Source organism: Macaca thibetana, chromosome 4 (genome assembly GCF_024542745.1).
Source record: "Macaca thibetana thibetana isolate TM-01 chromosome 4, ASM2454274v1, whole genome shotgun sequence".
Taxonomy (NCBI): domain Eukaryota; kingdom Metazoa; phylum Chordata; class Mammalia; order Primates; family Cercopithecidae; genus Macaca; species Macaca thibetana.
Window position 1 is genome coordinate 124,449,784 of NC_065581.1, and position 72,089 is coordinate 124,521,872.

At 35.2% G+C, this 72,089-nt stretch overlaps 1 pseudogene; it reads left to right on the forward strand.

Annotated features, from left to right (window-relative positions):
- The first annotated feature begins 22,996 nt into the window (after positions 1-22,996).
- On the forward strand, positions 22,997-58,733 carry LOC126953449 (uncharacterized; annotated as a pseudogene).
- Positions 58,734-72,089: the final 13,356 nt, after the last annotated feature.

The window sequence follows — 72,089 nt, forward strand, 5'->3', positions numbered from 1 at the left end:
GGCAACAGACTGAAGGCTGCACTGTCAGCTTCTCTACTTTTGAGGTTTGGGGACTCAGACTGATCCACCACTGGCTTCCTTGCTCTTCTTCTTGCAGATGCCCTATTGTGGGACTTTATGTTATTAATGTGTAAGTCAATTCTCCTTAATAAACTTCCTTTTGTATGTACATATATCCTATTAGTTCTGTCCCTCTAGAGAACCCTGACTAATACAGCCCCTGATGTAGTACCTGGGTATTGCTCCTGGTTATTCAGGGTCTAAGAGTTCTTCAGTTAGTGGGTGATAAATGCTGCCAGGACTAGGTTCTTTCCTTCAAGGCAGGGAGTTTCCTTCTGGCCTAGGGTGTTTTAGAAATGTCATCTGGAACTACTCTGACCAGTGCCCTATCTTGCTGTGAGTAAGCTGGTATCTTAGATGCAAGACAATTCCTCACTCTTCCCTCTCCTACGCTCAAGCAGAATGAAGGGATATCTTTTAGAGCCTTGAGCTGTGCATCCTGGGGTTAGAGGAGAGGTTATGTTAGCACACCCTTGGTTGCCCAAGCTGGTATCTCATTACGTCACGTGCCCCCTCATCCACTGTTTCTGGTTCTAGTTCTGCACTAAAACTTGCCTAAGAGTTGCAATTATGACCTAGACTGCCTTTAAAGTTTACTTGGAGACTCAGAGTGTGGTAGCCGTTGGTGGTGAGGTTTGCAAGCACGCAAGTTTGGACCACTGGGATCAGTGATTCCCTTCTGTCTAGGGCTGGTTTAAATGCTGCCTCCATGGATGAGCATCAACTGAGTTTGGTTCAGATTTCTTTTCTGCTTTAACAGGAGAGCACTGAGTTCAATGCCTCACAATTGCTATGTTCTCCCTCCCCAGCACCCAGAGACACTCTACATCATGCTGCAGCTGCTGGGATTGGGGTGGGGGTGCTGTTGATAGTTCAAGACTGTTTATCTCTTCAGTGCCTCTTTCAGTGATATGACGTTAAAACATGGGACTGACTGAGCCCCTGATTTTTGACTCTTATGAAGATTTGGTTCTTATGAAGTTTTTTTTTTTTTTTTTTTTCTGTGTAGATAGTTGTTAATTTGGTGGACTTATGGGGCCTATGATCAGTGGAGCTTTTCTAATCTGCCATCTTGCTCTACTTCCAATATTGAGGATTAGAGATTCAACATATGAATTCTAGGGGTACAGAACCATTCAGTACCTAGCTATTTCAAGTGTTGATGGATATGTAAAGCAACGTGGACATCTTGTACATTGATGGTGAGAGTGTACACTGATGGGTACATCATTTTGAAAAACTGTTGGGCAGAAGTTTCTGTGGTGAAATACATGCCTACCTTATGAACCTGAAATTAGAAACCTGGGTACATATATAGAGAAATCAGTGCATGTGTACAACAACAAAACAAACCAAAAAAACTATGCACAAAATGTTTATGGTAGCTATGTCATGATAGCCTGGACTACAATAATGTAAATATCTATTAATAGTAAAATGGATATATACATTGAGGTATATTTATACAATGGAATTATAAACAGCAAAACAAAAATAACAAAGCAAATCTATGCATAACAGCATGGATCAATCTAACACACAGTGTTGAATGAAAGAAGCTAAACAGAAAATAATACAGTGTATGTTTCCATTTACATGAAGTTCAAAAGCAGGCAAAACCAATATATCGTAATAGATAAAATAGCATTTACTTTGGAAGATTATTGATTGAAAAGGAGTAGTCTGGAATTTTGCGAACTGTTTATTATCTTGTAAAAGTTAGTCTAGGTGTCAATCAAATGTTTACTATATTTAAGTTATTCATTATTAAATAATTATTTATGTAGTTTGAACATATACTAGAACATTAGCTATACATTGTTTTAAGAAGAATCAAGAAATTCACCCCTTAGGGAAATAATCTTACTTAGTTTTTACAATTTTATGATGAATAACTTAAATATAGTAAAGTAATTATTTAAAAGAGATGACTATAGTTAACTAACAATAGTTAACAATAATATATTATATAGCGTCGAAAAGCTAGGAGGATAGTTAATGTTCCCAACTCAAAGAAATGATAAATTTCTGAGATGAGGGATATGGTCATTATCCTGATTTGATAGCCATATGTTATACATATGAAAACATCACTATGTACCCTATGCATATATAAAATTATTTATCAATCAAAAACTAAAGTATGAATTAAAATTGCATTTTGAAGAATGAATTGACCTAGAACCCTGAAGTAGAGGCAAATTTAACTACTTGTAATTAAATTTCTATCTTTCCTGGAAAGAGTTAGGCCTTTCTTAAACCAGGAAAATAGGTATTATAGGTTCTTTCCATCCATCAAGTGAATCTAGAGGATGCTCTTTGAAAAAAAAACGCACATGCAGTGATAATAATGTTATTGCCAACCAATTTAATTCAGACTGTAATGAATCCCTTTTAAGAATAATGGAGAAAGGTTGAATATTCAAAATTAAATGCTCTTTCTTTACCTGTTGCAATTCATCAAACATAATTAAGTTTGAGTTATAGACCATTTATTCCTATAATAAAAATATGTTATTTTTTGTGAATAACTGAAAAATATGGTAATTATGCACAAAAGCTGTGGCATTATCATTGTAAGTGATTAATAATAAATGGATGAGAATGAGTAAATCAATGAATGAATTGATTGATTATTTAGAGACATTTTCATACTTAGTTCTGGACATAGCTCTTCATCTCATAAATTAGATCATTAAAAAGCCTGACAAGATACATGTAAAACCCACAAATAAAATGTTATGTCATTATTAAAGCAACAGAAATGTTTTGAATGCTTCATATGTGCCAGCTACTTTTCCAGGTTTCAAGGTTACAGCCAGGAACAAAATAAATTCTCTGTTCTAATGGAGATTTCATGGAACTTATATGTCTTTCAACATTTTTGAGCTCATTTTTCTGTAATAAACAAGTGATGAATCGCAACTGAGAAGAGAGAAAATGGAACTGAGCCCTTAGGTGCTGATATAATGCTCTATTAGTTCCTGCCACACATGTGCATGTACACAAGGCTCAGGTTCAGCCCCACAAACCCACCTTTATAAGTCACATTTACTTTAAAGACATAAAAAAAGGGAAAGAAGGGGGAAAAAAGGAAAGAGAAGTTTATCTTTAGCACTTTCCCTGCAGACCATTAGCCCTACAAAGAGAATATTGTTATTACAACATTGATGCAAAATTACATTAAGATTTCAAAGGCCGTGATTGCACAGAGAATAGGCCAGGTATTAAATGCGAGGTTTTATTTCAAGATTCACCTTATGCCTCATCTCATTGGCTTGCTCAATTTTTCAGTCACTGAACCTGCCTTTTACTGTAGATGTTCTCATGAATTATATTGCTCTTTGGTGCTATAATTTACCATATACACTATATGGGGAATTTTATTATGTTTCTTTTTACCTTTCTAGCCACAATTACATTATCTTCTGCTGGGTTTGTTTGTGCTTACAGGATTGGTCATACACATAAGGTAAAATGAAGCACTATTCACATTAGTTATGGTAGTGATGGTGGTAGTAATAGTAAATATAATAACAGTAGAATAAGTATTATTTACTGCTGTGGACAGAATGTTTTGTTCCCCTAAAAAAATCACATGTTGGAACCCTACTGTGATTGTGTTTGGAGGTGGAGCCTTTGGGAAATCTTAAGGGCCAGATTCTCCAAATAGGATTAATGTCTTTATAAGAGGAAGAGCTTTCTCTCTTTTTCCACCATCTGAAGAGACAGAAACCAGGAGACAAGGTATGCAAGCCAGGAAGAGGGACCTTACCAGAAAATGAATCTTTTAGCCCCTCCATCTTGGATTTTCCAGCCTCCAGAACTATAAGAAATAAATGTCTGTTGTTTAAGCCACCATCTGTGTTATTTGGTTATGGGCAGCCCAACGTGACAAAAACATTTACTAAAGACTTAAAATTTGCCAGCAAACACAAGTTAATGACTTAATTTTTATTATCTCCTTTAATATTTAAAACAACCTGATGTGGTGGGTGCTGCTAGTATTGCCTGTTTATAGATGAAGAAACTGAAACATAGATTAAGTAATTTGCCCAAGCTTACACAGATAGTCCATGGCAGGAAATCTGTCTGACCTCAGGATCTATTATCTTAATCACAACAACATGCTGTTATCTAACAAATTTGTGTAATGTTGCTTTTCAATTAAAATCAGAAGCCATTACAAATAAATGACCTCAGAAATTCAAAGCTATATATCTCAATTTAGCAGCATGTAATCAAGAATAGATATGGTATATTTTAATGCTAAATAAATAACTTCATTTTAGAAAGAAATAAACAACATAAGGGGTGTTATGGCATTAAAATAATTCCTGTGTCACTTTTGAGCTTTTATAAATGTGTGTAGTAAAATAGACTTGCATTAATTTATTATTTTATTCATTTAACATATATAAATAAGACATGGTCCTTGTATTTAAGAAGTTTAATATTCAAACAGGAGGACAGATCATTTATTAGATGACATATATGTATTGATAAAGATAGAGCACTGCAATGGTGTAGAAGGGTAGATAAAATAACCAAGTCTGAGAGGTCAGAGAATGTTTAAAGGTAGATATAATATTTATGTTGACATTGGACAACAAAAAGTATTCTTTTTCAAGTCTGATGGAGTCTTAATTTGAAAACTTGAGTTTGTTAGCTGATAGATCATTAAAAATATTTTTTGCTAGGTCTGCACTATATCATTTTTCTTACATAATTCAGAAGGAGGTTACAGCAGTGACATTGGAATAATTGATGCAACAATTATATAAATATATGACATGTGCATGATATATACACATGTTTTCTCAGTGCTTATGCTTGGAACATATAAAAAATAGTAACAGAAATAATGTTTAACATTTCTTACTTGAAAAATAAATAAATTTCATCAATGAATACGTGCATACATTATAACAAAAACATTACAGTAACTATTTTAATAATAGTGTAAAAAACATTATTTTCAGAAAGTATAATATACTAATGATGCTTTAATCAATTTACACTAATTCTAATTGTCATGATAATCAGCAGATATTTTAACCTTTTATCCAAATAAGAAAAGAAGAAGTCAAACTATCACTCTTCACCCATGATATGATTGTATACCTAGAAAACACTAAAGACTCTTCTAAAGATTCCTGTGTTTGATAAATGAAGTCAGTAAAGTCTCACATTACAAAATTCATTTTCACCAATAACAACCAAGCTGAGAATTTAATCAAGAACTCAATCCCTTTTATAACAGTGACCAAAAAAAAAAATTACCTAGGAATATTTGACCAAGGAAGTGAAAAATATCTTCAATGAGAATTACAAAACACTGCTGAAAGAAATCATAGATGACACAAACAAATTTAAACATGTCTTATGATCAAGAACTGGAAGGATCAATATTTTAAAAAGGACTCTACTGCCCAAAGCAATCTACAGATTCAATGCAATTCCCATCAAAATAGCAACATTATTTTTCACAGAATTAGAAGTACTATCATAAAATTCATATGAAACCAAAAAAGAGCCCAAATAACCCAAGCCATTTTAAGCCAAAAGAATAAATCTGGAGGCATCACATTAGTCGACTTCAAGTTACATTGTAAGAGTATAAGCACCAAAACAGCATGGTACTGATATAAAAGTAGGCACATAGACCAATGGAACAGAATAGAGAACCCAGAAATAAAGCCAAATACTTAAATCCAACTGGTCTTCAACAAAGCATACAAAAACATAAATTAGGGACACCTAAATAAATGTTACTACAAAAACCTGCTAACTTCGTGTAAAAGAATGAGACTGGATCTCTGTCTCTCACCTTATGCAAAAATCAACTCAAAATTGATCGAAGACTTAAATCTAAGACCCAAAACCGTCAAATTTCTTGAAGATAACCTTGTAAAATCTCTTCTGCACAGTGGTCTAGGCAAAGAATTCATGGCTAAGACCCCAAAAGCAAATGCAACAGAAATAAAAATAAGTAAACTGGACCTGATTAAATTAAAAATCTTCATAGCAAAGTAAATAATCAGCAGGTTAAACAGACAACCCACAGAATGGGAGAAAAGATTTGCAAACTATGCATCCGACACAGGACTAGTATCCAGAATCCACTAAGAACTCAAACAAATCAACAAGAAAAAAACAAATAATCACATCAAAAAGTGGGCAAATAACATGAATAGACATTTCTCAAAAGAAGATATACAATTGTCCAACCAACATGAAAAAAATGCTGAACATCACTAATCGCCAGGAAAATGCAAATTAAAACCATAATGAGATACTACTTTCCTCCTGCAAGGATGGCCATTATTAAAAACTCAAAAAACAACAGATTTTGGCATGAATATGGTCAAAGGGGAACACTTATACACTGCTGGTGGGAATGTAAATTAGTACAACCTCTATGGAAAACAGTATGGAGATTCCTTAAAGAGCTAAAAGTAGATTGATATGGTTTGGCTGTGTACCTGCCCAAATTTCATCTTGAATTGAACCTCCTATAATTCCCTCATATTATCGGAGGGACCCAGTGGGAGATAATTGAATTATGGGGGTGTTTTCCCCCACACTCTTCTTCGGTAGTGAATAAGTCTTATGAGATCTGATGGATTTATAAGGGAATACCTCTTCTGCATGGTGCTTATTCTCTTCTCTTGTCTGTCACTATGTGAGATGTGCCTTTTACCTTCTGCCATGATTGTGAGGCCTCCACAGCCAGGTGGAACTGTGAGTCCATTAAAGTTTTTCCTTTGTAAATTGCCCAGTCTTGGGTATGTCTTAATCAGCAGCATGAAAACAAACAAATACATAGGTCTACCATTTGATCCAGCAATCCCACTACTTAGTATCTACCCAAAGGAAAGGAAATTATTGTATGAAGAAGACATGTGTTCACATATGTTTATTGCAGCCCAATTCACAATTGCAAAGATATAGAACCAACCTAAGTGTCCATCGACCAATAAGTGAGTAAAGAAAATCTGGTATATATGCACCATGGAATACTATTCAGCCATAAAAATAAACAAAATAAATTATTTCACAGCAACTTTGATGGTACTAAAGGCTATTGTTCTAAGTGAAGTAACTCAGGAATGGAAAACCAAATGTTGTATGTTCTCACTTATCAGTAGGAGCTAAGCTATGAATTCACAAAAGTATGCCAAGTGATGGACTTTGGAGACTCAGAAAGGAGAGGGTGGGAGGCAAGATGAGGGATTAAAAAATACATATTGAGTACAACATGGACTCCTGGGGTGATGGGGTGCACTAAAATCTGACAATTTACCATTATATAATACATCCATGAAACAAAAATCTATTGAAATAAAAAAATTTGAAAGAAATTTAACCCTTTGAAGCTTATAGTCACAGGAAATTGATCTTTGAAGATTATTCTTAAACTTCTACATGCTTGGATAATCAATGATCTTTTAAAATGATATTATGTATTATTTTGGATGAAGTCATTGTGAGTTAATTTAAGTGCAAAAAGAAGAAGAAAAGATACAATGCAAATATTCTGTCTGGTACAGAGGCAGTCATTTAGGATTTTATAAATGGATGATAGTAGCTAACAAAACACTTTGGTATTTAGATTGAATTGGCTGCTTTTTAAAAATTAATGTAATAGTTTTGTTTGGAGATGAAAAAGTTTTTAATATGCCAGAAACAGCATCTTTGTAGCTGTTTAAATTTATAAAGATTTTTTTATTATAAATGCTCAAAGTACATTGTTTTAAAAATCATAGATAACATAAAGTATTTTACTGTCACTTATCTGAAGAATGAGGGCTAATCTATGACATAGTATCAGATAAAATATTGCTATAAAGACATAATGACAAGGAAAACATCAATTTGAGAAAACAAGGCGAAAGATAACAAATGTTTCCAGTAGAATACTTTAAACATCACAGCATGCTTTCCATTTTCTCTCTAAACCATAATACTTAATATGGTAAAGTAAGTGCCAGTGTAAGTTATTGATGTAACTGTTTGAACTACTATATGACTGCATATAATTTTATTACGTGCAGTCATATATTTAGTCAGGTCTACCAGATATAATTTTCCCAAGCTATTATCTACTATAGCATACACTGATAAACATCAATAAATCTTGATCTCAACATACATGTTATAGATGTAGAACATGAATGTTAAAATTGTCTTCCGAATGTTCATTGTGGATCATTCAGGGTAATACACCACAGGAATTATTCTGTGTCACTGTAGGTTAGAGTTGATGCATGAACTATGTTAGACAGCAAGACAGAATTGTTTTCAATGTAATCCTCAGGGAGTCCTTCAGAGAAGGGAAAACAATGATTTTGAAGGTTCATTTCAATGCCAGCTGGCAGAGATCTTAAAGGTTATTCTATTTTACCCATACTACATAGTTATTTAAATGTCTCCATGTGGAACATGTGAGAGGAGTATGAATTTAGAAACAGTGGAATTTAAAAAATGTGTTTATGATGGCAAAAGAAGAAAAATAGCAGGAAACTGTGTTAAATACTACTTAATTTGGCTGTATTGCAGTAGTATTACTGTTTTACATATTTTTGGTCTGTGTTTATTTAGAGATTGAACATTGGATCTGAGATATTAAGTTCTATATTAACTGGAAGCCAAAGATCTACCTTGGTATCACCTATTTCTATTTTCTGCCAAATTAAATATTTATTATATGGGAACAGTATTCTACAAGTCTAGATTCATTTGGTCAGAACAAGTTTGGAGTTGGGTAAAAAGGGGTTGGAAAATAGAAAATTCATTTTAAAATAAGTAATTGATTGAAGTGATCAATTGTCTTAAGTGATTTTCTTCAAGAAATTGTCTTATAAAACTAGGATCATTTACACTGAGTCTAGCTGACTAATTCTAAATATACATATTTTTCACCAGAAAAATAAATAAATAAATAAAAGTAATACAATCTAAAGGTAGCATTACATAACTTAAGACTGACTTGGCCAGTCGCGGTGGCTCACGCCTGTAATCCCAGCACTTTGGGAGGATGAGACGGGTGGATCAGGAGATCAGGAGATGGAGACTATCCTGGCCAACATGGTGAAACCCTGTCTCCACTAAAAATACAAAAATTAGCCAGGTGTGATGGCGTGGGTCTGTAATTCCAGCTACACAGGAGGCTGAGGCAGTGGAATCGCTTGAACCTGGGAGGCGGAGGTTGCAGTGAGCGGAGATCCCGCCACTGCACTCCAGCCTGGTGACAGAGCAAGACTTCGTCAAAACAAAACAAAAACAAAAAAAAAAAAACAAAAAAAAAAAACAAAACAAAACGAAAGGATTTGCTTTTGTTTAAAATTTTTAGGTGTTAAAAAACACAAATAATATGTAAAATTTTTTTTTTTTTTTTTTTTTTTTTTTTTTTTTTTTTTTTTTGAGACAGAGTTTCGCTCTTTCGCCCAGGCTGGGGTGCAGTGGCGTGATCTCGGATCACCGCAGCCTCCGCCTCCCGGGTTCACGCCATTCTCCTGCCTCAGCCGGAGTAGCTGGACTACAGGCGCCAGCCACCTCGCCCGGCTAATTTTTGTATTTTTAGTAGAGATGGGGCTTCACCATGTTGGCCAGGATGTTCTCAAATTCTTGACCTCGTGATCCACCCACCTCGGCCTCCTAAAATGCTGGGATTACAGGTGTGAGCCACCGCGAGGGCCTTCTTTTTTTCTTTTTCTAAACTATGTTTTGGTCATTCGCTAGTAGAAGTCATATGAATATTCTATTGGCAAGGACAATTTCATGGATTAAAAACCTATGCAGTTTTACAGGACCCTGTGGTTCTGCTAATGCTCTGATACCATCACTTTGAAATGAATAATAAATAATGAAAAAGTAGTTGCACATATGTATTTTGCACTAGAACTTGCAAATTAAGTGCCTGGTCTTGGCTGATGGATTTGGGTGAAGATAGGCAAACATAATTCATTTTTTTTAAAAATACTCTGGGTTATATAAAACAGGTCTTGATGATTAGTGTGCTGATAAAAATACATCATTGCTCTTTTAAAATACTTTGAAAAAGAAAGTAATTCAATTGAGATATTTTGGGAACCACTTCAATAATAATATGCAAACAAATTTCTTTAAGAATATTTTAATGAAACAGGATTAGCACAAGGAACTAAGTATTAGAGGTGTGGGGAATTTACAGACGTGCCTGAATGCAGCAGGACTAGTTTCCTAGGACGTTTCTTTACAGAGTATTATCAAATCTATCATAAATGCTTGTGATTAGAAAATGACTTAAATATAGATTATGTACTATCTATCACTTTTCTTTCTAACTCAGTGACTCTCACACCTTTCTACATGCAGTGGCATGCTCAGCAGTGGTTTTGAATTTAAGTATTCTGGTTTATTAAGCCCAGCATAAGGCCATAGCAATCGTTATTAACAAACACTTGTAGGTAGTCCTAAATGAGGCTCATCCATGCATCATGCTTTAAAAAAATACTGATCTAGCTATTATAGCTCTCTCTCCATCCATTTAGGCTCCCGTAACAAAGTACCATAAACTGGATGCCTTATAAACAAGCAAAATTTATTTCTTACTATTCTGAAGGCTGGGAAGTCCAAGATTAATACAGCCTTTGTGCCTGATATGGGCCCACTTTTCAGTTAATGAAGAGCACCTTCTATCTATATCCTCACATGTGGAAAGAACAGAGAATCTCTCTAGGGCTTCTTTTATAAAGGCATTAATACCATTTATGAAGGCTACGTCCCCATTACCTAATCACCTCCCCAAAGCCCACTTTCTAATACCGTCATGGGGATTAGGATTTCAATGTATGAATTTTGGGGGACACATTCATACCACAACAATATCCAATTGGTTTGAAGCTGAAAGTGCATTTTGTACCCATTAAACAACCCTATCGCTAGATTCCTTATTAATGAATTGAATGCTTTAGGTATACAATAAATGTTTTTGAAGAAATAAACAATTTCAGATAGGAGTTACACTTTTGGGTTTATGGAAAAGTTTTCTCCAATGAGCAGAAGATCAAAATCCCTCAGTAGAGGAGCTGGATAGATAATGTTATGAGAAAGCTATGGTTAAATCTAAAACAAACATGTAGAGAATTTATACTATCCTCTTTGATGGAATTATACCCTGAGTTATCTTTTAAGACAAACAGTATGCGGACTGAAAGAAGAAAATCACGTACTAGTAGCAGGAAGAAAATTAATCATACTACTAAGTATTTTTTTCATTCACTAAAAGTAAAGGTGGAATAATTTAATATGTAACAATGTTATTGAAAAAATGTGTTTAATATTATTTTGTATTTATGAAGAAAGAAGCATTACTCAAAACAACATGAATGCCAAGACTCAGTTGGCTTTTTATATATTAAGTGATTAACAGTTATATTTTATAATCAAATGAAACTATTATAGAACCAGAAAATATTCTCTCGTGTGTGTGCTTTTTTTCTTCCTTAGCATCTAATTTTAACCAACTGAATTATTTTAAGCATCATCTTATTCAACATTTGAAATGAAAAATGTGCTTTTTTAATGGAGAATCTGCATTCATCATAAAGATAAAACAAAAAGTTCTTGGCAGAGGTTTTCTTCACAGAAGCAGACTATTTTCGTACTGTACACTTAGCAAACTGTAAAAATACAAATTCTAGAAATTGCATCTCCAGAATTTAAAAACAAAAAAGCATGTATTTAAGAACCATGTTTTGTCCATTATATTGCTTTTAAGTAACAAAAAAATTTCAGTGATGACATTATTATAATTATTTTTAAAGCCAATAATTTGTGAAGATGTATTTTAAGGGGAAGTTGAGAGGATAGTCAACTACAAATATAATCAAATGAAATGAGATCAACATTGTTCACTATTTGCTTATTTGGGAAAAAAGAAGACCATGCTTAAGGAAGATTATGACCTGTATGAGGCAGCTCTTCAGATAATGTAATAGGGGAAGATAATATTTGATATATATTTAAGTTGATATCAATATCATTAATAATATTATTACCTAAAATATAAAATATCATGGTGACTAATATGGTTTGGCTGTGTTCCCACCCAAATCTCATCCTGAATTGTAGCTCCCATAACCCCCATGTGTTGTGAGAGGGATCTGGTGGGAGGTAATTGAATCATGGGGTCAGGTTTTCTCATGCTGTTCTTATGATAGTGAATAAATCTCACAAGATCTGATGGTTTTATAAAGAGCACTCTCTTGCTTTCTGCTATGTAAGACAGGATTTTGCTTCTCATTTGCCTTCTGCCATGATTGTTGAGGCCACCCTAGTCATGTGGAACTGAGTCCATTAAATATCTTTCTTTTATAAATTATCCAGTCTTGGGTATATCTTTATTAGCAGTGTGAGAATAGACTAATACAGCAATGATGTAATAGAACTGAGAGTCTATATGGAATTACATTAGTCAGAACTTGAGAATAGCTTGTTTGTTCAGTAGCTTGTTTCATTGCATGTAAAAATGTCTTATCTATAATAAGATGATAAACTGGAGAAAACATAGATATTTTAATAAAAAATTATGAACACAGTCAACTGGCAGCAAGTTGAATGTGAGTAAAAAGTATTTCATATTTATTATTTTGAATAAAAAATAGATTCAAACCAAGTATATTTATGATTATATGTTTTTATCCTAGTTATAGATCTAATGACAACATCAAAAACACTATTTCCTTTTCTAGTAAAAGTAATAACTTGTGTTCCATGTACATGCAGTGCTACTGCCATAAAAAAATGACATACTTAAAAAGTGACTGCTTCATTCTCCAGAGGCCTATCAAAACATTTACCATGACTGATGAAATAAACATTTTAGCTCTGATTCTTCAGAGCTGAAGTAACTTCAATTCTTCCTTCCCTACATGTCACATCGCTACCTACAAGAAAACAATAGGAGAACTCAAATGAAATTCTTTTCCTAAAATTTGTTAACACTAAATTGTTCATTGACTCATCTGTGAGGTTCTACTTGTGCTCTAATTATTTGTAGCAGATAGGTGATTACCTACCAGCAAGAGATAACAATAAGATTATTTTTCTTACTACAATGATTAACTAAACTTAAGACATTATTTGGATTTCACAAGTTTTGCCATTAATGTCCTTTCTATCCAAGATCCAGTCAAAGATAACACTAGAGTGCCTTGAAAACTTTTAAAGTTGTGTTGCATCTTTTCTAGACTTTTCTCCCATTTTGGTTATCCACTTGTTATTTCTGTTTTCAACTATATTAAACAAGTTCTAAATGGCATCCTTCCAATAAATGGTCACACCTTTGATATAACTCAGCAAATCATCCACAATCCGTGTCTCGCTGACTCCATTTCCACCTTCAAAACTGTGTTTTTTGTATGTTATAACGTACTTCTCTGTAAATATCATGTCTCTTTTTAAAAAATGTACTCATCTGAAATTTATTATTTCTTTACAAATCTATATTAGCAGACTCTAAACTCTAAACTGAATTCTATTTACCTGTCTCCAATTTTAAAAGTTAAAACTATTTTGTGTGTCCCATCAATGTTTAAATTCAAACAATGTAACAAATTTTCCTTCTCCTAACACTAATCTCTTATTTCTATCAGTGGATTAATTTCTCCAGTCATTCAAATTTTAAAACTTAAAGCATTTCTGATTTTAACCTTTTTTCTGCCTCACATATTAGCAAATCTTAAAATTCTATCATGTTCCTTAAAAAAATAAAAGTTTATTGCAATTTCTTAGATTTCTATTGACCCAAATAACTCATGACATTTTTAGCTTACTTCTAGATATTTTAGAAGCCTCCCAACTTGCCTGCCTTTATCAAAATATTCTTCAATAATTCATCTACAATTTCCAGAATACTTATTCACAAATCTTATTTTCCAGGTTACTCCTTCAATTCTAAATATTGAGGATTTTCCCTTACTTATGGGGCAAAATCTGAATATTTAATACTGGCACTTAACTCCCACTTCCACAGGTTCTTACTTCAATGTACTGTACCACTACTTCCCAGCTGTGTTCATCATTCTACTCCAGCTGGGATACTCATGCATTGAGGGTAAGATCTATGCTTGTTTGACACTGCCTTCTGGAGTAAGGAAATTAAGAACTGAGTGAACCTACTGTACCCCTAAAAGCAACAAAATTTGGCAAAATAATAAAAAGCAACCATTTCAAAACTGTGGAAATTAATCCAGTTCACAGAATGAATGGAAAGCACCCATTCGAGAACTACTACTAAACCTCAGTCGGAATAGCATGGTCTGTGACATTTTAACTTGGGGACAGACCCATCCTGCCTTACTCCCCACATCCGAGTATGGTAGGCATAAAAGCTAGCCCACGTACAGTCAAGCTTCCATTTGGAGCTTTGTTGAAAACCCCATTCTCAGAGCACAGCCTAGAGTATGACAAGACAAAAGCCTTTCTGAAAAAAAAATTTACTCCCAGGGCTTTGTAATTATTTAGTTTGGGGTTCAGCTCTGCAAAACAAACAGCCAAAAACCAACGAACGAAAACTCTTTCCCCAGGACATTACTGAAACCAATAGTAATTTGTTGGTGACATCACAATAGCCCAAGACAGTGAGTGCAGTTGGGGTAGACAAAAGCCTGGCCGAAAATTTAATAGAAACCAACAAGTTGTTTATCTTCTCTATAGTGTTGTCTTTTCCAGACTGTCACATGAATGAAATTGTGAACTCGGTAGCCTTTTCAGATTGACTTCTTTTACTCATCGATATGCATTTAAGATCCATCCATGCTTTTGTGTATCTTGATTCTCTTCTTTATTGCTGGATAGCACTCTATTATATGGGTTGCTACAGTTTGTTTTAATTCATCCATTAAAAGATAACTTAGGTGCTTCCAGGTTTGGCAATTATGAATAATGCTGCTATAAACACCTATGCATATGTGCAATTTTTGTGTGCACATACATTTTCAAATCCATTGGATTACTACCTAGGAGTGTAATTTCTGTGGCAAGACTATGCTCAGTTTTGTAAGAAATTACCAAATTGTCTTCAAAATAACTATGCTGTTTTATACCCCACCAGCAACGAATGCTACCCATGCCCACATCCTGTTGCTACACATCCTTTACTAGCAGTTGGTATTGCCTTTTTAAAAATTTCATATATTCTAACAGGTATGTCATGTCATCTCATTGTTTTTATTTGTAGTATTCTAATGACAAATGTTGTTGAGCATTTTTTCCTATGTTTATATGATTTTTCTGTATCTGTTTTAAAGTAAGCTGTTTATTTAGGTATATTAGTCACTCTTACTTGGGTTATTGAAACAGAATAAGGCCCTTAAATATGTTGACACCTGAATCACTGGAACATTAAATGGCCTTGCAAATATGATTAAGTTAAGGCTTTTGAGATGGGAAGATTAACCTGGATTATCTGAGTGGGTCCGATGTAATCACAAGGGAACTTAATAAAGGAAGGCAGGAAAATGAGAATCAGGGCTGATGTGATGTTGGAAGCAAAGGTTGGAGTCATGCAGGACCATAAGTAGCCTTTAGAAGCTCAAAAAGGGAAGGAAATAGATTCTCCCCTAGAGCTTCCAGAAGGAATGCATACCTGCTGGCCATTTTTGAACTCATGATCTCTCAAAACGTAAGATAAATTTTTATTGTTTTAAGTCACTATCTTAGTTCATTTGTGTTGTTATAAAGAAATACTGGAGGCAGGGTAACTTATAAAGAAAATAGGTTTATTTGGCTCATGGTTCTGCAGGCTTGAGGTGCCTATAAGGGGCATGAGGCTGGCATCACCTGGTTCCAGTAAGGGCCTTGGGTTGCTTCTACTCATGGTGAAAGGTAAAGGGGAACCTGTGTGTGAAGAGATCACATGATAAGAGAGGAAGCTATTAACTACTAGAATGACACCAAGCCATTCAGGAGGATTTGCCTCATAACCCAAACACCTACCTCCATTACACCCTCCCTCCAACTTTGAAGATCAAATTTCAACATGAAGTTTGGCAGACAAACATCCAAACTGTAGCAGTGACTAAGTTTTTGATAATTTGTTACAACAGAAACAAAATAAACTAGCACAAGTTATCTAATTTGTCATTGTAAAGTCTTACAATTTCTTTGTATCTTCACAAGGTAGGAATTTTTTTTCTTAACAAGGCTTTTTAATTTTAGTAAATGATATGATTTGGATCTGTCACACAGTTTAAAGCTCATGTCAAATTGTAATTAATCCTCAGTATTAGAGGTGGGACTTGGTAGGAGATGTTTGGATCATGGGGGCAGAGTTCTCTTGAATAGTTCAGTACCATCCCCATTAGTACTGTATACCGAGTGATTTCTCACAAGATCTGGTTATTTAAAAATGTGTAGCACCTTCCCCACTCTTTCTTCCTCATGCTCTGGCCATGTAAGATATGCCTGCTTCCCCTTTGCCTTTTACCATGATTGTAAGTTTGTTGAGGCCTTTCCAGAAAGCCAAGCAGGAGCCGCTATGCTTCCTGTTACGCCCTGCAGAAATCTTTTTTCTTTAAAAATTTTCCAATTTCAGGTATTTCTTTATAGCAATGCAAAAATGGACTAATACAGAAAAGTACAACTCAAATTGACTATTTTTTTTTCAAGGATCTTGATGTTGTATATAAAAATTCTTTACCAAATCCAACCACATAGATGTTTTTCTTAATTTTTCATTCTATAACTTCTATATTTTCACATTTCATTTAGTTCTATAATCCATTTTGACATAAAATTTGTGTAATATGTAAGGTATAGGCCTAGGTTGATATCTTTGCATATAGAAATTCAATTGTTCCAGCATCACTTAGTGAAAAGACTTTCCTTTTACCTTTGAATTGCTTCCATGCCTTCATCAAAAAAATCAATTGACTATATTTCTGTAAATCTATCTCTGAGCTATTTCATTCCATAGACCAAAGTGTCTGTTTTTGCATCAATATGATACTCTCTTGATTACCATAGATTTGCAGTAAATCTTGAAATAGGAAAATGTGAGTCCTCCAACTTTGTTCTTCTAAAGTATTATGTTGGCTACGCTAAGTCCTGTGCCTTTCCATATAACATTGAAAATTAATTTGTCAATATTGACAAAGTCACTTTCTGGGATTTTGGCAGGTATTGCTATTGTGTTAAATTTGTGCATCAGTTAGAGAAGAATTGACATTTTCATCATATGGTAATAATTATGAACACAGAGCATCACTCCACTTATTTACATCTTTTATTAGTTTTTAGCGTTATGAATAGGGAACTTAAACAATATTTTGTTAAATTTATACCTAGATACTTCCTTTTGTTAAGTTACTGTAAATAGATTTTTTAAGTTAAAAATGTCAGTAGTTTAATAGCATATTGATAATATACAAGAAAGTTATTGAATAAGGACTTATATTCCACAGACTTGCTTATTAATCTCAGGAGGCTTATGTAGAATATTTGTTGTTGTCTACATAGACAATCATTTCAACTGTATATAAAGCAGTTTCATTTCTTCCTTTCCAACTGTCTAGGTCTACTTGGGCTGCTATAACAAAATACCACAGACTGGGTGACTTATGAGTAAAGGAAATTTATTTTTCATCAGTTCTGGAGGCTGGGAAGTTCAAGATCAAAGACTCATTAGGCTCAGTGTCTGGTGAGGGTTCACATTCTCATAGAGAGCCTTCTTCTCACTCTAACATTACATGATGAAAGAAAAGCAATCTCTCTTGGATCTTTTTTTGTAAAGGCACAAATCTCAATTATGAGGGCTCCATATCCATGACTTAATCACCTCCCAGAGGATTTACCTCTCAAGGTTAATACTATCACCTTGAAGTGATGACTTCAGCATTAGAATTTGGAGATATGAGGAGTCACAAACATTCAGGTCATATCACCAAACTGTATACATTTAAATTCATTTTGTTATTGCACTAGCAAGGACTTCTAGAATTATGTTAAATTGGAATTTTAAGAGAGAATGCTCTTGACTTGTTCCTGATCCTAGAAGGAAAGTGTCTAATCTGTCACTGAAATTGCCCCAGTAGTCCCATAGATATGGATAAACATAGAAATTGACCATTCTGGTCTTAAAGCTTGAACCTTGCATTTGTTCTATGTGAATTCCTCCCTCAGGAAGTGATGTTGGGGCCTCTCACAAAAAGTATCAAAGAACTGAAACTCACCAGATCACCACATTCAGACAATGAAATGCTGGACCCCTATTCATGATTGCTTCCTCGACTCTCCCTAGTTTCTGTTTTCTTACATATTGTTACATTTTTTCCCTGCTATAAAAACCCCTAGTTTTAGTAGGTCACAGAAAAGGATTTGAGACTGAAGCCCCATATCCTCAGCTGCAACAACCAATTAGAGACTTCTTCCTTGGCATTACTCATTGTCTCAGTGATTGGCTTTCTGTGAAGCAAGCAGCAGGACCTTGACCAAACTCCTGTTGTTTTGGTGACATCACCATTAAATATATTGTTAGCTCTAGTATTTTGTAAATGTTCATTATTAATTCAAAGAAGTTCCACTCTATTACTAATTGGCCAAAAATTTGTATCCTAAATGGATGTTAGATTTTTTTGTCAATGGGTGTTGCTTTTTGTGAGTCAATTGAAGTGATCATATGTTATTCCTTCATCAGCCTGTAGATATGGTAGATTTTATGTATTAAGTGTTTGTATTTTTAAATTTTTAAATTGAGTCAGCTGTGCATACATGAAATAAATCTCACTTGGTTGGGTAATAATTCACAGAATAAATTCCACTTGTATGAGATCTGTTGGAATATCCCATTTCTAGTTTCATTTCTGATACAGGTAATTTGTGTCTTCTTTATTTTTTTTCTTGGTTAATCTGGCTAGATATTTACCAATTTTATTGATATCTTCAAAAAGACACCTTTTGACTTTATTGATTTTCTTTTTTTTTTCTTATGAATTGGTTGATTTCAGTTCCAATATTTATTATTTAATGGGTTTTACTTATTGTACTGTTAGTCTGCTATTCTTTCTCTACATTCTTAAGGTAGAAGCTTAGGCTATTGATTTTAAGTCTTTCTCTTGTTTAATATATGCGTTTAATGCTGTGCATTATCCTCTAAGCATTAATTTCGTTGCATCCTACAATATTTAGTAACATATATTTTTGTTTGGTTCAAATTATTTTTATTTCTCTTGAAAATTAATTTTGATCTATGTGCTCTTTTCAAGTGTATTTTTTTGGTTTCATGTATTTAGGAATTTTCCATCTCTCTTTAGGTTATTAATTTCTACTTCAATTGCTTTATGGCCTGAGAACATATTTTGTAGGATTTCAATGTTTTAAATTTGTGAACGTGTGCTTCATAACCTGAAATATGATGTATACCAGAAGTTTCCAACCCCCAGGTCATGGATCATGGTCTGTGGACAGCAGGAGGTGAGCGACAGGCAAGTAAGCAAAGCTTCATCTATTTTTACAGCCACTCCCCATCACTCACATTACCACCAGAGTGACGCCTCCTGTCAGAGCAGTGGTGGCATTAGATTGTCATAGGAGCATGAACCTTATTGTGAACTGCATATGTGAGGGATCTAGGGTGCACGCTCTTTATGAGAATCTAAGTAATGCCTGATGATCTGAGGTGGAACAGTTTCATCCTGAAACCACCACCCCAATCACATCCCCGGTCTGAGAAAAAATTGTCTTCCACCAAACTGGCCCCTGCTGCCAAAATGTTTGGAGACTGCTGGTCTATACTGATGAATGTTCCAAATGAGCTTGAAAAGAATGTGCCTTCTGTTGTTAGATTAAGTATTCTATAAATGTCAATTAGACAAAGTTGATTAATTTGTGCTATTAGGTTTATCTACATCCCTATTAATTATTTGCCTGCTTGATCTATCAATTCATCTGAGAGAGGTGTGTTAAAAATCATGAATTATTATTGTAGATTTGTTTATTTTCCCACAAAGCTCTGTCAGTTTTTTCCCCATGTATTTTAGTGTTCTGTTGTTATGTGCAGAAGCATTAAGGCTTATTATGCCTTCTGGAGGAAAAGACTCATCAGTATGTAATGCCCCTCTTTTCCCATTATAATATTTTTTGTCTATAGACAAAGAAAATGAAATATAAAATAAAATATGAAAATGAAATATGAAGATTTCAAAATATGAAATTAACAGTTATGTAGCTTTTTTAATTACTATGTGTGTGATTAATCCTCCTTGCTCCCTTTAATTTTAAGCCATCAATGACTATACATTTGAAGTGGATTTTATATAGACAACATATAACTGTGTCTTGTTTTTCTCAAGATATTCAACTAAGTGAAACTATATTAAAATAATTGAAAGAAATTTGTATGAAATACAAATTGTATTTCATACAAATAATTGTATGAAATTAATTGTATTTCATACAAATAATTGTATGAAAATGATGTTTCATCAAATAGAGAATACCAAAAAAGGGATCAACATTATTATTATCAGTGGAATAATGATAAAGAACTAAATAGAAATTTGAGGACTAAAGATTACAATAACTGAAAGGAAAAAAAATTCTAGAGAAAACCAAACTTACTAGAGGAGCTCAACAACAGATTTCAGTTAGCAAGAAAATGAAATTTTTAAATTTGAGCATAGGTCAATGGAGACGATATAGACAGAGAAACAGAAAAAATAATTTAGAAAAAGTAAGAGATTCATAGATGTGTAGAATATTCCTATGATTTGAATGTTTTCTGCTGCTCAAATTCATGTTGAAATTTGATTTCCATTGTAACAGTATTAAGAGGTGAGGCCTTAAGAGGTGATTAGGCCATGAGGGCTTGCCTCATGAATGGATTAATGATGTTCACAAAGAAGTGGGTTCATTATAAAAGGATGAGTTCAGCCCCCTTTTCTTTTTCTCTCTTTGCCCTTCCACCATGTGATGCCTTCTGCCATTTTATGTGGCAACAGGAAAGCCCATGCCAGATATAAGTGCATTGACATTTGACTTGTTAGACTGCAGAACAATGAGCCAATAAATTTCCCTTTGTTCTAAATTTCCTAAATTACCCAGTCTCAGGTATTCTGTTATAGCTGCACAAAACAAACTAATACCAAAATCATTGAACATACTAATGTCAGAAGAAAGGAAGAACTAGAAGAAGAGAATGATGGGAAATCTGCAGAAAAAATATTTGAAGAAATTATGACAAGAATGTCCCCAAATTTAATGAAAACATTTAATCTACACATTAAAGAATCTCCAAAACTCTAAGTAGAGATCTCTTTCAAGAGATCTCAATTTGGATACATCTTAATTAACCTAATGAAAGTCAACGAGAAAACCTTGAACATAAAGAGAAAAATGACTTGTGATGTACAGGTACTCCCTGTAAGATCAACAGCTGACTCATCTGAAACCACAAAGGCCAGAAGGCAGTCAGAAAATACAGAGTTGACTCTTGAACAAAGTGGGGTTCAGAGGCACCTAATCCTCATGTATTCAAATATCTGTGCATAACTTTTGGCTCCTAAAAATCTTTTTTTTTTTTTTTTCTTGAGATGGATTCTTGCCCTGTTGCCCAGGCTGGAGTGCAATGGCATGATCTTGGCTCACTGCAACCTCTGCCTCTCAGGTTCAAGTGATTCTCCTGCCTCAGTCTCCTGAGTAGGTGGAATTACATGCACGCACCACTACGCCTGGCTAATTTTGCATTTTTAGTAGAGACAGGTTTTCACCATATTGGTCAGGCTGGTCTCAAACTCCTGAGCTCGTGATCTGCCCACCTAGGCCTCCCAAAGTGCTGGGATCACAGGCATGAGGCACTGCACCCAGCCTTGTCTCCCAAAAATCTTAACTACTAATAGATTGCTGTTGACAAGAAGCCTTATCTCTCTATATAATATTTTATATATTATTTACATATAAAATATATAAAATAGACTATTATATATTATATATAACATATATAAAAAGACTACTGTTGAAAAGAAGCCTTATGTATATAATATTTTATACAATTTTATATAAGATATTATCACAGATAATATATTTTATATAAAGATTTTATATAAAATACATTTGATATAATTATATATTCTATACAATTATATAATTATATAAAATATTACTATATATAATATTAATTATATATTACAATATATTGTAAAATATTGTATTATATCATATTATAATAAATTAATATATAATTATGTACAAAATATATAATTATATAATACAAGTAATTATATACAGTATTATATATATTATATAATAAATATATAATTACAATATTATATGTTGCAATTATTATAATAATATATTACTGTAATATTACAATATTATAGACATCATAATATATATAGCTATAATTATATCTATATTACATATTGTAATATTTCATCTATATTATATATAATAATATATATATATATAATTATATATTGTATATACATCATATTACATATAATAGTATGTTCCATTATATATTAACATATGTATTGGTATATTCCATTATATATAATGGTGTGTGTCTGTGTGTTTGTGTATATATATACCATGACTCAATAAAATACAGGAACAAACCATGGGTAGATACCTTGCTACACCATAATTAACTTCAGAAAAATTTCAGTGAAAGTCACCAAACATGTTCAGTGAAAATACCCAACATAAGACATCACATATTGTATAATTCATTTTTTAGTGAAATATCCAGAAAAGACAAAGCTATAAAGATAGCAGGTAGATTAATGGTTGCCCAGAATGGGGGCAGGAAAGGATAAACAGTTTATGTGCCCGAGGGATCATGTTATGGTGATAAAAATGAAAATGGATTAATCGTGATCGTTTTTTTGTGGTGTTTTGAGTGTTACAGCTCTTTTACTCCTGGCACCCGCAACTTGGTGAGCAGGACCGTTACATGTCGTTCGCTGCAGCAGTTCGGCAAGTTCCAGGTTCTTGTCTTGCGACTAAGAGGAATATGGTACCTGGATACCTGAGAGTGAGTAAGGCAAAGCAGAATTTTAATGAGCAACAAATAGAAAGCTGTCAGCAATGGGAGAGGAACTGAAAATGGGTAGCCATCTGTGAGTCTAAATCTGGTGTTTTTATCAGCTTAGAATGGGGGAGTAAGTGCTGACTGGACCATGGGTAGGTCTTGGATAAAGCACCATTCGATTGGTTAAAAGGCATCATTCAGAAGGAACCAATCGAGAGAGACAGTGAGTAAATGGGGAAAAGGATAGAAGTTTTTACCCCTGTCACAAACTCTGTCTGGAACTGGCAGTTTGGTTTTCTGACTTTAAACTGTGCTTGGCTTGTAGGTCGAGTTTTACTAGGGACCTGTCCCTGTCTGCCTAGGAATTTGTCTGTCTCCTGTCCCTATCAGTTTCACAACTTCATATATTTACTGAAGTGTATTGGTTTGTACACTTGAAAAGATTGAATTATGTGATATGCAAAATATGACTGGTTAAAGTTATTTAAATAAAACAAGTGGGAGGAGGAAGAAACTATTCTATCGACTGAGAATACAAAGACGAATACGGCACAATCCCTGCCTTTATTAGCTTGCAATGTAGGGAATCTAGTGTGTGAAACAGACATGCAGAAACCAGTACTACGAAAAAGCTGAAAAGAGAAAAGAATCTACCGATGAGTTCTAGTGGAATTTTTTGTTTGAAACAAGGTTGAGTATCGGGATTGCACATTGTCTTGCTTGAGGAACTGAAAGAAGCTGTATCTTGTTGAACCTATAGTAGCATGTAGTGGGTTGTTAAAGGTGAAAGCCAGTTGACAATTTTGAAACAGAAAAGCGTCTATTTTTGCAGTGTGTATAATAGATTAATTCATCAGCAAAATGACAATTAACTGAGCTAAGATAATGAAAGAGAGCAGCTTAACTGGAAATAAGAATTCGGTGATATTTAAGATGTACACTTGCCCTGATTTAGCATGAAGTGACTGGATAATTACTAAAAAGTAAATTCAAGGAATTTTGCATGTTCAAATATCTAAAGCAGGATGATTCTAGACAAAAAATTATATTTACAATAGTGCTTATTTTAAATTATGATTTGAAGATAAAAGTTTGTACTAAAAGTGTAAATACGCCATTATACTTTGCAGTTGAGGTCACCATGCTTTCTAAATTACAGTGATGGTTGATGTTGCTTAGAATTAGAGAGTTGTGAATGAATAGTATATTTTCCACAGAAAATCTTCTACCAATCAACACTTAGGTGTAAGCTACGTGAAGTCAGAGAGTTTTGTCTGTTTTGTTTACTTTTGTATCACCAGCACAAGACTGTTGCCTCTACATAACAGGCACAAAATATGTATTTGTTGAATAAATGAATGTACACAAAAAAGAAAAAGCTTTTAAGAAAGAACATGTTTGTCATCAAAGGAATCAATGTTGAAGCAATTCTTTCAACTGAGATGATATTACAATATTGAAATTTCTCAGGAATTTGCAACAGAGTTAACCAGAGGCGCTTGTTCCAATTTACTTTGGACCCAATCATAATGAATTAGATATAAAGAACTAGAAACTTACACCCCTCTTTAAGAGCAAACCAAAAAGAATTTAAGAGATAACATATCCTCATATCATTTACAGAAACAGAATGACTCTTGTAATTGTAGTGATGAAGTCAAATAATTTAGTAAGACTTTGTGAAGTAATGTATCATGCCCTATGAATAAAGCACTTGGGCAGCAACGGTGTCATTGCCTGAAGGCAACTAACTCATTTCAAATCCAGGGAGCAGGAGTGTGAAGATTTCCTCAATCTAACCTGCCCATGCTTATCACCATGTTTTATTGTTACAATTCTCATGATGATTTATTGAGACTTGCTATGGACTAGAAACTATCTTAATTGCTCTCTGTCATTATCTAATATAATCACAGTAACAATCTGAGTTTTTGTGCAGATGAGGAAATTGAAAATTTAGACACATTAAGTGCAATGATATAAACTCCAAGATAGCAGTGCTTTTGTCTACTTTATTCGGAGCCAAATTCCCATTGCTACTTTTAGGTGCCTGTTATGGGCTTAATTGCATCCCTGCAAAATTCATACATTGAAGCCCTTTCCCTCAGCACCTCAGAATGTCACTGTACAGGTTGAACATCTCTAATCTGAAGCTCTGAAACCCCAAATGCTCCCAAATCCAAAACTTTTTGACGGTTGACATGATGCCACAAGTGGAAAATTCTATACCTCATCTCATGTGGTAGGTTTCAGTAAAATGCAGTCAAAACTATGCTTTATGTGCAAAAGTATGTAAAATATTGTACTAAATTACCTTTAGGTTATGTTTATTTGGTGTTTATGGAACATAAATGAATTCCATATTTAGTTGGGTCTCATCCCTTAAGATATCTCATTTTGTGCATAAAAATATTCCAAAATCTGAAATTAGAAATCTGTAACACTTCTAGTCTCAAGCATTTCAATCTGTATTGGGAGATAAGATCTTTAAAAGGGTGATTAGGTTAGAATGAGGCCATTAGGGTGGACCTTAACCCAATTTGATGATGTTCTTAAAAGAAAAGGAAATTTAGACAAATAGAAAGACACAGGGGTGTGTGTGTGCACAGAGAGAGCCAACAGGATGTGCACACACAGACCAAAGACTATGTGAAAGCATAGAGAGATGGCAGCCAAGGAGAGTGGCTTTCAGTAGAAACCAACTTTGCTGGTACCTTAATCTTGAACTTCTAGCCTTGAGAACTGTGAAAAACAAGTTTCTGTTTTTTTGTTTGTTTGTTTTTGTTTTGAGACAGAGTCTCACACTGTCACCCAGGCTGGAGTGCAGTGGCGCCATCTCAGCTCACTGCAAGTTCCACCTCTCAGGTTTACGCTATTCTCCTGCCTCAGCCTCCCGAGTATCTGGGACTACAAGCACCTGCCACCACCTCATTTTTTGTATTTTTAGTAGAGACGGGGTTTCACCATGTTAGCCAGGATGGTCTCGATCTCCTGACCTCATGATCCGCCAGCCCCGGCCTCCCAAAGTGCTGGGATTACAGGCATGAGCCACGGCGCCCAGTCAAATTTCTGTTTTTTAAGCCACCCAATTGGTGGTACTACTTTATGGCAGCCCTAGCAAAACAAGCTAATACAGTGCCCACAGTATCTTTTGTAAAGAGTAAATATTATGTTAAAAATCATAACATCTGAAGTCTAGCATGTCTGCAATCATTCTGCAGTCAATTTGTTGCAATTATCAGAGGAAACCTGTGGCTTGTAGGAGCTAATCTTTTATACTCCTATGACAGCCAGATTCTATAAGCAAATTCCAAATTAGATACCTTCAATTCAAGATTCTTTTGCCATGGAAATGTTCCCATTTTCAATTTATAAAAGATGAATTTTTCTGTAGTGTAGGTGTTTGAAACAATCTTTTCATGATGTTGAGAATTGGTCTTGGAACCTATTTCAATATACATATTGAAGAAAATGTAGCATTTATCCTTCAGAGTACCCAAGAACTAAAGAATATTCTCTCCAGGCCAGACATAGTGGCTCACACCTATAATCCCAACACTTTGGGATGCCAAGGTAGGAGGATCTGTTGAGGCCAGGAGTTCAAGAACAGCCTGGGCAAAATAGTCCTAGCTAATTTTTGAGTATTTTTGTAGAGACAAGGTCCTAACTACTCAAGAGACTGAGGTAGGAGTATTGCTTGAGCCCTGGAATTTGAGGTTACAGTTAGGTATGATCGCACCACTGCACTCCAGCCTAGGTAACAGAGTGGGATCCTGACTGTAAAAAAGAAAAAAAGAATACTCCATCCAACCAAAGAAATCAGCAGGCAACATACAGATAAAATGAAACCAAATCCAATATAAATAGATCCATAGAAAATTAAACAAAAACATTATATTGAGATAAACAGCACCAATACAACTGAAATGCTAGACACTTTCTGAATCATAGAATATATGTATTTTTAAATATTCAAGAAAATAAAGTATTCACATCATTTTTATTTCTCCTGTTGAATCCAAATGTCAAAGACCAGAAGATTTGGTTGAGCCAGATATGTTTTTGGACTTTGCAGATATATTTTATGGTTTATTAGCAGATTTACTTGATGTGGGCCACAGAATTACCTTTAATTTTTGAGAGTATAGTAGAATAATTCAACTAAAGAACACTGGGAAGAAAATAATTAAGTTTATAGAGGCAGAGGCAGGCATGTGCAGTTGAAGAAGCTACATCGATAGGCCCAGATGGCAGAAGTATTCAGAATACATGAAATAAAATACCATAAGAAAGAATACAATGGCACTGTCTGAATTTATTCCTAAACTACAGATGGTCCTCTCTTTAGGATGGCTCAATTTAAAAATTTTCAACTTTATGTTTATTGTGAATGTGATCCCACCATAAATCAAGGACCCTCTTATACCTTAAGATGGGGTTACACTTTCTACTGAATGCTTATTGCTTTTGGGCCATTTTAAAGTCAAAAAGTTATACATAGAACTCTCCTAACTCAGGGTCTACCTGCTGTGTTGCCAGCATTAAATGCACTCTCTTTTTCTTTTCTTTGAGACAGGGTCTCATTTTGTCACCCAGGCTGAAGTCCAGTGGCAGGATCATGGCTCACAGCAGCCTCAACCTTCCCTGCTCAAGCGATCCTCTCACCTCATCCTCCCGAGTAGCAGAGCTCTCAGGTGCATGCCATCATGTCCATCTATTTTTTAAAATATTTTGTAGAGAAGGGATCCCACCGTATGTCCAGGTTGGTCTCAAATACCTGGGCTCAAGCAATTCTCCTGCCTTTACCTCCCAAAGTGCTGAGGTTACAGTCATGAGTCACTGCACCTGACCTAAATGCATTTCTTTCCATTTATGATATTTTCAATTTAAAAAGAGTATCAGGAGGTAGCCATATTGTCAATCAAGAAGCATCTGTAGTAGATTTGATTTTTTTTCACATGAAGAATTAAAGCTTAACTCAAATATACCTTAGGAGAAGGCTGCAGGCCATAGTCAATATTTATTCTCAGTTGTGAACTGCAATCACACTTTCAATTCTGCATTCATTTCCTCTCAGGGATTTCCTACAGGGAAAGTATTTAATAGTAATTGTGTAGGTCCTTGCAAATCTAAATAACTTCTTTAATATGACAACTGAATAGTACTTAATTAGGTAACAAGGATCTCTTCCTAAAAAATCCATTCTGTTGCTTTAAGAGATTATAATACAATGTATTAAAGACATTTATGACCAATAAAATATGTCACTGATGAAAGAATCTGTCTGTGTGTGTATGTGTGCATGTGTGTGTCTCTTAATCTCTGTCAGCAGTCTACCTGTTCTGATGAGCTGAAGCAGTCATGCGACTCCTATAAATAGACAGCTTACCAAAACTTTAGATTCTATTATTAGCAATTAGATAGATAACAACTGATCAGCATTAACTATCCTAATTGTACTGCATTTGAATTCTTCAAAGCTCCCTGCAATCTTGTCTGTTGATAGTGAAAAACAAAAAACACAAACTCTAGTACTTTTATTTTGTATAATTTTGCCAAAATTATGATTTGATAATAATAGAATTTTCAATAGCGAGGCAATTTTCCTGTTTTTATCCCAAAGTCACATCAAGTGAACCTGAGTCCATGATGAATGTCTACATTAAAGCTATCATTGCTAATAGTATTCCATATCATTTGTCTTTGGTTCTGTGGGACCAAATTACAATCACCACATGACTGTAGCTTATCTTGTGATTAATGGTGGTTTTACTAAGTCACTGACAGTGAAGCTTCTGGGAGGAAAATGGTAATATGGTTTGAAATTTTAAATTGCACATTTAAAAAATCATTACCTGGTTTTCAAAGAGATAGTTAATTTGTTCATGATAGGGGATAAAAATCCAGGCCATTAGCCACTAAAGAGAAGAATTTCTCAAGTTAATTACTCCAACTTTTAAAGGTTATAAGGTGCTATAAATAACAAAACATTTCCAGAAGAGGTGCAAACATCTCTTAGAAAAGATGCAGAGTTTTTCAGATGAATAAAAATATAATATGCAAAAAAATACTAAGACTCAGGAAAAAAAAAAACAGTAAATAAGATTGGGTGATATATTGAAGAGTATTCTGTATGATATATTGTAGATTCAGAAAACTGCTCTGCACCATTTCCCTGAGAGTTATCAGTGCACGTCTAAGTCATTAGTGAAAGAATATTATCAACATCCATTGGACTTTTGATGTTTTCCTCTAAATTATCTCTGCTTCAAAACTAATATGAACTTACATTATTACTACTGGGACTAATTGGCATTGGTTCAGTTTAAGCCAAGAGAAATTTTAAAATCCATTTTGCTTTAGGAAAGAGGTGGCCACTATTAGGGAATTTGCTTTTATTTCAACTTTATCTATTTTTCTACATAAAATTCAATACCTTATTTTGCAAAAGTAGCTTCAGTTAAGTTACATGATAATAGACTATTTGCAACTCAAATGTACATAGAATAATCTCAAAACTCTGATTAGTCATAAATGGCTTTTTTGTCCTATATTTTGGTAAAAAATAGAACGGTGAATTGGAAACTTCATTTCTTTCCCTTCTACAAATCAATTGACCATATCTTCTATGACTGAAATGGTCAAAATATGTCCATCTTTCAAAAGCCCATAATCATCCAAGTGACTGCAGCACTAACAATGTCAGCTTGGATTGTTATTTTATTTCTGTGCTTTTCATGCTAGGTTAGCTACAGAAAAAAAATTTTTGGTACTGTGTTGATTCTCTATGGGTACTTGGGCTGAAATAGTTCATCTAATGCTTGATATGGTATTGTCTCAAATAATATGAGCATCAAAAAATTGATAATCTCTTGACATTATTACTCTCTATTCAACAGGGTGTATGATGGTGACTTCTGTTTTTAGTGAGAATCATCAAAATGTTGAGCCTGTATTGCTAAATCTGGGCAAGTGATCAATCCTACTTGCGCTCACTCTGCTGTTTAGAAGACTAATTATTGTAGCACTATTAAATGATTCTATTGTGCTAAGAGAGCTTAATGGAGACAAACATTTATTAGAAACATATTTGCCTCTATGAACCTCTAAAAAAAGGATATTACTGCATTTTAACCATTTATTTCTTAGTAATGGTGCTGACATTAATTTTTGATGTTATAAAGCTATTTTTTCTTAATTAATATAATCATTTAATGTATTGTTCCAAATAAATAAGGCAGATAAAGTAAATGATATAGACCATATGAGTGGTGACAAATGACTCATGCCATATTTTGTAAAAAGACCAAGTTAATGAGACATTAGAGGCAATTACTCAAAAAAGTAAAATTATTGAAAGATGTAAAAGAAAGGGAAGAAACTACATTTGTTGAAGAACAGTCTTTGGTATGACTGCATAAGGAATCTTTTGGACCCAATTCCTAGTGAAGTTAGTGAAAATTATTATTTAATAAAAGCACCAGTTAAAATGTCTAGGAATGGTGTTAAGGGCATATAGCCAATGAAGAAATATCTATTCAAGGATATCTACTAACATTCACTAATAGTCAAGTCTATGGTGTTTGAACTTAGATTGCTTCCTCCCTACCCAGTCCCAGCTCAGTCAGCCAGAAACTCCACCACAGACTGATGCAGCAAAGAACTCAGGAGTCCCTCTCTCTCACCTCCCAGTAGAAGGACTACCTTCCCAGGACAGTCAGGATGTCACCATTTCTTATCCTGCCCTAGATGTAACTGAGTCCTAGTTCCGGGTAAGAGGTGGCTGTGGCTCCATTTTTCTGTCCAGTACCCACTGGTGGGAGGAAGCTCTTTCTTGAGCATTGCAATACTGAGAATTATCAGTGTCTAATGACCATTTCCAGCTCATAAAGCAGTGGCTCCATTCTCCAGATGCAAGCTGAGAAGACCCGATGCTACTGCCTCTCTCCCCTGCTACATCTAGCACTCAGTTCCTACAGCAGGGATGTCACTCAGGGAGATATGCACCATTGTCCCTAATCCCAGCTCCAGAGATATGAACAAATAGTTTTACTAAAGACTGGTGCCTGGTAGAGTGGGTGGTGAGTGTAAGAGGTGGGAAGGGAGAAGAAAGTCATAAAACAAACAGCTTCTGATCTCTTCCAAAGTAACAAACTCCACGCTCAATAGTACGTGGAGAAATCAAAACCTAAGTGTGCTTCAAAAGCAATGGAAATTGTGGTGAAAGAAATTTGGAAAGTGATTTATAAATTCACTAAAAATAAAGGTTAAATTATTGGCTGCCTCATTTGCCAGAGAACCTTCTTGGGATCAGACCAAATCTCAAATACTAATCACCATACTATTTTTTGAAAGTCTCTTTAAAGAAACTTTAATTTTATTGTATTAGTATATGGAGGAGTCTATGTCCGTGGAACACTCAGCCAGCAATTAGTGGATCTCAAGAGTAGGATGTGGCCAGAGAAAGAGACAGTTAGAGAAAACCCTGCAAAAACAATTATCATCCCAAAGTGACTATGGGTGCCCAGTGGGAGTAACATCAAAGGCCTATTATTGAGGGAGTAAAACAGACTTCACTAAAATAATCTAATGACTTCCTAAACAAACAAGCAAATAGAAATAACAAGTGGCAGGTGAGGAAGCAAGAAGAGGTGGTACTTACAGTTGCCATATTATCTAAAATGTCCAGATTCCAACAAAATTTATGAGATAGCCAAAGAAATTTAAAAGTATGACCCATTAACTGAAAAAAATAAACAGCTGAAACTGCCTGTGAGTGACTAGATGTAGTATTTATCATAAAAAGACTTCAAGCGGCCATTATAAACATATTCAATAAATAAAGGAAAATGTAATTAAATAAGTAAAGTATGATGACAATTATTCCTCAAGCAAAGAATATAAAGACATATAAATTATCTTAAAAAGAACCAAATGGATATTCTTCAATTAAAAAGTATAATAACTGAAATAAAAAATTCACAATAGGGCTTAACTGTAGAATTGAACTGGCAAGAATAAGAATTAGTGAACTTGAAAGCAGGAAAATAAGAACCATGCTATTTGAAGAAGGAAAATATGAAGAAAACTCAACAAAGATTCAGAAAAATGTGGGATACTATTAACACAACAACATATGCATAATAGGACTAACAGAACCAGAAGAGAGGAAAGAAGAGATCAAAATATGATGATAGCTGAAAACTCCAGAAACTTATTATAAAACAATGATCTGCACATCCAAGAATCTCAATAAACTCTACATAAGATAAATACAAACAAATCCACAAATAAAAACATCAAAATAAAACTACTGAAAGCCAAAGACAAGGAGAAAATTTTGAAAGCAATAAATGAAAACTGACCTCTCACAAGGGAAGGACAATAAAATTATTTAGAGCTTACGTATCATCAGAAACTATGAAGACTAGAAAGCAATGGGTTAACATATGCAAAGTGCCCAAAAGTTTAAAAAAAAGTTTTAAACAAATCAACCCAAAATACTATATCCAGCAAAATTATCCTTCAAAAATGAAGGTAAAAGAAACACTTTCCCAGATAGATAAAAACCAGAGAATTTGATACTAGCTGACCCATCTTAAATATTAAAGAAAATAATTCAGGCCAAAATTAAGTATGAGAGAACTTCAAGAAGTTTATGAAAATGAATATTATGGAAAAAAAAAGTGCATAAATTTCATTTTTTCCACAAAATAAACGCGTACTAACTTTTTATAACATATCTGAACAGGATCAAGATTGAGGAACTAAGAAAAATAAGACATTCATTTGAAAAACAACAACAAAAAAAAACCCTATCAGAGCAATATACATTCTATCAAAATTGAAGTACTAAAAAAAACATCAAATTAATATGAAGCTTGAGTGGAAGAATAGTGAAATCCTTGATACTTTACAAAAAGTTTATTAAGACAATGCCTTAAAGAAATCAACAGTTTACAAATGGATAATTTATCTTAAGAAAAAAGATGACGTTGAAGAAAAAGCCCACATAGACAGACATCCAACTTTGTGAGAAAAAAACTGTCTTGTTCTTTCCCTAATTGAAAAGAATCAATGATTAACAGCAGAAATAGCCAACACCATAGACATCTCAGTTGGTTCACATTCCACAATTTTCATTAAAAAATTAGAGTTGAGCAAATTTTCCACTGAGTGATTATCAAAACCACCCAGATCAGCTTCAGACAAGAGTAGGGCATCAATGGAAATTATAAACAAGTGAGATCAAAATTATGAAGCATGTTTTCAAAGAATTGCAACAGGAAGTGAAGCGTGACTTTACCAGTAGAATTCTGAAGACAAAGCACAAAATATTAAAAAAAAAAAAAAAAATGGAAGTCATCCAGTCAAAGCAAAAGCATACCAGTCAAGAGAATATGTTACGGCAAGAGTTTTTAGGGATGCTCAAGACAATTTGCTTGTTGAATTTCTAGATGAACAAAGAATGATAACATCTGCTTATTTTGAGAATGTTCTGAGAAAGTTAGACAAAACTTTAGCAAACAATGTGAAGGAAATCTTCACTAGAGAGTTCTTCACAACTACAAATGGTCTGGCTCCTTTCTCTCATCAAAAAAGGCAATTTTGTGAAAGTTTCAATGGGAAATCATTAGGAATGCACCTTATATTTCTGATTTGATTTCTTCTGATTTGCTTTTATTTCCTAATCTTAAAAAAAATCTCTAAAGGGTATGTATTTTTCTTCAGTAACATAATATAAAATAGATGACATTGACATGGTTAAATTCCCAGGACCCTCAGTTCTTTAGGGATGTACTAAATGGCTAGCATCATCACTTACAAAATTGTCTTCCATTTGATGAAATTTATGTTGAGAAATAAAGTTTTACATTTTCATCTTTTACTTCTTTCCAGCAATTTTTTGAAATCCTCTTGTATTTTGAATGCTTGTACAAATAAATATCACCAGAAAAGGTAATTATGTAATTATAAAAGACAGTATACATGTATATTTTTATTCTTTATTCTCTTAATTGATTTTAAAAGCAGTTGGATAAAAAAAAGCACATAATATATATTTGTGCCTGTATCATATAGAAATGCGACACATTTGCCAATAATAGCAAAAAGGTGGCAGGTAGAAGAAGTTTTAAACTAAGAATATGACCCCAGATAGTAACTGGAATCCACAGAATGAATAAAGAGAACAAAAAATGATAAAAAGAATGTTAATATAACTAAAGTTATGTAAAAAGTGCCACTCTTCTTTAGAGCACTTTTATTAATTACACGTACTCATTGAATATAAAGTGAAACTTAATTATTGGTTTCATTTGCAATATGGACATTGCTTTGGGAAGAGTATGGGATAAATTAGCCTGAATTAATGATATTCAAAAAAATTATGTATTTTCTTAAATTTTAAATAAGTTATTAAAATGTTATTTTAAATGTTGATTAAACAGATTTCTCTTGTTAGAATAGTCACTATAAGTTAAAAGGAAACAACTTTAAATTGCATTTGTGAAAATCTACAAATTGAAACAAGCCTTTAAACAAGAGATTTGACTTAACAAAATAGCTACCATCTATTGGGTACTAGGCTTAGTACCACAAATTGAAACAAGCCTTTAAACAAGAGATTTTGACTTAACAAAATAGCTAACATCTATTGGGTACTAGGTTTAGTACCTGGGTGACAAAACGATCTGTACAATGAACCCCTGTGACATGACTTTATCTATATAACAAATCCACATATGTACACTTAAACCTACACATTTTAAAACAAGATGTACAGAAAGAAAAAAAATGTCTAACATACAAACCACCACTATTTTGTGATTATTTCACCTGCTAAGTTTTATAGATTTTAGCAGACTAACTCTAGTTTGAAGCCTTTCAGATATATATGCCATAATTGACATTTACAGATCTCAACATTAAATGAATAATGGCAAGAATCGTCTTTCACGTATGCAAATTTGACATTACAAAACTAATTAAGAAGAGTGAGAAAATTTGGATATTGTCATAGAGTCATTTAGCTCGTTGTTTTGCCCCTAGCAGAGTTATTAAGCTATTTCACAAATATGGAAATACATAACATTTTAAATCACATCTAAGAAAAGAGAGTCCCTGGGAAATACTTTCCATTTTTTAATCCTTTGTAACAAAAGAAATAAGTTTAACATGACCTAAATAAGTCTATCACTGAAGTATTTTTAGTTCATATGGAAAAGGTTTCTTGATAATATATCTATTCATTACATTTCAATACTATTTTCTCAAGGAAATGTTACAAAAATGGTAAAGAATGAGAGGTCAGAATCTCAAGGTATAGTTTTCATTGTGTAGTATAATTACTGAAATAATTTTATAGTCTGTCTCTCTGAAGTTCAAAGTAGAAAAAGCAGTAAGAGGAGAAACGGAATCTTAAGAAAGACTAGACATCTTTCATTGTCTTTTAAAATCATCAGAGTTGTAATTAGAAGTTACACTAGATCTTATATATGAAATGTCTTATATACATTGTAGGTGCTTGATATGTTTGATGAGGAGGAAGGTAATGTCTCACTTCCTCATTTCAAAAGCAATGAAGTAAAACAGAATAAAGAATAATCATAATTGAGTCAAAATTATCTCTACCAAGATTTTCTTAGGCAGATGCCCTACACAACCTTTATGTTGAAATGTCAGTATTCTTGCACATTAATTTTGTATCCTGAGACTTTGCTGAAGTTGCTTATCAGCTTAAGGAGATTTTGGGCTGAGACAATGGGGTTTTCTAAATATACAATCATGTCATCTGCAAACAGGGACAATTTGACTTCTTCTTTTCCTAACTGAATACCCTTGATTTCTTTCTCTTGCCTGATTGCCCTAGCCAGAACTTCCAACACTATGTTGAATAGGAGTGGTGAGAGAGGGCATCCCTGTCTTGTGCCAGTTTTCAAAGGGAATTTTTCCAGTTTTTGCCCATTCAGTATGATATTGGCTGTGGGTTTGTCATAAATAGCTCTTATTATTTTGAGGTACGTTCCATCAATACCGAATTTATTGAGCGTTTTTAGCATGAAGGGCTGTTGAATTTTGTCAAAATCCTTTTCTGCATCTATTGAGATAATCATGTGGTTCTTGTCTTTGGTTCTGTTTATATGCTGGATTACGTTTATTGATTTGTGAATGTTGAACCAGCCTTTCATCCCAGGGATGAAGCCCACTTGATCATGGTGGATAAGCTTTTTGATGTGCTGCTGAATCTGGTTTGCCAGTATTTTATTGAGGATTTTTGCATCGATGTTCATCGGGGATATTGGTCTAAAATTCTCTTTTTTTGTTGTGTCTCTGCCAGGCTTTGGTATCAGGATGATGTTGGCCTGATAGAATGAGTTAGGGAGGATTCCCTCTTTTTCTATTGATTGGAATAGTTTCAGAAGGAATAGTACCAGCTCCTCCTTGTACCTCTGGTACAATTCAGCTGTGAATCCATCTGGTCCTGGACTTTTTTTCGTTGGTAGGCTCTTTATTATTGCCTCAATTTCAGAGCCTGATATTGGTCTATTCAGGGATTCAACTTCTTCCTGGTTTTGTCTTGGAAGAGTGTAAGTGTCCAGGAAATTATCCATTTCTTCTAATTTTCTAGTTTATTTGCGTAGAGGTGTTTATAGTATTCTCTGATGGTAGTTTGTATTTCTGTGGGGTCAGTGGTGATATCCCCTTTATCATTTTTTATTGCGTCTATTTGATTCTTCTCTCTTTTCTTCTTTATTAGTCTTGCTAGAGGTCTGTCAATTTTGTTGATCTTTTCAAAAAACCAACTCCTGGATTCATTGATTTTTTGGAGGGTTTTTTGTGTCTCTATCTCCTTCAGTTCTGCTCTGATCTTAGTTATTTCTTGCCTTCTGCTAGCTTTTGAATGTGTTTGCTCTTGCTTCTCTAGTTCTTTTAATTGTGATGTTAGAGTGTCAATTTTAGATCTTTCCTGCTTTCTCTTGTGGGCATTTCGTGCTATAAATTTCCCTCTACACACTGTTTTAAATGTGTCCCAGAGATTCTGGTATGTTGTATCTTTGTTCTCATTGGTTTCAAAGAACATCTTTATTTCTGCCTTCATTTCGTTATGTACCCAGTAGTCATTCAGGAGCAGGTTGTTCAGTTTCCATGTAGTTGAGCGGTTCTGATTGAGTTTCGTAGTCCTGAATTCTAGTTTGATTGCACTGTGGTCTGAGAGACAGTTTGTTATAATTTCTGTTCTTGTACATTTGCTGAGGAGTGCTTTACTTCCAATTATGTGGTCAATTTTGGAATAAGTGCGATGTGGTGCTGAGAAGAATGTATATTCTGTTGATATGGGGTGGAGAGTTCTATAGATGTCTATTAGGTCTGCTTGCTGCAGAGATGAGTTCAATTCCTGGATATCCTTGTTAACTTTCTGTCTCGTTGATCTGTCTAATGTTGACAGTGGGGTGTTGAAGTCTCCCATTATTATTGTATGGGAGTCTAAGTCTCTTTGTAAGTCTCTAAGGACTTGCTTTATGAATCTGAGTGCTCCTGTATTGGGTGCATATATATTTAAGATAGTTAGCTCTTCCTGTGGAATTGATCCCTTTACCATTATGTGATGGCCTTTTTTGTCTCTTTTGATCTTTGATGGTTTAAAGTCTGTTTTATCAGAGACTAGTATTGCAACCCCTGCTTTTTGTTGTTCTCCATTTGCTTGGTAAATCTTCCTCCATCCCTTTATTTTGAGCCTATGTATGTCTCTGCGTGTGAGATGGGTCTCCTGAATACAGCAGACTGATGGGTCTTGACTCTTTATCCAGTTTGCCAGTCTGTGTCTTTTAATTAGAGCATTTAGTCCATTTACATTTAAAGTTAATATTGTTATGTGCGAACTTGATCCTGCCATTATGATATTAACTGGTTATTTTGCTCGTTAGTTGATGCAGTTTCTTCCTAGCCTTGATGGTCTTTACATTTTGGCATGTTTTTGCAAAGTCTCAGGATACAAAATTAATGTGCAAAAATCACAAGCATTCTTATACTCCAGTAACAGACAAACAGAGAGCCAAATCATGAATGAATTTCCATTCACAATTGCTTCAAAGAGAATAAAATACCTAGGAATCCAACTTACAAGGGATGTAAAGGACCTCTTCAAGGAGAACTACAAACCACTGCTCAGTGAAATCAAAGAGGACACAAACAAATGGAAGAACATACCATGCTCATGGATAGGAAGAATCAATATCGTGAAAATGGCCATACTGCTCAAGGTTATTTATAGATTCAATGTCATCCCCATCAAGCTACCAATGAGTTTCTTCACAGAATTGGAAAAAACTGCTTTAAAGTTCATATGGAACCAAAAAAGAGCCCGCATCTCCAAGACAATCCTAAGTCAAAAGAACAAAGCTGGAGGCATCACACTACCTGACTTCAAACAATGCTACAATGCTACAGTAACCAAAACAGCATGGTACTGGTACCAAAACAGAGATATAGACCAATGGAACAGAACAGAGTCCTCAGAAATAATACCACACATCTACAGCCATCTGATCTTTGACAAACCTGAGAGAAACAAGAAATGGGGAAAGGATTCCCTATTTAATAAATGGTGCTGGGAAAATTGGCTAGCCATAAGTAGAAAGCTGAAACTGGATCCTTTCCTTACTCCTTATATGAAAATTAATTCAAGATGGATTAGAGACTTAAATGTTAGACCTAATACCATAAAAACCCTAGAGGAAAACCTAGGTAGTACCATTCAGGACATAGGTATGGGCAAAGACTTCATATCTAAAACACCAAAAGCAATGGCAGCAAAAGCCAAAATTGACGAATGGGATCTCATTAAACTAAAGATTTTCTGCACAGCAAAAGAAACTACCATCAGAGTGAACAGGCAACCGACAGAATGGGAGAAAATGTTTGCAATCTACTCATCTGACAAAGGGCTAATATCCAGAACCTACAAAGAACTCAAACAAATTTACAAGAAAAAAACAAACAACCCCATCAAAAAGTGGGCAAAGGATATGAACAGACATTTCTCAAAAGAAGACATTCATACAGCCAACAGACACATGAAAAAATACTCATCATCACTGGCCATCAGAGAAATGCAAATCAAAACCACAATGAGATACCATCTCACACCAGTTAGAATGGCGATCATTAAAAAGTCAGGAAACAACAGGTGCTGGAGAGGATGTGGAGAAATAGGAACACTTTTACACTGTTGGTGGGATTGTAAACTAGTTCAACCATTCTGGAAAACAGTATGGCGATTCCTCAAGGATCTAGAACTAGATGTACCATATGATCCAGCCATCCCATTACTGGGTATATACCCAAAGGATTATAAATCATGCTGCTATAAAGACACATGCACACGTATGTTTATTGTGGCACTATTCACAATAGCAAAGACTTGGAATCAACCCAAATGTCCATCAGTGACAGACTGGATTAAGAAAATGTGGCACATATACACCATGGAATACTATGCAGCCATAAAAAAGGATGAGTTTGAGTCCTTTGTAGGGACATGGATGCAGCTGGAAACCATCATTCTTAGCAAACTATCACAAGAACAGAAAACCAAACACCACATGTTCTCACTCATAGGTGGGAACTGAACAATGAGATCACTTGGACTCGGGAAGGGGAACATCACACACTGGGGCCTATCATGGGGGGGTAGGGGGGAGGGATTGCATTGGGAGTTATACCTGATGTAAATGACGAGTTGATGGGTGCTGACGAGTTGATGGGTGCAGCACAGCAACATGGCACAAGTATACATATGTAACAAACCTGCACGTTATGCACATGTACCCTAGAACTTAAAGTATAATAATAATAAAAAATAAAAATTAAAAAAAAAAAGAAATGTCAGTATTCAACTATGGTTCAGTCTTAAAATTTCATTGTTCTTTATTTTTGCATCTAAAAGTCATCTGCAACAGATGTGACTCATGGGAGTATAAGGAAACCCGTGTCACAGGAGAGAATGAATATGTCCACCCTAAGTGTGGGATAGTCCATATCTCTTCTCTCTGCATTCCTTTTAAACCTGTTCTTTTCTTCTATTTTTCCTCTCATTCTGACTTTAATATATCTTTTAATCACTGATCTTCTTTTCCTCAATGCTTAACTAAGTAAGCTGTGTAAGAGGACTGTGTTTGTGTCATATATATATGAAATCAAGTAGAAACTTGAGCCAGCTGCTTTCTTTATGTTAGTCTCAGTCTCTGCCTTTTCATTTAATTAGTGATGTCTTTCAAATAAGATAACTATTTAATTTTAGTAAAATCTCATTTATCAATTTTTTCTTTTATAATTTTTCCTTTCACTGCCCTGTTTAAGAAAGTTACCGCAAGGTCATAAAGATTTTTTTCTATGTTTCATCTAGAAGTTTGAGAGAGAGAGAGAGAGAGAGAGTGTGTGTGTGTGTTCACATCTCCGCTTTGAGTTAATATGGAGGTATATGATCCTTTAAGCATCAAGGTTCATTATTTGACCATATAGACATATACATCTCCTACTACCATTAGTTGAAAAGACTGATTCCTCTTTATTCAGTTATTTCAGCACTTGCTTTTAAACATCAATGAACCATTCTGGGTTTCATCTGCATTTTCCTGATGACAAGTGACACTGATGTTAAGCATTTTTTCATATACTTTTTGGCCATTTGTACATCTTTGGGGAAATGTCTGTTCAAGTCCCTACCTCATTTTTTAATTGGGTTATTAGTTTTTTCTATTGAATTGTAGAAATTCTTTATATATTTTGGAGATTAGCCCCTTATAAGATTTATGGTTTGCAAATATATTCTTTTATTCTATATTTTATTCTATAGGTGGTCTTTTCACTCTGTAGATAACATTTCACACCTGTTGGGATGTTCATTATCAAAAATACAAAAAACAAGTGTCAGCGAGAATGTAAAATATTGGAACTCTTGCACATTGTTGGTGGAAATGCAAAAATGGTGCAGCTGCTATGGAAAACAGTATAAAGGTTCATTATCACTCTCATGTTCATCGTAGTCAAAACGTAGAAACAGCATAAATGTCCATCAACAGATGAAGGGATAAAGAAAATGTGGTATATATGTAAAAGGGAATACTACTTAGATGTTAGAAAGGAGACTGCAATATGCAACAACATGGATAAACCTGGAGGACATTATGCTAAGTGAAATAAGTCAGTCACATAAAGACAAATACTGAGTGATTCCACTTACATAAAGTGTCTAAAATAGTCAAGTTCATAGAATCAAAGAATGGAATGGTAAATTCCAGGGGTTGTGTTAAGGGAGAAATGGGGAGTTACTAATCAATAGGTATAATGTTTCAGTTAGGCAAGATGAATAAGCTCTACAAATCTGCTGTACAACATATGTGGGCATATTGCTGAATTCTCTATTCTGATGTATTGATATATTTAACTATCCTCATTTCAAAATCATTGTATTGACTATTGTAACTTGATAGTAAATCTTGAAATAATGGGTGGGAATTTCTCCAACTTTGTATATCTTTTCCAAATTATTCATTTTAATGTTTGTATCTGCTAATCCCACTGTCTCTTCCATTTCTGTGATTTATTTCCTCCTATTTATTGCTCACATTTTTCTGCTTTATTTCATGTCTAGTTTTTTGTTTGAATACTGAACTTACTAATTTTTACATTGTTCAGTATCTGGATTTAGTTCCCTAACTTCATGAGTGTTGAGGTTGGTTGGTTGGTTGGTTGGTTGGTTGGTTTATTTACTTATTTATTTTTGAGACAAAGTTTCATTCTTGTTGCCCAGGCTGGAGTGCAGTGGCATGATCTTGGCTCACGGCAACCTCCGTCTCCCAGATTTGAGTGATCATCTTGCCTCAGCCTCCCTAGTAGCTGGAATTACAGGCATGCACCCTTACCATGCCTTTCTAATTTTGTATTTTTAGTAGAGATGGAATTTTACCATGTTGGTAAGGTTGGTCTCCAACTCCTGACCTCAGGTGATCCACCCACCTTGGCCTCCTAAAATGCTGAGATTACAGGCATGTGCCACTATTCCCGGTCAAGGTATATTTAGTCAGGTCAGTCAGTTACTTTAATAAGCTTGGTCCTTTAGAGGCTGGTTTCCCATTTTTGTTGACATGAGTCTAGAGTAGCCATTACTATGGGACTATTTTAGTCCTGTAACTTCTTTTTTTCTTCCCTTCTGGGTCATTTGTTTGATGACCTGTGTGTTCCACAAGATCTCTCCACTTTGATGCCATCTCAAATATCTGTAATAATGCTTTAACATACAGATCTCTAGTAGTGCTCTGTTTGGGATATCCTTACTGTGAAAGAGAAGCTTCGATATTTGGCAAAAGAGTTAAGAAGACCTAAATGCAGATTTAAAGAGCTTTTTATCTATACAGCTTCTTATTGAGACACTGGCTTACAAATTCCAGCTGTCACAGCATTCCTAAACTCCGATTTTTTTTTTTTTTTCTCAGCTCAGTGAAACCATTGTGCTTTGTGTTTGCTTTTCATGTGTCAAGGTTCAGAAAGTTTCTGCAGACAGAATGTCAGGCATTTCCTCTCCTCTCAGGAGTTACAATCCTTCATTGTCCATGATCTGGTATGAGAAAATGTTTGTTTATATTTGTTGTTTTGTGTTATTTGTTTTCTACTTGCCTATAGTGGGAAGACAAATATAGTGCTAGCTGCCTCATCATGGCCAGAAGTGAAAATCTCTCCAATTTATTTTACAAGGCTAGCATAACACTGCCAAAGCCAAAAAGCAGAGCATAAGAATATGTTAGAACTCCATTTTACTTATGAATAAGAGGTCAATGATCTTAAATAAATTAGTGTCAAATTGATTCCTGCAACATATTAAAGAATAATGCCCTAGAACCAAACAAAATTGTTTCAGCGTTTCCATAATGATACAATGTTCTGGAAACTTAGCATCATGTCCATAGGTCAAAGAAGGAAATCCTTTTAGTTACCATGGTAGGTCCCAATAAATTCTCAGTGTGCAGCTAGCAAAAACAAAGTTTTAACATAATAAAGCATATCCATTTCAAATCCAAAGTTAGTATTAAAAAATAATGAATTGAATAATAGAATAATTTGTAATATATATACAAGGAATATAGAAATGCTTGATATCAATATGAAAATTTAATATTTGTCCAGCACTCAGAACCAAGGTAGTTTTAGAAATTTTTGAATTTGAATTTTCCACCAACTGGTATTTCACTAATATTATAATTTTCTATATATTTGCCAATCTATTGGACTGTTCTTTCCTTTTGACTGTTTACTACCTGCTGTCCCCCATTAAAGTTCAAAAGAGAAAGAATATTATTTTATAAGCAAGACAGGATTTCAGAAAGCCCAAAGATTGGTTGCACTGAATTTTGAAAATTATGTAAGTCACTCCTTAAGAAAGATTATATAGTTTTCCCACAGTGAGGGTTATGAGTCAAGTTGGCAAATTTTCTCTTGCTGTGGAAAGATGGGAAAGGGTGGTCCCATGATCAATATATGTAGTACAAAGCTTCAAACATGTAAAATGGCAAGAAAAAGAAACACGTTGTATTACTGTAAATAATAATCATTGCCTTTAAAAAATCCACAGAAAATTGTATAAGAAGGAAAAGAAATGAGAAGGTAGAAAGCAATGAATAGAAGAAGAAAGGAAAGAATGAAAGAAAAGAAGGAAAAATAAAGTAAATCAAGTTTGTGAGGTGATTTGGTTAAAAAAGTGTAAAAGTCTTAAACGCTATCAAAAACATGCAAAAATAAAAAAAAATTCTATTCAGCAGAAATAGGCATTAGATAATAGAAAATGTAATATTTTACTAAGAGAGATAAAAGTAAAAACACGTGAAGTACAGTAGAGACATAGCTTGTTTTATTGTGCTTCACTATATTATACTTGGCAGATATTATAATTTTATAAATTGAAGTTTTGGGGCAACTATGCATTAAACACATCTATTGGTACTGCAATAACATATGCTTTTTTTGTGTTTCTGTGTGACATTTTATCAGTTATTTCAATATTTCAAATTTTATTATTATTATTATATCTCTTATGGTAATCTATGACCAGTGATCTTTGATTGTACCATTGTAATTGTCTTGGGGAGCTAGGAACCTTCCCCATATGATGGTTAACTTATTCAATAAATATCATTTGTGTTCTGAGGGCTTCAACAACCAGCTGTCCCCTCATCTCTTTCCGTCTCCTCAGAACTCTCTACATTCTGAGACACAACGATATTGAAATTGGGTCAATTAGTAACCCTACAGTGGCCTCCAAGTGATTAAACGAAAGTTTGCATGTTATATTAGTCCGTTTTCTTTCTTTCTTTCTTTCTTTCTTTCTTTCTTTCTTTCTTTCTTTCTTTCTTTCTTTCTTTCTTTCTTTCTTTCTTTCTTTCTTTCTTTCCTTCCTTCCTTCCTTCCTTCCTTCCTTCCTTCCTTCCTTCCTTCCTTCCTTCCCTCTCTCTCTCTCTCTCTCTCTTTCTTTTTTTCTTTCTTTCTTCTTTTTTTCTTTTTTTTTGAGACGGAGTCTCGCTCTATCAGGAGGCTGGAGTTCAGTGGCGCCATCTTGGCTCACTGCAACCTCTGCCTCCCGGGTTCAAATGATTCCCCTGCTTTAGCCTCCAGAGTAGCTGGGGCTACAGGCACATGCCACCAAGCCCAGCTAACTTTTGTACTTTTAGTAGAGACGGGTTTCACCACGTTGGCCACTATGGTCCCAATCCCTTGACCTCGTGATCCATTCGCCTTGGCCTCCAAAAGTGCTGGGATTACATGTAAGCCACCATGCCCAGCCATATTAGTCCATTTTCATACTGCTATAATGAAGAGCCCAAGACTGGGTAATTTAGAAAGGAAAGAGGTTTAATTGACTCACAGTTCAGCGTGGCTAGGGAAGCCTGAGGAAACTCACAGTCATAGCAGAAGGCAAAGCAGATGCAAGGCACCTTCTTCACAAGGCAGCCGGAAGAAATGCCACGCAAAGAGGGAAGAGCCACTTATAAAACCATCAGATCTCATGAGAACTCACTCACTATCAGGAGAACAACATGGGGGAAACCATCCTCATGATTCAGTTACCTCCCATTGGGTTCCTCCTAAGACATGTGGGGATCTTGGCAACTACAATTCAAGATAAGATTTGGGTGGGGACACAGCCAAGCCATGTCACATGTCTCTCACTTGAAATCAAAAGCTGGAAATGACTAAATTTAGAGAGGAAGGCATGTTGAAAGGCAAGATAGACTTAAAGCTAGGCCTCTTGTGCCAAACAATTAGCCAAGTTGTAGATGCAAAGGAAATGATCTTGAAGACAATTAGAAGTGCTACTCCAGTGAACACATAAATGATGAGAAAGCAAAACAGTTGTATTGCTGATACAAAGAAAGTTTGAATAATCTGGATAAAAGAATCAGAGCAGTCACAACATTCCCCTAAGCCACAGCCTAATTCAGAGCAAGTTCATAACTCTCTTCACTTCTATAAAGGCTAAGAGGGGAGAGAAAGGTGCATAGGAAAAGTCTGAAGCTAGCAGAGTTTGGTTTATGAGGTTAAAGAAAGAAGCCATCCCTGTAACATCAAAGTGCAAGGTGAAGCAGCAGGTGCTGATGTAGAATCTACAGCAGGTGACCTATAAGATCTAGCTAAGACATTGATGAAGGTGGCTACATGAAACACCTGATTTTCCATGTAGATGAAACAGACTTCTATTGGAAGAAAATGCCATCTAGGACTCTTGTAGCTAAAGAGGAGTCAATGCCTGCAAATTTTCAAAGAACAGGCACTGACTTTCTTTCTAAGGATTAATGCAACTGGAGAATTTAAGTTGAAGATAATGCTTATTTACCTTCTGAAAATCCCAGGGCCTTGAAAAATTATGCTAAATCTACCCCGCCTGTGTTCTATAGATAGAATAACAAAGCCTGAATGACAGCATGGTTTACTGAATATTTTAAACCCACTGTTGAGAGTTACTGCTCAGAAAAAGTATTCCACTCAAAATACTGCTACTCATTGACAATGCATCGGGTTACCCAATAGCTCTTGTGGAGATGTACAAAAGATTAATGTTGTTTTCATGCCTGCTAACACAACATTCATTCAATAGCTCCTGGCTTAAGGGCTAATTTCAAATTTCAAGTTTTATTATTTAAGAAACACATTTTATAAGGATATAGCTGTCATAGATAGTGATTACATTGATGGATCTGGGCAAAGTGAAATGAAGACCTGCAAAGGATTCACTACTCTCAATGCTGTTAAGAACACTCATGGTTCAGGGAAAGATGTCAAAATATCAACATCAACAGGAATTTGGAAGAAATTTATTCCATACCTCAAGGATGACTTTGGGGAGTTTAATACTTCGGTGGAGGCAGTAATTGCAGATGTGGTAGAAACAGCAAAGGAACCAGAATTAGAAACGGAGCCTGAAGGTGTGACTGAACTACTGCAATCTCATGATAAAACTTAAATGGATGAGAAGTTGTTTCTTCTGGATAAGCAAAGAAAGTGGATTCTTGAGATGGATTCTACTTCTGGTGAAGACGTAAACATTGTTGAAATAATAATAAGGGTTTAGAATAGCACATAAATTTAGTTGATAAAGCAGCAGGGTTTAAGAGAATTGATTCTAATTTTGGAAGATGTTCTAAATGTAGGTAAATGCTATCAAGGATCATCACATTCTACAGAGAAACATTTTTTAAAAAAAGAAGAGTCAATCAATGGGTCAAATTTCATTGTTATCTTATTTTAAGAAATTTTCACAGCCACCTCAACCTTTAGCAACTACTAGCCTGATCAGCTGGCAGCCATAGACATTGAGGCACACCTCCACCAGAAAAAAGATATGAGTTACTGAAGGCTCAGATAATTGTTAGCATTTTAATGCAGTAAAGTATTTTTAAAATAAGGCATGTATTTAATTTATTTATTTATTTATTTTTTGAGACAGTCTCACTCTGTTGCCCAGGCTGGAGTGCAATGGCACGATCTCAGCTCACTGCAACCTCCACCTCTCAGGTTCAAGTGATTCTTCCACCTCAGCCTCCAGAGTATCTGGGATTACAGGCACCTGTCATCATGCCCAGCCAATTTTTTTTTTTTTTTTGTAGTGTAAGGCTTTCACCATGTTGGTCAGGCTGGTCTTGAACTTCCGACCTCAGGTGATCCAGCTGCCTCAACTTCCAAAAGTGCTGGGATTACAGGCTTAAGTCACATGCCTCAAGGCATGTATTTTTTATACATAATGCTATTGCATATCATAGACTACAGTGTGATGCACGTACAGCTTTTATATGCACTGGGAAACAAACAAATTTGTATAACCTGCTTTATTGTGATATCTGCTTTATTGTGGTGGTCTGAAACCAAACCTGTACTATCTCTTAGGTATGCCTGTAGTCCTTCCTCAGTTACCTATAATCAACTATAGTCTAAAAATGAAACTGACCCAATAGTCTCATACATACACAGTTTGTTTTTAATAAACATAGAAATTGACCACTCTCGTCTTAAAGGTTAAAATTCACATTTGTTTTATCTGAGTTCCTTCCTCAGGAAAGGACCCCTAGGCCTCTCAAAAAGTGTTAAAGAACTGAAACTTCCCAGATTATCCCATTCAATGAGATGCCAGGCCTTTCATTCATCACGACTGCTTCCTTACCCTTCCTGAATTCCTGTTTTCCCATACATAGTTCTATTTCTCCCGGGCTATGTAAACCCCTAATTTTAGTTGGTCAGGTAGATGGATTTGAGACTGATCTCCCATATCCTCAGCTGCAGCACCTGAATAAAGCCTTTTTCCTTGGCAGACTCATCATCTCCGTCATTGGCTGTCTCTGCGACAAATGGCAGGATGTATTCCAAACCCCAGGTATTTCGATAACAAAAATATTAAATGGAAAATTCCAGAAATAAGCAATTCATAAGTTTTTTTTTTTTTTTTTTTTTTTTTTTTTGAGGCAGATCTCACTCTGTCACCTGGGCTGGAGTGCAATGGTGCCATCGCGGCTCACTGAAAGCTCCGCCTCCTGGGTTCACGCCATTCTCCTGCCTCAGCCTTCCAAGTAGCTGGGACTACAGGTGCCCGCCACCATGCTTGGCTAATTTTTTTGTATTTTTATTAGAGATAGGGTTTCATTTTGTTAGCCAGAATGGTCTCGATCTCCTGACCTCATGATCTGCATGCCTCGGCCTCCCAAAGTGCTGGGATTACAGGCGTGAGCCACCATGCCTGGCCAGAAATTCATAGGTTTTAAATTGCACATGGTACTGAGAAGTGTGATGACATTTTGTGCCATCTGCTCCATCCCACCTTGAATTGTGACACATCCCTTTGTCCAGTGGATTCACCTGTAGAAACTGCCTCCTTATGAGCCACTCAGTAGCTGTCTCGGTTATATCAACTGTCCCAGAGTATTGAAGCATTTGTGTTTAAGTAACTCCTGTTTTACTTCATAAGGACCCCGAAGTGCAAAAGTAGTGATTCTGGCAATTCAAATATGTCAAAAAGAAGCCATCAAGTACTTCATTTAAATGAAAAGGTAAAAGTTCTCAATAAGGAAAAAAATCATATGCTGATGTTGCTAAAATTAGCAGTAAGAACAAATCTTCTATCCATGAAATTGTACACAGGATACTGTTTTAGTCGTTCTATAGCATTACTAGTTATTGCTTTTAATATTCTACTGCACTTAATTAATAAGTTAAACTTTGTCATGGATATGTATTTACAGGAAAGAAATAGTATATACAGGGTTCAGTTTCAGGCATCTTCTGAAGGTCTTGGAATGTGTCCCTTGTAGATAGTATTCATCAAAGTGAACCCTTACATAAAGTTGTCACTCTTCCAAGATTAAAATATTATTTCAAAATTTATGAGAACTACAAACTACTACTCAAGGAAATAAGAGAGAACACAAACAAACGGAAAAACACCCCATGCTCATGGATAGGAAGAATCACTATTGTGAAAATGGCCATACTGCCCAAAGTAATTTACAGATCCAATGCTATTCCCATCAAGCTACCATTGACCGCTTCACAGAATTAGAAAAACTACCTAAAATTGGAACCAAAAAAGAGCCTGTATAGTCAAGACAATCCTAAGCAAAAAGAACAAAGCTGGAGGCATCATGTTACCTGACTTCAAACTATACTACAAGGCTATAGTAATTAAAACAACATGGTAATGGTACCAAAACAGATATATAGACCAATGGAACAGAACAGAGGCCTCAGAAATAATACCACGCATCTACAACTATCTGATCTTTGACAAAACTAACAAAAACAATCAACGGGGAAAGGATTCCCTATTTAATAAATGGTGTTGGGAAAACTGGCTGGCCAAATGCAGAAAACTGAAATTGGACCCCTTCCTTTCACCTTATACAAAAATTAACTCAAGGTGGATTAAAGATTTAAATGTAAGACCTAAAACCATAAAAACCCTAAAAGATTACGTAGGCTATACCATATAGGACATAGGCATGGGGAAAGACATCATGACTAAAACACCAAAGCAATTGCAACAAAAGCCAAAATGGACAAATGGTATGTAAGTAAACTAAAGAGCTTCCACACAGCAAAAGAAACTGTAATCAGCATGAACAGGCCACCTACAGAATGGGAGAAAATTTTGACAATCTATCCATTTGACAATGGGCTAATATTCAGAATCTACAAGGAACTTAAAGAAATTTACAAGAAAATAAACAATCCTATCAGAAAGTGGGCAAAGGATATGAACAGACACTTCTCAAAAGAAGACATTTATACAGCCAACAAACATGCAAAAAAAAAAAAAAAAAAAAAAAAAAAACTCATCCTCACTGGTCATTAGAGAAATGCAAATCAAAACCACAATGGGATACCATCTCATGCCAGTTAGAATGGCAATCATTAAAAAGTCAAATGAAATCATGAGACATATTTGTATAATTTTATTATCATAACAGGATGCACCATTACAGAATATAGAGAGAGCTAGGTTTGACAAGGTGAAAATCTAAAATGGTTACGCCAAAAAAAAAAACATTATTTTTTTGAAATGCAAAAGGAAAAGTAGAAACTGCTTTGTAATATATTCCACAACTTAATTTTCATACATAAGCAGTATTGGCAATCAATAAGAATTCAAAAATTCAAATAAAAAATTATCTAGAGACAAATTAGCAATTCATAAAATTAAAATGTAATTAGTTAATAAACATAGTAAAATGTTCAATGTTATTCATCAAAAAATTCATAAAACATTAATGGTTCAGTGCATGGGATTCATAGATGAACACTTATGAGTGTGAGTTCTAGATCTGACAGTTATAAAGATTACATAATATATTGTGGAACTTAATATGCTTCCTTTACACTGTGTGTTTTCACTTAATATTTTTCTTGTATTATGTTCAATTTATATTTATTATTTCATAATATGATAATATGTCATCTACACCAATCAAGCTGGAAAATATTTTATGGTAATGATAACATATTATGTTATTATATAAATATCCATAAAGATTGGATATAGGAAATCAATATTATCATATATTAAGAAAGGCTTATGTTTCTAGGTATTTGCTTAAGAGATAATAAATTATATCCAAATAGGTCTTAGCTACAAAAAAATTATTGATATTTTATTTATAGTATTAGTTCCTGATTCTGACTCCTTTACTTACCAGATTTGTAATGTTAAACATGGTAATATACCTTCCTATGCTACAAATTAATATTACCATCAGATATTAATATTTGAATGTGTTATGTTGACTAATGATGGTTAAAGCAAATAAAATAACTTACATTTCCATAGTAAAAACAATAGTACACATTGGAATTAATACATATTTTAATGCCACAAACATAATGTTGTAATACTATGTATTTGATTTGTTAAAATATGCAGAAGCAAACTTCTTAATCTCACTGAACCTCAGGTTGCTCATCTATAAAATGTAGATAGAATAATTTATTTATGGTATTAGGGGATTAGAGACAATGTAAATAAAAGGCCTAGTTTATAAGAGGCACAAAGAGATTAACTTGATGTATCATTTCTCCACCTACCTTAAGGAATACAAATTTTAAAAAACACTCAAATTTTAATACATAATTATCTTTAAAAGTAAGAAGTGTCTTCATAAGGCATTTGTCTTCTAATTTTTGCAAAATGGCAGAAATAATAAACTCAATACATCATGAATTCATACTTTGGAAAAGGAAAAATTCTTTTAATTCAAGAGAATGTTGGTATAGAGACGCTCAGTAGTACCTATAGTGCTGTTGATTTTCATGAATTTTCCTTTTCTGTTCATCTTCTTTTACCATGGAAAGCGGTCTGTGTTACTGAGAGATTGGTGTTTGCATTTCATATAGATTTGTTCTTGTTAATATTTTATAAGTTGCTATTTTTAGTTTTACTAAAAGACTATACCTAACTCTTTTCTCTCCAGGCTTTTGTAAGTGGATTGTGCTGAAAATGGAAGTGCTTGTGAAATCTACTGGTTGTGCATATTTTGAAAACTCTTTGTAAATTAACACGTTGAGGTTCAAGGTTCCAAGTGGCCTCCAGCCTGGAATACAGCATATTGGCAGGAGCCTCCACACCTGTTTGGCTCACTTGCTCTCTCTCACTCTCTGTTTCTCTCTCTCTCTCTCTCTCTCTCTTTTTTTTTCCCCCCCCTCTCTCTCTATCTCTGATTTCTTCTTGTTGGCCACCACAACTGTGGTGATATTTACTTTTTAACTTTTATTAAATGGCAAATAAATCTGACTTCAAAGATACCTCCTTCCATGATTTTAAACCCATTATATGTTAAAAGAAGTTCCATTTGCACAGCAATTCCCAACACTTTTCACCAAGATAAACTGTGAAATTGTCTAGCAAATATGTATTTCATTAGTAATAACATTCAACAATTTACCTAGTGCTGACTAGGTGCCAGCCATTCTGCCAACATTTTCTCATGTAATTGCTTTTCATTTCTACAACATCCTTATGAATTAAGATTTTGAACACCCACTTTACATTTTCAAAATGTACAATACTTTAAATATTTTAAAGTTAAAAAGATCAAATTAATGAACTAGTCAGTTTTTTTTTACCTCAATTTCAGAAGAGACATGTTTCTCATTTTCTTTAGTTGTTCAACTTCTGATGATTAAAATTTGTGTTATTGATGATTTTCATACTACTATTCCCCAAAAAGTTACCTTTTTTATGATTAATTTCAATGATAACAGGAAAAAAGATTATCATTCTAAGAGGAACTGAGGATATATTTTAAAATTTAAAAACTTAAGATTTTTTTTAACTGCGATTTGATTTGTTCCTCCAAGGCTCATCTCCTTTCAGCTTCTCTTACCCCCAGACATTGTCCCAAGACCTGAGACAAGGCAGAGGCTGGTGCCCGTCTATACCCTTGGCTCACAAAGGTACAGGAGAGGCTGAGTGCAGGAACCATCCAAAAAAAGTTAGATTGTGTTTATATTATTTTATTTTTCTCAGCAAATACCCTAGGCCTCATGTTTAGTCTGGGTAACCCACAGTGTTAAAGAGTTAACCAAACAAAAGGAGAGGCAATTAAGTCATGCTTAACTGGTATTTTCTATCCTTCAAACTAGAATAGGATTAGTAACTCTAAAATTTAGTGGGTTTGGCAAACATTGTTAAAGATTACATTAGAAAAATCCTTTGATCTCTTGAAAGCAGTGTCCTGTATAAAACTAATGTGACTTGGATATTGTATATGCGAAATTAATTACTGTTTGAAAAAGACAATTAGTTTATTTAAATATTCTTCCAAACAGTGAAGTAAATTGTTTTGTATAAAAAAGAATATGATCAACTATATTTGCATTTGTAATAGCTTAAGGCAGTCTATGTAATTGTTAAAAGTATGATTGGCTGTTGAGGACAGAACTTGTTGCTTTCGAAGTAGTGGTAGGTATACATTTAAGTTTGTCAGTAATATATTGTGATGGTTAACACTGAGTGTCAACCTGATTGGATTGAAAGATGCAAAGTATTGATCCTGGAGGTGTCTGTGAGGGTGTTGCCAAAGGAGATTAACATTTGAGTCAGGGGACTGGGGAAGGCAGACCCACCCCTAATCTGGGTTGGAACCATCTAATCAGCTGCCAGTGTGGCTAGAACATAAAGCAGGCAGAAAAATGTGAAAAGACTAAACCTAGCTAGCCTCTCAGCCTACATCTTTATATATATATTTATATATATTATATATAGGAGGATATAGAGATATATATAGAAATATATAGAGAGGGATGGATGGATACATAGATAATATATATTTCTATCCTATTATGTCCCTCTAAAGAACCCTGACTAATACAGATTTTGGTACCAGGAGTGGTTCCAGCGGAGCAGAATATTAAGGATGGAGTTCTTTCATTGGTTTGGGAGTTTCCGGAGTTGGCTTTTTAATATGATTAGATGCAAGAATGCTCAAAAAAGGACTCTACTTTTAATAGTATGGAGAACACTGATAGTCCTGCATAAATTGTTTAGAGAGTTATGCAAAATAAATGCATTTGACACTCCTGAGTCACTGCTTGTGAGAGGCAAGGAGTTTAGTGACTCTGTACATAAAACCTTTGACCATATGTGGAGTACCAAGGAACATAATGAAGCTGGTGGGTTGCTCCAAATTTCAGTGGACAAAGAGATGAAAGAAAATGATGAACTCAGGGATTCTAACTCCCAGCTTCAGAAGCAGATACGGAGCCTCAAATCTGCTAAGATTGCCCTGAGTGAGAGTATTATCTCCTGTAGAGAAAGAGCCGAAATTGTGGAAAGACAGAAGCTTTTATCATGCAAGTGGCTGACATGCAACAAAAGAGACATGCAGTGTCACCAGATGTTTACTGCTAAAGTGAGGGCATTAATTGGAAAAGAATGGAACCCTGCTACTTGGAATGGGGACATGTGAGAGGACCCTGATGAAACCAGGGATGCTGAGTTTGTCAATGCTGATCAAGATTTTTTTTGACAGAAAGATACCTTCCCCATCCCCATTAGTGGCAACATCCTCTCCCCACTCATGCTGCCATCAGCCTTTCCACGTTTGTCTGAGGAGTTGAACCCTGAAGTTCCTGAGGCAACAGTGATGACCTCCCCTGAGGCAGTTACCAGGCAAAATAATGTTAATTCTCTTGAGGAGCCAGCCCCAACACCCCTGTTTGCACCTAAACCTATAGCTAAAGTCCTGGTGGACCCCTAGAGGTGAGATTGAGAGTGCGACCCATGAGGAAGTATGCTACAATTTAAAAAACTGCTTGAATTTTCTAATTTACACTAACAAAAATCTGGAGAATAGGCATAGCAATGGATATTAAGGGTGTGGCATAATGGTGGAAGGAACATAGAGTTGGATCATTCTGAATTTATTGATTTGGGCCCACTAAGTAGGGACTCTGCATTTAATGTTGCAGCTCAGGGAATTAAAAAAGGTTCTAATAGTTTATTTGCTTGGATAGCTGAAATATGGATTAAAAGATGGCCCACTGTGAGTGAGCTGGAAATGCTTGATCTCCCTTTGTCTAATGTAGAGGAAGGGACCCAAAGGCTTAAGGATATTAAGATGGTGGAGTGGATTAGTCACTTTAGACCTCATCCCAGCTGGGAGGGTCCAGAAGATATATCCTTGACAAATGCCTTGTGAAATAGATTTTTGAGAGCAGCACCTGCATGTTTGAAGGGCCCTGTAATCACTATACTCTGTATGTCAGATCTAACCGTGGGAACTGAAGTGACTCAACTACAAAATTCAAATACAATGGGAAAAATTGGGTCCTGAGGTGGCAGGAGCCAAGTGGCGGCACTCAACTGTCAAAGGCAAGGTGATCATAGTTGTCATAACAGACAGCAGAGACAAAGCAGCAATCAAAATAGTCTGACTTGTGTAGAGCTCTAGCATTGGCTAATGAATCACGGTGTTTCTAGAAGTGAAATTCATAGGAAGCCTACTGTATTTCTACTTAATTTACATAAGCAGAAAACTTCTAGGTGAAATGGACAAAAGACTAATTTGAATTAGGAAAACAGAGAATCAGAGCCCCTCAATCAATTTTCAGACTTGAGTCTATTTACAGACCCAGAACCTCTTGAATGAAGGGGAGGCTGGTTCCTCTTTAGAAACTGACAATTTATGCAAAAAATCTTTCTCCCATCATTCCTCAAGGAGACATTTAGCATTTTATCAGGGTAACTGTGCACTGGAGAAAGGGAAATGACCAGATATTTCAGGGACTACTGACTGGCTCTGAGCTGATGTTGATTACAGGGTACCCAAAGCATCACTGTGGTCCTCCAGTTAAAGTAGGGGCTTATGGAGGTCAGTTAATTAATGGAATTTTAACTCAGGTCTGATTTACAGTTGGTCCAGGGAGTCCTCAAACTCATCTTGTGGTCATTTTCCCAGTGCCAGAATGCATAATTGGCATGGATATTTTTAGCAGCTGGCAGAACACCCACATTGGCTCCCTGACTGGTAGGGTGAGGGCTATTATGAAGGGAAAGGCCAAATGGAAGCAATTAGAGCTGCCTATACCTAGAAAAATAGTAAATCAAAAACAATATCTCATCTCTGAAGGGACTGCAGAGATTAGTGCCACCATCAAGGACTTGAAAGACACATAGGTGGTGATTCCACCACATCCCCATTCAAATCTCCATTTGGCCTGTACAGAAGACGAATGTTTCTTGGATAACGATAGTGGATTATTGTAAGCTTAACCAAGTGGTGATTCCAACTGCAGCTGCTGTACCAGATGTGGTTTCATTGCTTCAGCAAATTAACACATCTCCTGGGACCTGTTATGAAGCCATTGACTCGGCAAATGCCTTTTTCTCCATTCCTGTTCATAAGGCCCACCAGAAGCAATTTGCCTTCAGCTGGCAAGGCCAACAACATACTTTTACTGTCCTACCTCAGGAGTATGTCAATTCTCCAGCTTTGTGTCATAATCTTATTTGGAGAGATCTTGATTGCTTTTCACTTATGTAAGAGTATCACACTCTTCCATTATATCGATGACATTATGCTGATTGGATCCAGTGAGCAAGAAGTAGCAAACAGACTGAACTTATTGGTGAGACATTTGTGTACGAGAGGATTGGAAATAAATCCGACTAAAATTCAGGAAATTTTAGTAAACAAATTTTACTTCAGTAAAATTCCTAAGGGTACAGTGATATGGGGCCTGTCGAAATATTCTTTCTAAGGTGAAGGATAAGTTGCTGCATTTGGCCCCTTCTACAACCAAGAAAGAGGCACAATGCCTAGTGAGTCTATTTGGATTTTAGAGGCAACACATCCCTTATTTGGGTGTGTTACTCTGGCCCATTTATTGAGTGACCCAAAAGACTGCCAGTTTTGGGTGGGGTCCAGAACAGTAGAAGGCTCTGCAACAGGTCCAGGCTGCAGTGCAAGCTGCTCTGCCACTTGGACCATATGATCCAGCAGATCCAATGGTTCCTGAGGTATCAGTGGCAGATAGGGTTGCTATTTGGAGATTTGGCAGGCCTCCATAGGTGAATCACAGCAGAGGCCTCTAGTATTATGGAGCCAAGGCCATGCCATCTTCTGAAGATAACTACTCTCCTTTTGAGAGACAGCTCTTGGCCTGTTACTGGACTTTTGTGGAAACTAAACGTTTGACTATGGGTCACCAAGTAACCATGTGATCTGAACTGCCTATCATGAACTGGGTGCTTTCTGACCCATCTGGCCATAAAGTGGGTCATGCATAGCAGCATTTCATCATCAAATGGAAGTGGTATACACTGACCGGGCTTGAGCAGGTCCTGAAGGCACAAGTAAGTTACATGAGGAAGTGTCTCAAATGCCTGTGGTCTCCACTCCTGCCACCCTGCCTTTTCCCCCACAGCCTGCACCAATGGCCTCATTGGGAGTTCCCTATGATCAGTTGACAGAGGAAGAGAAGAATAGGACCTAGTTCACAGATGGTTCTGACAGATATGCAGGCACCACCCAAAAGTGGAGAGCTGCAGCATTACAGCCCCTTTCTAGGGCATCCCTGAAGGACAGCAGTAAAGGGAAATCTTCCCAATAGGCAGAACGTCAAGCAGTGCACCTGGTTGTGCACTTTGCATGTAAGGAGAAATGGCCAGGTGTGTCTTTATATACTGATTCATGGACTACAGTCAAAGGTTTTGCTGTATAGTCAGGGACTTGGAAGAAGCATGACTGGAAAACTGGTGACAAAGAAATTCGGGGAAGAGGTATGTAGATGGACATCTCTGAGTGGTCAAAAACTGTGATGATATTTGTATCCCACGTGATTGCTCACCAGCGGTGACCTTAGCAGAGGTGGATTTTAATTATCAAGTGGATAGGGTGATCCGTTCTGTGGACACCATTCAGCCTCTCTCCCCAGATACCCCTGTCATCACCCAATGGTCCCATGAACAGAGTGGCCATGGTGGCACTGATAGAGGTTATGCATGGGCTCAGCAACATGGACTTCCACTCGCAAGGCTGATATGGATATGGCCACTGCTGAGTGCCCAATTTTCCAGCAGCAGAGATCAATACTGAGCCCTCGATATGGCACCATTCCTCAGAGTGGTCAGCCAGCTACTTGCTGACAATTTGATTATATTGGACCTCTTCCATCATGGGTAGGGCAGAGGCTTTTCCTCACTGGAATAGACACTTACCTAGATATGAGTTTGCTTATCCTGCATGCAATGTTTCTGCCAAGACTACCATCCATGGACTCACGGAATGCCTTATCCACCGTCATGGTATTCCAAGCAGCATTTCCTCTGACCAAGGCACTCACTTTATGGCTAAAGAAGCAAGGCGATGGGCTCATGCTCATGGAATTCACTGGTCTTACCATCTTCTCCATCATCCTGAAGCAGCTGGATTGATAGAATGGTGGAATAGCCTTTTGAATTCACAATTACAGTGCTGACTAGGTGACAATACTTTCCAGGGTTGGGGCAAAGTTCTCCAGAACACTGTGTATGCTCTGAATCAGTGTGTATGCTCTGAATCATATGGTACAGTTTCTTCCACAGCCAGGATTCACAGATCCAGGAGTCAAGGGGTAGAAGTAGAAGTGGCACCACTCACCATCACTCCTAGTGATCCACTGGCAAAATTTTTGCTTCCTGTTCCTGATACGTTACATTCTGCTGGCCTAGAGGTCTTAGTTTCAGAGGGACAAATGCTGCCACCAGGAGAAACAATGACAATTCCAATTACATGGAAGTTAAGATTGCCACCTTGGCACTTTGGGGTCCTCCTACCTTTACATCAACAGGCTAAGAAGGGAGTTACAGTGTTGGCTGGGGTGATTGATCTGGACTATGAAGACAAAATCAATCTACTACTCCACAACTGAGGCAGGAAGAGTATGCATGAAATACAGGAAATCCATTAGGGCATATCTTAATATTACTATCCTTGTGATTAAGTTCAATGGGGAACTACAACAGCCCAATCCAGGCAGGACTACAAATGACCCAGACCTCTCAGAAGTGAAGGTTTGGGTCAGTCCACCAGGAAAAAGCCATGACCTGCTGAGGTGCATGCTGAAGGCAAAGGGAATTCAGAATGTGTAGTAGCAGAAGGTAGTCATCAATACCAGCTGCAACCACATGACCAGCTGCAGAAACAAGGACTGTAATTGTCAGAGTATTTCCAGCTTCTTTTGTTAAAAACATGTTTGTGCATCTATACACTTGTACTAAGAAAATATCATTTTGTTTCCTTTTTGCTTTATCATGTGACATAAGACATACTGACTTTATATGAGCATTTATGTATTATTAACATTACATAATGTTATTTGGATTGGGGATTGGTGTGTTCCCAGTTGTACAAAGGATAGTTGTATTCTGTTAGGGGTAATTATCACCTTAATATTGTTTTTATTTTAAGATTATGTATGATCGCAGGAGATGTGAATGGGTTCAAGTTGACAAGGGGTGGACTTGGGACGGTTAATACTGAGTGTCAACTTGATTGGATTGTAGGATGCAAAATATTGATTATGTTTGTATCTGTGAGAGTGTTGCCAAAGGAGATTAATATTTGAGTCAGTGGCCTGGGAAAGGCAAACCCATCCTTAATCTGGGTGGGCACCATCTAATCAGCTGCCAGTGTGGCTAGAATGTAAAGCAGGTAGAAAAATGTGAAAAGAGAGACTGGCCTAGGCTTCCAGCCTACATCCTTCTCCCATGCCGGATGCTTCCTGCTCTCCAACATTGGATTCCAAGTTCTTCAGTTTTGATACTTGGACTGGCTCTCTTTTCTTCTCGTCTTGCAGATGGGCTATTTTGGGACCTTGTGATTGTGTGAGGTAACATTTAATAAACTCTCTTGAGACATATATATATCCCCTTGAGATATATATATAGATATATATAGAGATATATATATATACACACACACACTCCCTTGAGAGATATATATATATCTCCTATTAGTTCTGTCCCTCTAGAGAACTCTGACTAGTACATATATCTATGTCCTGAATGCTTGTAATCCATACACAAACTTAATTTGATAGTTTATTTTATTGATTTACTTCATTTGGACTGTGGATTTTGCAATATGAAAAAACAAGAGTAGAATTTGTGATTATCTGTTTAATTTTACCAAAGCATGTATATACACACAAGATAACTCAATCTAAGACAAAGCAGATATTGACATGAGTTGTAAAGTTTTATTTCACACTTGATTAATTTGGAAATTGCTAAATTCCCCCTTTTTTCTATAATCACCATTATAATTTATCTCTATATATTATTTTTTATAGGTTTAGTTGGTGTCAGCTTAAGGGGGAGGGAAATAATGTTGACTATGTCAAATGGTGTGCAAATTTGACAAATGTTTTAAAATCAAGTTCTTTACTTAAAGCTTTGGAATAATGGGAAAATAACAGATCTATTTTCATAAGAATTGAATCAATTACTTACTGGTATTTTTGAAAATTTCATATAACAGTGAAAATGTCTTCATATATGCCTGTAAATTAGCATATGTCCTGCAAAGTTTACTGGCCATATTTAATTCTGAGAACTAATTTTATAAGTTAATGAAGTCAAGAAAAATGAATTCCTGAGGAAGAAAGTTTTCAGATAATATCCTAAATTTTCAAAGGCCAAATAGAGCACAGCAAAGTGTAAGGTGGTGGTAATGAAGAAAGCATTAAGAATTAAACTCATCTGGAGGCCGAAAGCAATAATGCAACAGATTGATTTCTTATTGCTCAGATCTATCCTCTCTCTCACCTCTCTTGCCAAAGATACACTTTTTAAATAATTTTAAAACAAGACCTTGCTTTTGAGAAGCTATCTGCTAAATGATCCAATCTATACCTCAAGTTCAGCCCTTTGTCAGCAACTAAGTTTGTACATACCAATTACATGTTTTATTTTTCACACCATTTTATTAGGACAAAACAAAAAAACAAAAAGCCAACATCTAGCTAAACTAAAATAAGCTACATAAGTGTCCTAAATTATCTGGACTATAAGATTAAATTTATTCTTATCATCTAAAAGTTGACTATGTGTCAGAACTGAATAAATACCTTGCTTTTTTTTTTTTTCTTGCTTCTAATGTTTTCATTTGATATTGTCAAATCCTACTTTTCATGCCTTCGCTTCTTAAGTGTGGAGCTAACCTGAAGATACAGTGAATACTGTTGTTGTTGTTTTTTTCTCAAACTATTAAATCAGAGTTAATTTCCTTGAAACAAAGGACCTCAAAGAGCCTGATTTAAACATGTTTGGGAAAGGATGATATGAACTGTGGCCGGCCCTTTCCAATGCTAGCTTTAAAAGGTCCTGATTGCAGAAAATACCTGATAGAAATAATATTAATAAGAGTTTTCTTTTTCTTTAACTTTACAAAATTTTTATTATTTTACCTTCTTCTTAATTCTGAGATTACTCTTGTATGCCTGTATCATGTGCATCTTTATCTGTAGCTTTAGAACATGATGGTTTTTACCATGTTTGATAATGCATTACCTCTTATTTCTGTATGGGAAAAGTGTAGAATGCAGTACAATATCAAACTTTACTTTTTGGCAATAGTTAAAATCATAGCCTGATATATCATGATATGGTTTGAGCAGAAATGAATTATTGTGGAAACACAGATAGTAGATGATAATTAAACCTATGATTTGCTAATTAAATTTTGATATAAGTATGGATGGTTGTCCACATTATGACATAAAGCAAAATGTACCTAAAAATCCCTTAGAAAAATCTTGTTGCTTTTATTTTTACCCAAGTAATCTTTTCTTTAATCTGTAAGACTACTATGATGGCTTTATTTTTACCCAAGTAATCTTTTCTTTAACCTGTAAGACTACTGTGATGGATTAGTATGATATCCTTTTAGCTAGAAAGAAATCTAAGTTAGAATGGTATTAAATTTATCATAATTAAAACAAAAATGAGCATTCTTCTCTGCATTAATTTTTATTGGAAAGTTCACGTTCTATCATTAATACATCTTTACTAAATACAACATTTATTGAGTATTCATAGAGTGAATATTATTCTATCATTTACTCTGAAATTTGATCAGGAATGATGGCTCACACCTGTAATCCTAGCATTTTGGGAGGCTGAGGTGGGAGGATCTCTTGAGGCCAGGAGTTTGAGACCAGCTTGGACAATATAGTGAGGCCTCATCTTTACAAAAATAAAATAAAATAAAATAAAATAAAATAAAATAAAATAAAATTCACAGAGGTTTGCTGTTTTTTCACTTCTTTTGTTTGTGATTGTATGCATATATGTATAAATAAATGAACATATACATATAACATTCAAAGACTTTACAGTTTATTGAAAATCAGAGGGATAAAACAGAGGCAATACAACAATACAATGTAATTAGAATTATAGAATATAGAGCTTACAAATAACTGAAGGCCCCATCTGGTCATTATCTACAATAACATTTCCAGAGAACTGAAATCAAAGTAGATGTAACTATACAGTGGTAAAACTGTTCCAGTGCGTGTCATAGGATAAATATTCCAGAAAACTTTAATGAACAAATGAATTGTTCATTACCTAAATAGCAAATAAATTCAGATCTCTTCTAAGTCTTAAGCTTCTTTTTTTTTTTTCTCAGATGACTATTTCTTTTAAATATTTAAGATCCATTCAATTTACTTTGGATTGTGTAACTGTTGGGAAATGACCTAAGTAGATATTTCCTGTGTAAAATAGTAACACCCTCATTTTTATTTGAATCTACCTTGAGCCATAAATAATGCTGGAATCTGGAAAAAATCCTGAATGACTTAGCATTTTATAACTTTTTTGTTTTTATCTTAGTTGAACTAGAAAGTGAAAAAGTGCCAAGGAGTGTTTATAAAAGAAAGAATTATCACTCTTACTATTTCTGGAGATTGACTTCTTAGTTTTAAGATAATTTTGAATTTCCTACATTTATTTTGATAATCTTACACCCATATATATGAGCATACCAAGGATTGTTTGTATGACCAATTTATATCCATGTTCCACTGCTTTGCTGAAGTCCTGGAGTTTGCATTTGCATTGGCCCCAAGTAAAGGACAAATTACAACATGACAAGCTGTACAAATAAAGCTTTTACAGCCATTTACATAAGGCATAGTAGTGGGGAAATTAAGTCACCAAATAGCACATGGTCTTTCAACTGTGAAGAGCTCAACAGAATCTGTACCGTAGCAGTCAATGTCATCATTACTTCACTGGCAGATGTGTTGAATAGATTTAATTTTGAACAAGTAATTATAATACTAAATATATAATAAAGGACTTCATACTCCAAAATTTTTTTACCTTTTAATGAACATGATTGAATTGATTGGATCTTCAAAATAATTCCCTGACGGTTAAAATTATGAGTTTTTTTAAAGGCAAAAATAAAGGCAAGGATAACTACTATAATTTAAATAAGGATCAAAATAAGAATGATAAAAGTGAGAAAGTATTGCTTCATATTTTTAATTTCATTGGTAATTATATTTTTTAAAAAAATTATAATCTATGGCATATTAAATTAATGCTGTTAATTTGAATTTTATTGATTTGGAAGGAAGCATTAGTATTTGAAAATGAAATTTAATAGAGTTTCAGAACTGTAAGTAAAATAAGTTTGTATCTTATTTTACATATAAATTTTATTGTATACATTTATGTTCAAACATATATATTAAGTTTTGTTGGTATGTTTTTAGGTAATATTATAAAAATTGATACTTAGAATTAAAGTGTACTTATTATTAATTTTTTTTTTTACTGAAAATGGTCCATAGATTAAGGAAGTTGAAAAAACACTGGGAGAGTCCTCATTATGGATGCTTTAAATGTAGACCAACATTTGCTATTTTGTTTCCTGCTGTTTCTTTTTTTTCATAATTAGTAGGAATAAAATGCCATAAATATTTTTAACAATGTGTATGTTCATTTCCAGATTAACAGAGAAAAATAGAGGAAGTAATACTTTCTTCTTTTTTGCAAGAGGTTTAAGGGGACCTATTTGGTGACACAGGTAGTATCCGTAGAAGTGAAATAAGCAAGTTATATGCTATTGAAACGAAAAACAAACCAAAAGAGATACATGCCCCACTTGTGATGGAAATATGCTTATGGGAATGCAATCAATGAAAAGCTCTCACGTGTTCCCTGGTCATGCTATTTGAGGTTCCATAGTAAACCCCAAATAGCGTGACCAGGGGACACGTGAGAGCTTGGGCTAGACCAGAGCAGGGCTGACTAAGACATGAACGTGACAAATTCAACTGTAACATCCTTTGTAGGCAACACTACCAACCATGGTACCTTCTGGACATCTCTCCAGCATAAGGAGCAAGGCAAGTCCTCTTTTCTCAAGGCTTTTATTCCCTCAGCCACGTCTTCCCCTGCATTCCCTTCCCAACCCCACACACATAGAACAAAACTTAAGAGAACAAAAACTGCATCCTCCTCTAGAAATGGTAAACTAGAGAATATTTTCTGGATGCAGTTTGTTAAATTCAACATATTTTGTTAGATAATGATTTCACCTCTTTAACACAGATAAATGAGCTATTACTATTGCTTTCTTCTAGACTTGTGCTATATTTGTAATATTAGACACTATATCTAATAACAATAAAATGTCTGAATGGTTGTCTGTGTGTCTTGCTATTAGATATTGTGTCTAATACTACACACATACACACACACATATATTACACACATATATATGTGTGTATGTGTGTAATCTCTATATATAGAGAGAATATATATCTATATAGAGAGATATATATGTGTAATATTAGACACCATATCTAATAACAATAAAATGTCTGAAGGGTTGTGTGTATTATTAGATATTATATCTATATCTCTATATAGATACACCTATATATACACATAAACAGATACACAAACACAGACACACATATATATAGAAAGAGAGCGATAAGGTTAAAAATAAATAGAAGTATTGAAATTTTCTCAGGATAAAAATTTAAAGACATGGAATCCTAGACTAAAAGAGAGTATCATGGCCTCACTGATACTACTATTATTTCAAAATAGCCTAATCATTTATATGTAACGATGATGTCTGACTGTTTTATGCTGAAGTAATACATCTAATACTGATGACACATATGTGTGTATGACTCTGTCATATTTATATTTTCAATTTCTGTCTCATTTTATGCCTGTCATATGGAGAAGCTGAGAATATCTAAGTCGCCTATAAAAAATACAAAAAAAAAAAAGAAACATTTTAAATAGAGGGAACGCATGGCTTTATGACTTAGAACATAAAGCCTTTATAAAAGGACGGTTTGAGGTATGCATGGGACTTTAACAGATAAGTATGAGGTGAAGGAATTCCACATAGAAGGAACAATGACAAAATCAGAGGTGGTAACATATAGAATATTCTGTATATTTATAAATTAAACAGCTGAACTAGAGAGTAGAAAACCTGACAAAAGGAAATTTAGGGTAAGCTGTATTTGATGGCCTTGAGTGTAAGGAGAAGTGCCAGGTATTTAATTTGAGAGCCATATACTTTTATTGAAGGATTTTCTGCAGGAGTAAAATATAGTTTGGTTTCCTTTTTTTTTTTTTTTTTTTTTTTTTTTTTTTTTGAGAAAATCTTGCTCTGTAACCCAGGCTGGAGCGCAGTGGTACAATCTTGGTTCACTGCAACCTTCACCACCAGGGTTCAAGCAATTCTCCTGCCTCAGTCCCCCGAGTAGCTGGGACTACAGGCGCCCGCCACCACGCCTGGCTACTTTTTGTATTTTTAGCAGAGATAGGGTTTCACCATGTTGACCAGGATGGTCTCAAACTCTTGACTTCAAGATTCACCTGCCTTGGTCTCCCAAAGAGTTTGGTTTACTTTTTAGACAATATATCTTGGAGAGATGTGAAGGAGATTGGACGAAAAGATAGAAGTGTAGGAAAATGGGACACTACTCATAAAATGAAAAAAATCATGAGAACATAAAGCCACGCAACGTCAATGAAAATACCAAGAAGATGAAGAAGTTATAGAGGTAAATGGCACAATTCAGCAACTAATCCTAACTGTTGAGTGAAAATAAGTTTTTGCAGATGTCTCTGTATGTTTCAAGGATGAACAACTGAAGAAACTGATGGACTGGCATTAATGACACTGGCATTAATTTTCTGAGGTGAGTGAAGTCAAATTTAAAAACTGGCCGGGCACAATGGCTCACACCTGTAATTCCAGCACTTTGCGATGCCAAGGCGGGTGGATCACGAGGTCAGAAGATCGAGACCATCCTGGCTAACACGGTGAAACCCCATCTCTACTAAAAAGTACAAAAAATTAGCCGGGCATGGTGATGGGTGCCTGTAGTCCCAGCTACTCAGGAGGTTGAGGCAGGAGAATGTGTGAACCCGGGAGGCGGATCTTGCAGTGAGCCGAGATCGCACCACTGCATTCCAGCCTAGGCAACAGAGCGAGACTCCGTCTCAAAAAAAAAAAAAAAAAAAAAAAAAACAAACTAAACCAACCAAACACAAAAACAGGGCCGGATGCAGTCACTCACGCCTGTAATCCTAGCACTTTGGGAGGCCAAGGCGGGAGGATCACTTAAGGTCAGGAGTTTAAACCAGCCTGGCCAACATAGTGAAACCCTGTCTCTACTAAAAATACAAAACAATTAGCTGGGTATGGTGGCAGGCATCTGTAATCCCAGCTACTCAAGAAGACTGAGGCAGGAGAACTGTTTGAACCCAGGAGGCAGAGGTTGCCCTGAGCCAACATCGTGCCACTGCACTCCAGCCTGGGCGACAGAGCAAGACTTTGTCTAAAAAAAATATAAAATAAAAATAAACAGGTGAGGACTTTTTTTTGAACATGTGGAGTGTGAAATGCCTATTGGTAAACCATGTGGAGATCTCCAGCAGGAAATTTGATATGAAGGTCTACAGATTAGGCAAATGTTTAGGATTTGATCAGTATATCAGGAAATCAACTGCTTAGACATGATTCTTGAAAATGGGGCAGTGCTTGATCTTCCCCAAGGGAAAGATTAGAAAAAAAAAATATTGTTTAGCCCAGTGTGCTCGTTGCATTTTTTATTTGGTAAGAGCTCCCTGTAAGGAGAATCCCACTCTCATTTCACACTCCTAGCTACTTCCATACTTTCATTTATCACACAAACACAGACAGGCATACATACACATATGAGTACACCCTGCCACCAACCCCCACAAACACGTGCATAAACAATTTCACCACCTTACGTTAGCACAATACACAGCATCTTGCGTGCCGTGCCTGAACTTAGGACATATTACCAAAGCCTGCATAGTTAAATGGGGTCAGAATGTCAATCTAAATTAAACTCACAGTTGAGATGATGGACACCATCCCATCTGTCTCAGGCAGTGTTTTGCTTTACCAGAGAGAATCTGACAGCTGTTGTTTAAAAGAAGTCTCACTTCCACTCATTTTATTATTATGACATTCAATTTCCTTCCTGAGACCTTCTTCCAAGTTCTTGATCCCAACCCTAGAAATTTGCATATAAAGTTCCCCGGGCAGCAACAGCATTGAAACAGCTGCATGATTACTCCAGCAATCATTCTTCCACCTTTCAACTCTTAAAGCACCTGCATTTTTGCTCCTCAGACAGCGCTCTGTTCATACTGCCTTGCAAAAGAGCTGTCTTGGACTAGTCTTATCACTGCTATTAAAATTGTAAACAGTGAGAGGGCAATAACCTTCCTTATGCTTAGCATACAGAAGGAACTTAAAAATAGTACATTCTTGATAGGTTGAATAAATTGCTAAATGAAAGAAGAGCTTTATTTGTGAGAATTATTTTAATTGTTTGACATTGTTAAAATAAACAGAATGCCTTAGATATACTCTGAGATCCATCAAGGGTATGCAAAAGTCAAATGGGATTCCCGCATTCAAGAAACCTGAACAGACAAGAAATTGCAAGAGCTTGCCTCTCTCTATGGCAGAATATTGAAAGGGGTATTATTTTATTTTAATGCTTAAAATAGATTTTGAAGAATAAATATTTCAAGAATTTATTAAACAGTGAGTTCATTCAATGTAATATTTAAAAACTATCCGTTGTCAGGTATAAAGAATAACGACAGCCTGAACACCTACGTGTAGTAGTAGTGAGATAAATGTTAAAGAAAAAAATAATCAGTAGTCTCACACTGTAGATTCTTGTGTGCCCTTACAAATTTCTTTTCTTCCCCAATCTAGTCACCCAAATTTTATTTTCTCCATTTCCTTTGTGTTGCTTTTACTATAAAATTTCAAACTTCTAAGCAAAATGTCACTTTGTTTTGAATTGTAAAGAAAGAAATTGTGAACAGATATGCTGCTACAATTTACTTTTTTTCATTTTTTATGTTTTCAGTATTCATTTACATCATTGCATGTGTACATATCTATTTTCTAACATGATTTTACTGAAATATATTTTTATTCTAACATTGATGAGTGTTTTGATTGTTTTCAAAGTTTTGCTATTGCATAGGCTACTGAGAATATTCTTCCACTTATCTCCTGGTGGACATGCACAGGAATGGAATTCTTGGATCATAGAGTATTAATGCCTTCAAATATTCTACATACAATCATGTGGTATTCAATGACAAGGATACATCCTGAGAAATGGGTCATTAGGCAATGTCATAGTTGTGGGAACAGCACAGAGTTTATTGCATGATCCTAAATGGTATGGTGAATTACACATCAAGGCTATATGATATAGCCCACTGCCCCTAGGCTACAAACTTGTACAGCATGTTACTGTGTTCATTACTGTAGGCAACTGTAACACAATGATAGGTATTAGTGTATCTAAACATAGAAAAGGTACAGTAGGCCAGGCGCCGTGGCTCACACCTGTAATCCCAGCAATTTGGGAGGTCGAGCCGGGCAGATCACAAGGTCAAGAGATCAAGACCATCCTGGCCAACATGGTAAAACTCCATCTCCACTAAAAATACAAAAATTAGCTGGGCATGGTGGCACGTGCCTACAGTCCTGCTACTCAGGAGGCTGAGGCAGGAGAATCACTTGAACTTGGGAGGCAGAGGTTGCAGTGAGCCAAGATTGTGCCACTGCACTCCAGTCTGGCAACAGAGCGAGACTCCATCTCCAAAAAACAAACAAACAAACAAAAAACAGTACATTAAAAAATATGGTAAAGAAGATGAAAAATTGAACACATATACAGGGCAGTAACCATGAGGAAAGCTTATAGGACTGGAAGTTGCTCTGGGTATTAGTGAGTTAGCAGTGAGTAAATGTGAAGGTATAGGGCATTGTGGTACACTACTGCAGACTTTATAAACACTGCACACTTAAGCTACACTACATTTGTTTTAACATTTCTTTCTTTAATAATAAATTTAGCTTACTGTAACTTTTTTACTTTATAAAGTTTTTAATTTATAACACTTTTGACTTTTGTAATAATAATTTAAAACACAAACATACAGTTGTACAGAAAATATTTTCTTTCTATTTTTATAAGATTTTTCATATCTTTCAGTTTTTTCCTTCTACTTTTTAAACTTTCTGGTTAAAAACGAATACACAAACACACACATTATCCTAGGCCTACACAGAGTCCAGGTCATCAATATCACTGTCTTCCACCTTCACATTTTGTCCCACTGGAAGGTCTTAACATGCACGGAGCTGCTGTCTCCTATGATAATAATGCTTTCTGAAATATCTCTTGGAGGACCTGCCTGAGGCTGTTTTATAGTTAACATTTTTAAAAAAATAACAGAAGAATGCTATAAAATACTGATAAAAATTATAGCATATTAAGTAAATAAACCAGTAACATAGTCACTTATCATTTTCAAGTATTATGTACCATACATAATTGTATGTGCTACACTTTCATTAAATTGGCCGTGCAGTAGGTTTGTTTACACCAGCATCACCACAGATGTGACTGATGCATTGCACTATACTTGAATGGCTACATCGCTAGGGGGTGGGAAGTTTTTAGTTTCATTATAATCTTACAGGACCCCCATCCTATATGCTGCCTGCGATTGACTGAAACATGCACTGGGAAAAATCAACACCAAGCAGTCAGGTTTTAGAGCTTATTCTTTTAATTCCTACTATCCTCTATATTTTCTTCCTTCTACTTAGTTTGGGTATATTTTGATCTTATTTTTTGAGATTTCTTTTTTCTAATGTAAACATTTACTACTATAATTTTCTTAAACTTGAGTAATATATCACTTTTAAAACTTAGAAGAAGTCTCATTAAGCTCAGGTAGTGACTAATTATTTTACTAACACTCTGTTGAATGGTACAAACATGAATAACTGTATGATATTCTTATTCTTACTGCTTTTATACAACTTTATCTAAAACAAACAGGCAAAATTAAAGGAATTGAAATAAGTTATGTTAATATGAAAATGAGGAAGTGTTTCTTAAACGAAATAGCTGCTCACAATTAGCATACATAGCTAAATAAGCTGATTAACTGCAGTGTGCTTTTGCTGAGCACATTATATCACTATTACATACACCATGTGCCACGTGATGACTCAACTTTCTGAACACATTTCTCTATGTAAAAGTTCCTTTGTTCAACTAGCCATGATATAATTTAATCTTCATTTGGCAGGAACATCATTTATGTTTTAAGTACCATTGAAGTTTTGTTAATTAAATGTGTACCACAAAGCCAAAAAGATAAACACAAGAGGCATTGGAATTAAATATATGAGTTTATAATTGCAGAGCTCAATCATCAACAGACCTTGAAAAGATTCAAACTGTACTTTTATGTATGTTTTAGTCCATTACGAAGGTGAAGACATTTGAAAAATCATATCTGTGAGATACTAATGTCACCTATGGTGTGCTTCATTTCCTACTGAGGGAAATGAATCTTTCAACTCGTGGTTACAGATTTTCACTTTAAGAGAACGTAGGCAGTAACCACCTACCTCTTCAGATTCATCAAATTGCATCCCAAACTCACCTTTCCTAGAAATCTAGAATTCCCTGTATGTCTTTTTTACCTGCCAAAGTTTGTGTGGTAGACTGAATAACTGTCTTAAAATATGTGCCTGCCCTAACCCCTGGAACCTGCAAATGTTACCTTCTATGGCAAAAGTAACTTCGCAGATATGATTTACTTAAGGATCTTGAGATGATGAGACTATACAGGGTTAACCTACGGTCCTGACGTAATCACAACCATCTGGGAAGAGTCAAATTTCAGAAAATTCAGTGTCATGACATGATAGAAACAGAAATTAGAGGAATGCATTTTAAAGATAGAGAAAGTGGCCACAGGCCAAGAAATTCAAATGGCCACTAAAAGCTGAAAAAAGCAAGAAATAGGATTTTTTTCCCCTAGAGCCTCCAGAAGGATCTAGCCTTACTGAGACCTTGATTTTAATCCTGAGAAATTAATTTTAACTTTCTGATCTCCAGAAACTTTAAGATAAAGAGACTGTATTGTTTTAAGCCACTAAGATTTTGGTAATTGACTACAACAGCAATAGGAAACAAATAGTATATTCTGTTTGGGAATGATCCCCAGTTTATGTCTAATTAATTACTGAATCTCCTAGTTGTCTCAGTCTCCCCACATTCTTTCTTCAGGAAAATTACAGTAGAAGGCACAGTGAGGAATAAGTCTTCCCATTTAAGAGTTTCTTTAGTTCCAAGGTCTTACGTTGACCATGTCACCTACACTATGACCTTTAAAGTTGTCCTTTAAGTTTCTTCCCACCTAGAATATGAGCTCTCTGGTGCTAAAGCCATGCTTTTATTCCTACTTTTAGTTTTCAACAACTAGAATAGAATCTGAAATAGAGTGAATAACAAATCTTTAATTGATTTTTGCATACAGGAAAAGACTTGCAAAATATTTTTAGAGCATATGCTATCTCAGAAAAGATGAATCTGGATAGTAAAACAATTTATACGTACATATCCCTGAAAATATTCTGAGTTTTCAATGGGCATTGACCTTTCAAATGCATTGATGATAGATGACCTGTATGACAGATAAGTGGAAAAAGTTCAGGGTGCGTATTCTTGATTTTGCTGACCTATAATGATCCCAAGAGTTAGAAAGAATATTAGAATTGCCGGCCGGGCGCGGTGGCTCAAGCCTGTAATCCCAGCACTTTGGGAGGCCGAGACGGGCGGAACACGAGGTCAGGAGATCGAGACCATCCTGGCTAACACAGTGAAACCCCGTCTCTACTAAAAAATACAAAAAAAAACTAGCCGGGCGAGGTGGCGGGCGCCTGTAGTCCCAGCTACTCGGGAGGCTGAGGCAGGAGAATGGCGTAAACCCGGGAGGCGGAGCTTGCAGTGAGCCGAGATCGCGCCACTGCACTCCAGCCTGGGTGACAGACCCAGACTCCGTCTCAAAAAAAAAAAA